Source organism: Panicum virgatum, chromosome 6K, assembly GCF_016808335.1.
Source record: "Panicum virgatum strain AP13 chromosome 6K, P.virgatum_v5, whole genome shotgun sequence".
Taxonomy (NCBI): domain Eukaryota; kingdom Viridiplantae; phylum Streptophyta; class Magnoliopsida; order Poales; family Poaceae; genus Panicum; species Panicum virgatum.
The window spans coordinates 19,781,802-19,853,523 of NC_053141.1; the positions used below are offsets into that span (position 1 = coordinate 19,781,802).

At 49.4% G+C, this 71,722-nt stretch overlaps 2 protein-coding genes, 1 long non-coding RNA gene and 1 pseudogene across 3 annotated transcripts; 2 read left to right on the forward strand and 2 right to left on the reverse strand.

The window, feature by feature from the left end:
• Positions 1-26,134: 26,134 nt before the first annotated feature.
• On the reverse strand, positions 26,135-27,952 carry LOC120712011. Its single transcript, XR_005690586.1, has 3 exons — positions 26,868-27,952; positions 26,553-26,599; positions 26,135-26,463 (listed from the first exon to the last, which is right to left on the reverse strand). It is a non-coding gene; the product is annotated as an uncharacterized LOC120712011 (long non-coding RNA).
• A 2,172-nt stretch (positions 27,953-30,124) lies between these two features.
• Positions 30,125-30,642, forward strand: LOC120712012 (40S ribosomal protein S28). The gene has a single exon (XM_039997693.1). The coding sequence runs from the start codon at positions 30,126-30,128 to the stop codon at positions 30,321-30,323; it is 198 nt and encodes a 65-aa protein (XP_039853627.1). The 5' UTR covers position 30,125; the 3' UTR covers positions 30,324-30,642.
• A 1,627-nt stretch (positions 30,643-32,269) lies between these two features.
• LOC120639129 lies at positions 32,270-33,712 on the reverse strand (annotated as a pseudogene).
• An 11,806-nt stretch (positions 33,713-45,518) lies between these two features.
• Positions 45,519-49,115, forward strand: LOC120712014 (protein PLASTID TRANSCRIPTIONALLY ACTIVE 16, chloroplastic-like). The gene is made up of 4 exons (XM_039997694.1): positions 45,519-46,520; positions 46,625-46,693; positions 47,499-47,557; positions 48,476-49,115. The coding sequence occupies exons 1-4, from the start codon at positions 45,633-45,635 to the stop codon at positions 48,963-48,965; spliced, it is 1,506 nt and encodes a 501-aa protein (XP_039853628.1). The 5' UTR covers positions 45,519-45,632; the 3' UTR covers positions 48,966-49,115.
• The last annotated feature ends 22,607 nt before the right edge of the window (positions 49,116-71,722 follow it).

A 71,722-nucleotide genomic window follows, 5' to 3' on the forward strand; every position in this document is an offset into this window, starting at 1 on the left:
AAAGATACGAGTGTGTAACTTGAATAGATCTAATAGGCTTTTGTGTAGATTTTGATGATATCACAAGATTCAGCAGCCGAATGAACGTGTTCCAAGATGGATATAGATATGATAAAAGCTAAAACAATAGGAAAAACCTATAAATCTGGCAAATATCGATAAATTGTGAATCAATCTAGATGAGACAACAGTGATGCGCCAGAAATCAAAACCTAGATAAGATTTTATAACTATTCAATAAATCTAAATGAAGTAACACTGATGTGCCAGTAAACTAAAGGTTAGACCTACTCGGTAAATGAAAACTCACCAGCAAATCAAGTTGCTCGAAAGTGAAGCTTCTTTGACCGGCTCGAAAGAACTCGCAGAGAAGAAAATAGCGAAGTCGCCGACGAGAAAGTAAATTGCAAGGAAGTTGGAAAGGGTTTGTTTGAATTGATGTGTATCAACCTCTCTCAGGTCCCATACAACTACTATTTATACTCTAAACTAAACAACTCCTAGCCGATTATGGCTAATACATATCATAACATAAAAGAAGAAAATTCCTCAATTAAAACAAACCGAATCAAAACGGGACTCCACTAGAATCTTGAATAAATTCAGATACTCCTTCGGCTAAAAGAATCCTCATCGGCAACTGCATTATCGGCCGATCTCTGTGTCGCACATGCTGGCACCTTCCAAATCAGCATCCTTTCCCCATTCCAAGTCTATCTTGACACGTGTCAAAAAAACGACGTCAACAAATGCCCTCCAGTTTTGGAGTAATATATCTTTTTTCTCCAAAACTTACTCCAGTTATGATTGCCTTTCTGAACCAATGCCTCAAACAGTGTTCAAATCATTCCTCGTACCTCATGCAGGCGGCGCATCAAATTTCCATTATACCCCTCAAGGCAAACACTATAAATATCCCATTCCACTATTCCATCTTCTCCACCGCACCCCTTCTTGAGCACCTCCTCCTTTCTCTTTCCTCAAGAACGAATCTGTTCCGTTGCTTCCAAAATCCCGTGCAGACTGCTTCTCTTGGCGTTAAAGATTCATCACCTTCTCCGGCAATGGCTTCCCTCTCCGAAATCCCCCGAGTACGATACTCTCTTTCTCCTGCTATCATTCGCCATTTCTGCTCTCATACTTATCACACCACTGTATAATCATTCCGATAGCAGAGCAACCTAGCATGATCTGCCTAGACCCTATGGGTGATCCAGATCCAACCGATCTGATAAACTTGGAAACCAATAGGATCCCATTCAAGACCGCCAACATGAATTTAGATTGGTCTCAGACCTTCAGATCTTCGCCGAGCCCCACCCCAGGATGGAGGAACTGGTTCCGCCGTATGGCATCTCTGCATCAGACTCAATGGCATGCTTACTACATAGGGCAATGCATAACCCTATCCTTATCAGAGATGATCAGGAATGAGCCGATGCTCGTATCGGCTTCATATTTTTTTGTCAGATGCGCTGAATGCCTTCTTATTTGGCCACGGGCCAATGACACCAACTCTGCTAGACATTTTGATGCTAAGGGCAGTCCCAACCCAGACTCTACCATGGAGTCTAAGTATATTTATAGTCCTCTATTTATAGCTTTTTTGCTGATGTGGCACCCTAATTATTGAAGAGAGAAGGAAAAAAAACAAGACTTGGTTTCTAGATAAGACCTCAAGTCTACGCGCCCTTCAATGCCCAAGAAGCCAGGGAGACTCCCATTGTGGAGGGGGCGTGGAGTCCATGGATCTTGTGATGAAAGAAAAACAATAAATGATTTTATGTATAGAAACTACTATTACACACTTTGCATTGGGAAGTATAGTTTCTTGTGATGGAGTCTTTGATGCTTAAGACTCTACGAGTGAAATCTGCATTGGGACTGCCCTAACTGGCTCAACATTATTGCTCTCAACTGATCCTATGACCTCCTATCCAAGACCAACTCCAGACTTGAGACCAGAAATATTGGAGGTTGGAAAGGCTATATAGATAAATATTCCAAGTCTAGAGCTGTGGACCATAGGGAACATGTTGCCTTCCAACACCTTAAAAATGGCATAAACACTAGCAAACGGCAATCAAATCCTACTTGGGAAAAACCTCCTTGGATCAGTGTACCTGTCGTGGTGTGGCAAACCACAGCTGGGTGGTGGAAGGCACCCGCCTAAGCCCAGAGGCTGAGTACTCGGGGGTTAGCTAGTGACTAGTTTAATCTCGCTCAAGAACACGATGAACACAGCAGGATTTAGAGTGGTTCGGGCCGCCAGAGCGTAATACCCTACGTCCACTGTGTGTTGTATTGCCTTGCCTTGAGAGAGTCCGCGAGAGCTTGTGTCGTGTGTTCTCGTGTGTCTCCCTTTTATATCTCAAGGGGACGCGTACATGGCCGTTGGGTCCCCGACAGGTGGGCCCAACGATGTAGTACAAGATAACGCACTGTTCATAATTAAGGCGTCACAGGCGAAGGAGATCTCTCTCCTGGATCTCATTATCTGCTCCTGGAGTTCCCCGTTCAGCGTGTCTAGGCGCTGTCTTGTCGGAACGGCGCCAGGCATAGCTAGCGGCGTTGCCTGCCATGTAGCTGAACGGGCCGCATAGCTCGCGGCGTAGGCGGCATGATGGAAAAGTGTCGTGCCGTCGTATCCAATTAATGCGGCAGACGGGCTCTGCGCGGGTACGGCACAGGCGGCTGCACTGTGTACCTTGGTAATACGCGGTGCACAGTGAGGCCTGACAAAGGCTGTCCCACGTGCCGCGGCGACAGAGCACGCCTCAACCATCCGCATTAAATGCGGTGGGTGGACGAGTCTTCCAGCAAAAGACTCGCGCACGAGCCCGCGCCCGTGCCTCCGAGACACGTGGCGGCTCCGGACCCCCACGCGGTAAGGGAGGTCCGGATGGACGCAGGAGGTCCCGGACCCCTATGGGGGGTCCGTGGCCTCGGCTGTCAGCTCAGAGCTTCCCTTCCTTAGGGACACGTGGCGTCTCTGGACCCATCCCCAGGCGGGGAACGGGTCCGGTGCCGTTGGCCTGGTGAGGAAAGAGCCTGACCCGTGGGGCCTGGCTACTCCGTCCTTTGCGCGCTGTTACGGATAACTACGCGGGTCCTGCCATGCCGCAGTAAGAGTGGGTATCCCTGCTACAGGGTTCCGACAGTGGCCCCCGGGCCCACCTTGGGGGAGGTACAAACCCGCAGGTGGGGCCACTACTGCAATTTGGCTCTGCATAGCTTGAAGCTTCTTACTGCAGGGGTCTTGACCAGCTTTGACCACCCATCGGGTTGTTTGCTGCCTCATCACATCGCAACGGCTTACTGACTCATGGCCCCCACGCACAGTGGTTCACCTAGTCACGCGCGTGACGCTCGGCATCGTTGCGGCCGGAGTAAACGGAACATTTACCACCGGCGCAGTTCCCGAAAAGCTCGGCCACGCCAGCGCTTAATACGCGCACGTCAGCTCAGCATCCGCCTCGCTTCGCGCGTGGGCGACGGTTTAGATCCTGCCTTTTCACACCTTTGTTGGTTACCCGCTCTCCCTGACAGATGGGCCTGGGCCCCCTTGTCATGGACTGGCGGTTAACACCAAGTGCGGGCGTCGCTTGGGTTCCAGCGACGGTTCTGGGGCGCGCCGGTTGAGTCAGGCTTTATAATGGGGCGAACCGCATACTGCGGTTACTTTCCCGCATTCGCCTTCTTCCTTCCAACCTTTGCGCCCCTTTGCCTTCGAGCTTTCGTTGCCCCTTGCTCCCCCACGCAGATTGTTCTTCACCTCCACAGAGAGATGGCATCCCTTGTTCATCCCCGCCGGTTCCAGACCGAGGAAGAGTTGAACACGGTGCGCCGCCTGCTTGGGTGGAGTGCACAGAAGACCGGCTGGGGGGTCCGAGCAGGCTCGGTTCCCCTCGGCAACCTCCGCGACGGGGAATTTGTGCTATTCACCTCGCACATTTCCACCGGCGTGGGGCTGCCGATCTCTTCGTTCCTGCTGTTGCTGCTGGAAGACTTCGGCCTCCAGCTTCAGCACCTCACGCCCCACTCCCTTCTCCTGGCGTCCATCTTCGTCCATTTGTGCGAGATGTTCGTGGGAGTGCGGCCCTGCATCATCCTCTTCCGCTACTTCTTCATACTGGTGAAGTCCAGGAGGGCGAAGGATGAGGTGGGGGCGTATTACTTCCAGACAAGGAGTGACCTGCCGACGCCTTACATTCCCGGCCTCACTGGCGGGAGGTGGGAGGAATGGCGCAGGGATTGGGTGATCGCCACCACCGAAGCTAACGAGCGCCTCGCCCTGCCGACCGAGGGACCCGCTACCGACCGTGCATCCTGGAGGGCCAAGCTGATCCTGCAGCCGGATTTCAACTCCATGCTGGGCAAGATCAGGTCGCTTGCGGAGAGCGGCCTCACCTCGCTGCACGTGCTCGGAGATTTCTTGAAGCGCCAGATCGCCCCCCTGAAGCAGAGGCCGCGCCCTGCTTGGAACTTCACCGGGCTCAACGACTGCAGCAGGACCCACCGCGGAGAGGGGAGCGATCTAACCCAGGAAGCCTTTTGAGGTCCTGGTGTGGGCGGTGGCGGGGGATGCCTTCATCCCGGAGAACCTGATCCTCCCCTATTGTGCTGTCCCCCTCTGCGAGGACTTGCACCTGAGGACCGCGGTGCTGGCCACCCTGCCGACTCTCGACGATGGTGGGCTGGCCGCACGCCAGACCGGAGGCGACCCGAACCGTGGGATCCGGATCCCTAGTGCGCCCGGGAATCAAGACGTGCCGGATGTCGCAGGGTCCGGCCTTACCGCCAAGGGCAAGCAGGCCGTGGCTAGGAGCACCGCTACGAGCGGTCCCAGCCAGGCCCGGGGCAGCTCCGGCAGCGGGGCGACGCGACCTTAGTTTGGGAGCCCGCCGTGAAGCGCCAGATGTCCGCCGAGGACGCGGGCCAAGGCAGCTCCCGGGCCCCCAGCCAACGTGGGACCTCCGGGGTGGATGCACTGCCACCATCACCGCCGAGAGACACCTCCCTCCGGTAGCATCAGCAGCAGCGGCAGCCACGGGAGCATCAGCAGCAGCAGCAGGAGCAGCCACAGGTGCAGCAGCAGCAGAAGCAGTCGTCGGGCCTCCGCGGACGCTAGAGACCCACCGTCACAGGGTTAGTGCTACTCTGGCCACATCCCTTATTCTCGGTGCTCCGCTTTATGCTGAAAGCTCCTTCTCTTTGTTGCCAGGGCTCCTCGCCCAAGCATCTCTTCCACCATCGCCGACTCAACGGCTGGTGTCCAGGCGACCGTGAACTCGGCGGCGACAGCGGCTGCGACGGCGGGTGCGGGATCCTCGGGTGCAGCGACCTCTGCCAACACGGTGGTAACCGATGCGGTGGTGACGGGCGCGCCATCACCAGGCTCAGGAGTGCCCAACGCTGCAGCGGCGGATGCGCCTGTGGCGAGCGCGGCAGACGCAGCGGTGGCGGAGGTGTCGGTGCAGGGCGCTGCCGCGCCGGACACAGCGGCGGCGGTGGCGCCGGTGCTGGGCGCAGCCACACCCGACACAGCGGCGATGGAGGCGCCGGTGCTGGGCGCAGCCGCGGCGAGCACAACGGCTACTGATGCTCTGATGCCTGCACCGAAAGCTCCCACCTCCAGCTCTGGTCCTGTTGCAGAGGAGTTGGAGGTGGTCTTTGGCAGGCAGCTCCTGCAGCTCCAACCCCTGGAGGAGGAAGCGACTCCCCTTCCCCAGGTGCTGGTCCAGGTCCGGCGATCGATAGAGGAGGCAACCTCCTCCGTCGAGGCGGCCTTCCGGCGGGAGTGGGCTGCTCTGGGGAGCGAGCGCCAGCGCCTCTCCGACTAGCACACCCGCCTGGAGGCGCACACGAAAGCTGAAGCCTCCCATGCTGTGGAAGTCCGGTCCAAACTCAAGGCTGACCAAGAGGCCTACCGGGCCAACCTTCGAAAGGTGTTTGACCGGGAGTTCACAGTATCGAACCGGGAAAAAACCCGGGCGCAGCGGGAGGAGACTTTTGCCCTGGAGGTGGTCAGCTTTGCAGCTCAGCGGTCCGATCTCGAGACTCAGCTCGCTGCCCAGCAGTCCGAGCTTGAGACTCGCAACCAGGGTCTCGAGATCCGCAAACAGGAGCTGGACGAGCTCTCTGGGACCCTGGCTGGATGGCAGAAGCACCAGGAGGAGAGGGCCAGCAAGCTGGCTGTTGCCGAGGCGGAGCTGGAGGAGGACCGGAAGTCCCTCTATAAGCGGGAATCCCACGCCACCAGCATAGAGAAGCAGCTTGGGATACAGCGCGACTCCCTCAAAAAGCAGAAGGAGTCGGTGAAGAAGAAGAAGGCTGAGCTCGAGGAGAGGTCCCGCGAGATGGATGTAGCCAAGGCGGCTCTGGACACCCGGGTGCAGGAGGCGGTCCAGGAGGCGGTCCGGAAGCACCAGGAGGACAAGCGCATGGGGGCCTAGTGGATCGCTGACTGGGCGACCGAAGCGAGCCTAGCACTGGTGCCACTTGGAATGAGCCCAATCCAGGTGGCGGAGCCGCCAACTTCGATAGTTGACGCCCTCCCAGTGCTGAACTCCGCTTCGGATAGGCTCCGGCGTCTGGAGCCGGTCCTTGCTGGCCAGCTCGAAGCCGAGGGCTGCGAGCTGATCCGGATGGTGGCAGAGCACATCCTGACCTGCCTCCGGAGCCACGACCCGGCCACCTCGCTGACGCCCATGGTCGATGGCCCTGTAGCGGAGACGGAGGCCGCCGCTCGGGACAGCGTGCGGGAGGTCGTTGACTTCGTCGCCGCTTACTTCAAGCGGGAGCCTGCAGACCCTTGACCTGGGCATTGTATCTTTTTCCTTTTGCGTTATGTAACAAACATTGTACTAGTTGAAAACTTTGAAATAGAAGAAAACTTCAACTTAGCTGTTTGTCAATTGCTGGTTTGCGGTATGCAGCACCCCGGTGCTCTGGCCCCCTGGCGGATAGGTTTAGTTGTTTGGACCTGTCTGCCACCTGAGCCGTAGAAGATACTCCGGACCTCCTTGGGCATAGGTGCCGCATAGTTTGCAAGCCGAGCGAGCGTCTTATTCCCTTCCCTATGTAGCAGAAAGAAAAACAGAGAGAAGAATCAACTTGTTCGCATGGTAGTAATGATACTGCGACTTAGCTGTTTGATGCATGCAGGATCGACCGTTGGTGTCTGGCTCAAAGCAAACGCCCCAGCCCCCTGGGAGATAGACTCAGCTGTTTTGAGTCTGTCTACCATCAAGACTGGACCTCGATCTGCATGAAACCTTTAAAGCGGATGCTGGGACCCCCTGGTAGGTAGGCTCAATGGTTTGAGGCTGGCTACCACCAGTCAGGGCTTAACCTGTGTACCACTTCAAAGTTACAGCTTAGTAGCAGGCCCGCGGGACTTATCCTGGACCGGCCACAGGCTAGTACCAGGTCCGGGGCTGTAGATGCACAGGTCCAGGTAGCTCAGTGCTTGTTACAGAGTGGTGGAGTGTGTAGGCTTAGGGTGCGGAACCAGGCTAAGGCGCTACACAGGGCTCCGGACCACTCCAGGAAACAACACAATCTTTCCGGACCTGGCTTCGACGCCCCAGACCCTTCCCAGCAGCGGGTGAGGTCATTTTGTCGTACTCGATCCTTTGAGATATGGAGCTGGATATGCCGTGTAGGACTTAGAAAGCCAACTCTTGGGCTAGAACGAGGTCCAGGCCCCTAATTACCCAGCTCCGGGTACTAGGGCACTCGTTACAGGGTGATGGAGTGTGTAGGCTTTGGGTGTGGAACCGGCTAAGCGGCTACACAGGACTCCGGACCACCCCAGGAAACAAGCACCCCCTCTCCAGAGCAGGTCCTTAGGAGTCCGGACCCTTCTCCAGTAGCAAGAGGGTCCGGATCTGGACGGCAGTCCAGCAACTCAATACAGACCTTAGATGTAGCGACAAGAGTGGAAGTCCGCGCGGAGGTTAGAAAAGTAAAATCTTCGAGAATTGAAATGCGAAATTAAATTTTGACACAAAGACAGAACTGGGGTAAATTTTTCCTTTGCAACTTGACATACATGGCTTGCGCGATGGATGCCAGAGGCCGGGTTTACGAGGGCGGACCTCTACCGCTCTGGGCCACGCGTTAATGCTAGCCGATGGTGCGATGGTTGCCAGAGGTCGGGTTTACGGGGGCAAACCCCCAACCGCTCTGGGCCGCACGTTGATTCTATCTTATTACAAAGGAAAAGTTCATTTCCCTGCCCTGCCTAAGTGTAAAACTTACGCAGATGCTCTATATTCCATGGGTTGGGCAACGGCACTCCATCTTCTGTGGCAAGGCGAACGCACCCGGGCCAGCACACCTCTGTCACCTTGAAGGGCCCCTCCCAGCTGGGGGAGAGTTTGTGGAGCCCTGCTTGGTTCAGGATCCGTCTGAGGATGAGGTCGCCAGCCCGGAGCTCCCTACTGTGCACGAACCGTTGATGATAGCGCCTGAGCGCCTGGTTGTAGCGTGCATTTCGGATTGCTGCTTGCCACCTACACTCGTCGATGAAGTCGACATCATCACGCCGCTGCTGCTCCTGCATGGATTCGTCAAAAGCCTGGACCCGTGGTGAGCCCATGTGAATTTCTGTGGGAAGGCATGCTTCAGCCCCGTAGACCGGGAAGAATGGAGTCTCCCTGGTGGCTCGGCTAGGTGTGGTCCGGTTGCCCCATAGCACGCACGGAAGCTCGTCAACCCATTTGGCACCATGCTTTTTCAAGCAGTTGTAGGTGCGGGTCTTGAGTCCCCTGAGGATCTCTGCATTCGCTCTCTCAACCTGTCCATTGTTGCGGGGGTGTGCCACGGACGCAAAGCATAGCTGGATGCCGATGTCCTTGCAGTACTCTTGAAAGAGTCTGCTTTTGAATTGGGTCCCGTTGTCCGCGATGATGCGGTTTGGGACGCCAAATCTGCACACAATGGACTTGAGGAATGCGACTGCTGACTTTTTTGGTGATGTTCACCGCAGGGGTAACCTCCGGCCACTTTGTGAACTTGTCAATGGCGACGTAGAGGAACCGGTACCCGCCGACGGCCCGGGGGAATGGCCCCAGGATATCCACGCCCCACACGGCGAATGGCCATGAGGGCGGAATCATCTGCAGAGCTTGAGCCGATGTGTGTATTTGCTTTGCATGGAACTGGCATGCTTTGCAGGACTTTACCAGCTCAGCCGCATCCTGGAGTGCTGTTGGCCAGTAGAAGCCATGCCGGAAGGCTTTGCCAACAAGCGTGCGAGATGAGGAATGATTTCCACACTCACCTCCATGGATCTCCGCGAGCAACTCGCGGCCCTCTCCCTGGGAAATGCACCGCATGAGGACCCCATTGGCGCCACGGCGGTAGAGATCCCCTTCTACCACCGCATAGCATTTAGCCAATCGTACTATGCGCTCAGCGGACACATCATCATCAGGGAGGATATTATCTTTCGAGTAGTCCCGGATCTCGGAGATCCATGCATCGGGAGCTTCCTGAGCAGGTGGGAGTGGCTCTATGAGGTCTCCAGGATCCTCAACAGAGCTCACAGCCCAGGGCGGGCACCACACGTGGAATGCCGCCGGGACAGCTAGCTTCGAGGTGCTAGCATGATCCCCTTCACCCAGTTCGGCAGGCTGGGCGGTAGGTCTCAGCAACCGTCTTTCGAAGATGCCCTCGGGCACGGATGCCTAGGTAGATGCTCTCGCGGAGAGATCATCCGCTGTTGAGTTGAGTTCGCGGGGAACGTGTTGCAGTTCCAAGGCGTCAAAGTCCTTCTCGAGCTTCCTCACGTGGATGAGGTATGCCGCGAGCTGGGGATTATTGTAGCTGCAATCCCCTCGGACCTGCTTGATGATTAGCTGTGAGTCCCCCTTCACCAGAAGCTGTCGGACCCCCAGAGACAGGGTTTGCGTCAGGCCAAAGATCAGAGCTTCATACTCCGCCATGTTGTTGGTGGCCTTGAACTCAAGGTGCACCATGTACTTCAGCTGATCTCCATTTGGGTCGATGAGGACCACACCAGCTCCGGCCCACTTCTTGCGGGCGGACCCGTCGAAGAAGAGTGTCCAGTGGGGCTCGGTGAAGACTGATGTCCTGATTTCCGGCTCTGAGGGTCCGGTGTTGAGGTCCGGACCCCCAGAATTACTTGGGGAAGGAGTCCATTCCGCTATGAAGTCAGCCAGGATCTGGCTCTTGACTGCGTGGCGAGGTTGGAACTCCAGTTGGAACTCAGCCAACTCTGTTGCCTACTTGGCGATATTGCCCTTGGCGTTTGAGTTGTGCAGGATCGCTCTTAGCGGATAAGAGGTCACTACAACAACTCGGTGTGCCTGAAAGTAGTGGCGCAACTTCCTGGATGCAATAAGTATGGCATAAATAAGCTTATGCATCTCAAGATACCTGGCCTTCGCCTCGTGGAGGACTTCGCTGACGTAGTAAACTGGCTTTTGGACGGTCCGGACCCTGGTTACCGGGTCTGGCTCGCCCTTATCCACCACATCAGGTCCTTGGGCCCCCAGCGGCTCTGGGTTACCACTGGAACGAGGCTCCTCCGGACCCCCTTGTGCGGGGTCTGGACCTTCAGGCAGAGGTGAGGCTGACGGGCCCCCGTGTCCGGGGTCCGGCTCACCATCCTTGGCCGGGGAGACCCTGGTGCCCCCCCGGCAAGCCTGCTCCGTCCTTTCGGCGACCAGCACCATGCTGACCGCCTCTGCAGATGCAGCAAGATACAGAAACAACGGTTCACTGGGCTCTGGAGCCACCTATACTGGCAGTGAGATGAGGTGCTGCTTCAGTTCTTGGAAGGCTTGCTCAGCCTCTTCGGTCCAAGAGAATGGACCGGACCTCCTCAATAGTTTGAAGAAGGGGAGGGCCCTCTCAGCCAGCCTCGATATGAAGCGGCTAAGAGCGGCGAGAGATCCAGTAAGCTTCTGGACGTCCTTGATGCGGCCGGGAGGCCTCATCGCTTCGATCGCCTTGATCTTGGCTGGGTTTGCCTCGATGCCTCGATGCGAGACCAGAAACCTAGTAGCTTCCCTGCTGAGACGCCGAAGATGCACTTCTCGGGGTTCAGCTTCATGCGCGTGGCGCGGAGCCGGTCGAAGACGAGGGACAGGTCCTCCACTAGTGTTGACCCTACCTTGGTCTTGACCACAATGTCATCAACATACACCTCAACAACATCTCTAATTAGATTACAGAAGGTTTTGTTCATAGCTCGTACAAACGTGGGCAAGGCTTTTCTTAGACCATACGGCATGACAATGTAGCAATAAAGCCCATCTACTGTTACAAAAGCAGTATCCTTCCTATCCTCTCTAGACATCTGAATCTGGTGGAAACCAGAGTATGCATCTAGAAAAGACAAAAGGTCACACCGGGAGGTGGAGTCCATGATCTGATCGATACGTGGAAGAGGATAGGGGTCTCTAGGGCATGCCTTGTTGAGGCTGGTGTAGTCAATGCACATCCGAAGCTTCCCGTTGGCCTTTGGGACGACGACCGGATTGGCCAACCACTCGGGGTGGTGGACCTCCTCGATGAAGCCAGCGTGCAGCAGCTTATACACTTCTTCGCGGATGAAGTTCTGCCACTCCACGGACTGCTTTCGAGGCTTCTGGCGCACCGGCGTGGCGTCGGGGTAGATCCTCAGATTGTGCTCGATCACTTCCCTGGGGATCCCGGGCATCTGTGACGTTTCCCAGGCGAACACGTCCACATTTGCCCGGAGGAAAGTGATGAGCGCGTCTTCCTATTTCTCCTCCAGGTTCCCCGCGATGCGGGTGGTCCTGGAGGAGTCCGCCCCGATCTGCATCGTCTTCACGGGAACATCGTCCGGAGCAGATGGCTGAACCCTGGGAGCCTTTGCAGGCGCCCTGGGTTGCAAGGTGGATGGATCCTCCTCGGTCCAGGCAGCCTCTGCCGCCAGAACATGCAGTCTCTCAACTACAGCGACGGCAGCGGTGCGGTCACCCCGCACGGTGAGGACACGGCAGGGGAAGGCATCTTCAAGACCAAATACCCGTAATGAGCAATGGCCATGAAGTGATAAAGTGCCGGCCGGCCAATGATGGTGTTGAACGGGAGGTTCACCTCCACAACATCGAACAGAACGCTCTCTGTGCGGAAGTTCTCCTCGGTTCCGAATGTGACCGGCAGTGTGATGCTCCCTAGAGGGAACACCGGATGTGGGCCCACTCCGGAGAATGGGCGAGAGGGAGTCAACTTGGACTCCGGAATCTGCGGCTGCTTGAACGCTGCATAGCTGATGACGTTGAGGCCAGCCCCACCGTCGATCAGCACGTGATAGAGCCTCACGTTGGATATGATAGGAGTGGTGACTAGAGGTAGTACACCAGCCCCTGCCATATTCCCCGGGCAGTCGGATGGCCCGAAGGAAATGGTGGTGTTCATCCACCTTTGGTGCGGCGCCGCCTTCGGGACCCCCGGCTTCACCGAAAGGACCTCTCGGTGAAGGGTCTTCACGTCCCGCCGGGAGACGAGCTCCTAGCTTCCGCCGTACATTACGTACAGCTTCTTGCGGCGGTCGCCGTTGTCGGAATCAGAGTCGTCGTCGTGGTAGACGCCCTTCAGCTCCCAAGCGGGGGACTGGTACCCCAGCTCCTTCTCCCCAGTAGCGGCTCCGTTGTTGGAGGCTTTCTCCTTGCCAGGCCACAGGCGAGGAGGGGTTGAACCGTCCTTGGAGGACTGCTCACGCCGCCCACTGACCCCCTTCGCGAGCTTCTGGATCTCGCAGCAGTCAGCGGCGCTGTGGCGAGCGGTGGGATGCACTGGGCATGAACCTCCGCTTCCACCTTGCGGGTGAGGGCGTTTGCCATGTGCATTCTGGCCCCCAACCGTTGCTGCAGCAGCCGGCCAGAATGTGGCTCTCCGCGACTCCGGTTCTTGTTCTTCTTCTTCTTGCCACCGCCCTGAGCGGTAGCACCGGAGCCACCAGCTTTGGTGTCTCCGTCTTGGGTGGCTGAGTACCATGCATGGCCCTCAGCGGCCCTGGCACACTTGTCCGCCAGGGAGAAAAGCATGGTGACGTTTTCCACCTCGTGCGTCGCCAGCTTCTCGAGCATCTTCTCGTCACGTACCCCCTGGCGGAAAGCAGTGATAATAGATGCATCGGAGATATAAGGAATGGTGCCCCGTACCTTGGTGAAGCGCAAGATGAAGGCCCGGAGCGTCTCTCCAGGTTTTTGTCTCACGGCGTGGAGGTGTGCCTCCACACCATGCTGCTGGTATGCGCTGGCGAAGTTCGCTGTGAACCTCGCACAGAGCTCCTCCCAGGACTGAATCGTCCCATGTGTGAGGTTCATGAGCCAAGTCCGGGCAGGCCCAGACAAGGCTACATGAAAGTAGCTCGCCATGACGGCGTCGTTACCACCAGCTGCTGTAATGGCGGTAACGTACACCTGCAGGAATTCCGACAGGTTAGTGGTACCGTCGTACTTCTCCGGCAGGTGCGGGCAGAACTTGGACGGCCATGCCACCGCGCGGACGTGCTCCGCCAGCGCAGCCCACCCCAGCCACCGGGGCGCACGCCTGTATCCGGGCGTTCACCGGAGGCTTGGGTGCTGCCACGTCCAAGTCGGCGTTGAGGTTGCGACCCTCAATGTTGAGACGGCGCTCTCGCGCCCTCTCGACGGAGATGCGGGCATCCTCTCCCGCACGCCGGCGGTTGAGCTCTGCCCGCAGGTCTTCTGTTCGTGCACCCCTCACGGTAGGGGAGCGCACTTGCTCCATCAGGTGTCAGTCAAACTCAGAGCCGATCAGCTGACCGGCAACCTTAGAGGGCCTTGGTGGTTTATTCATTTGCGGCTGAACACATAGATGCATAGGACCATAGGCATAAACTTGAGACAGATGTCCTTCCAGTCAGAAAATTTTGCGAAAGGAGAACGAAGCACTCCATATCCGCCGATGCACTTCCTTCGGTGAAGCGGCATCAATGATAGCCAATGAAACTTTTGGTGTGATTGATTTCTTCAGGTGCTTCTATAATGGCTTTTTCTAAAGAATCCATTGTCTGGTTCGCCTATTATGATGACAATCACAACTCTGAAAATCCAGTAAAGTTTTAGCTTGATAACTGGAGAGATGACGAGTACGCAATCAACAGCTTGACAGAAGCCCTCGCCCCAAGAATCCTGCCTGCTAACTTCGCATTGGGGCGAGGCCAGCACTGCTTTGAATTCTATTATCCATCGGCAGCAGCACGGCAACTGGGATTTGGCCAAGTGCCAATCCATCTTTTCTTTGCCAATAAGGTCCAAGCAAGAGATGTTAAGAGTGTTCTAGACTACAACTGCCTGAAGAACTTGGAGCCTGACGCAAGAACCATCAACCTGGGCAATTGGCAAATTGCCCCTTTAACATCAATCCCCTTCAAGCACTGGTGATCAGAATGCACCTGTTCTGCATATCGGCAAGTAGTTACTGCAAGAATTTTGATGCCGATGATCAAGAACCCGAAAACGAGGTACATATTTCTTCAACTCTTCGACAGTTAATCTCTCACTTTTCCTTTGATCAACTTCAAAAATTATTTACAGGCTCCCAGCGCAAGCCCTCCAACAACCAGCAAGAGCAACCGATTAATTGCATATGCTCCTTCATCAGAGACTCCCCTCATCGGTCATGGTGCTCCAACCTTGGAGGACATCTTGGCCGGGAAGAAACGCAAACCCTCCAGTACCAAAGCAACAACTCGCATGGTACCTATGCAAGGTTCTTCGAGTCAACAGGTTCATCCATCGGTAGCACCATCATCGGCACAGGTTACCGATCTGCCGATTGTAGACATTTCTGATTCTTCACCCATAGGTAATCAACTAGCTCTCAACTCTTATGCCGGAATAATTTAAAATCTCCATTCCTGATCTCAAATGCATCATCAGCTGGAGAGCCTGCCGAGGACACGCATGATACTACTGGTGACCGGGCCATTGCAATGGGAGCAAAAGAAACTCCAAACAAATCACCACTGTCTTCTCCTTCAGCTTAGGTAACTTTATTCCAGCAACGCCTCCCTCTTTTTCAGGTTATTTTAAGATTACTAAAATTTGTCAACCATTTTCAGATCAAGATACTGTCCCCAGCACTTAAAAGAGCAAGAATGACTGATTCGACTTCTCAGGTAAAATCCCGACCTCTCATCTTGCGAGTCATTTTTTGATTCTAACAATTATTTTCAGGATATTGTCCTCAAGCAAACACTGGTTGGAGCCTTCAATCAGTCAATTACTTCAGTCCCTGATGTTTCTAATGTCGGAACCACCACTCTTTTGCCGATGACTACGCTGCTCCCTCCTCCTGGCTCAAATTTCGATGAAATAAACTTAAAGCAGGTAAGAATTTCATTTTAGCCGATTTCATGGTATCTTGAAATTTCCTTCAGCTAATCTTACTCTCTCTCCTTAGGCACAAGACTCCCTAGATAATAGTATGTTTTCCTTCTAAATTGGAGTCGCCTCTCAAGAAGGAGAACCATCATCGGCTGAATCGGCTGCAATATCAGAAAACGTTAGGATCAAACTTCAAGAAATTCTCTCCTTTTTGAATCAAGACATCGGCCAATTGGTTCAGGATGCTGAGCCGATTCATGCCATTCTAAAAACTTTGGAAGGCTAGTTCCCAGAACTGATCGAGGAAGCATTAACCCATGCAGCCTTCATCGAGAGCCGTCGAGTACAAGTCCTCAAGGCCCAGAAGCGTCTTGCTGATCGCTTTCAGCAAGAGCAGATTATCGAGCAAAAAGATGATCTCAAAAGCCTTGTAGACTCAATTCGCAGTGAGATTGATTCACTAAACCAGTCTCAAGCTGGTCTGAAGAAAACCAAAGACAGGCTGGAAGCCAAGCGCGACTTCCTCCTCCAAGAGCTCGACTGAGTCAACTAAGAGATTGCCAGCATAGACAATGATTTCTTATTGCTCTAACGTCGATGCATATCGCATCGGCCATGTACTGACCGATATGCTTGAGTTATAATCAGTCTTTCAATCTGTTTTTGCATATTATTTTTTTGCACTAAAGGCGATACTTCTCGTATCGGCTATAGCTCATAACCCAACCAATGCAATCATCCATCGTCTATGCGTCTACCCATATACTAGGGTAGTATTTCTTCAAATATTTCCCGTTAAGGGCTCTAAAAAATTCTTCTCCCTCGAGTGTTTCCAAAATATAAGCATTACCAGGAACACATCGATTTATCTTGTACGACCCCTCCCAAGTTGGTGACCATTTGTCGAACTTCGAATCTTTAGACCCTATCGTCTAGATCAATTTACACACCAAGTCTCCTTGGGAAAAACTCTTAACCTTCACATTTTTATCATACCATCTGGACACTCTAGCTTTATTTGCTTCAACATTTATAAGAACATTTAACCGATGACTAGTTACATCTTCTAAACCATCTTTCATCAAGGCTGAGTACTCATTGGTTGTTAGTTGATCTTGGAATGTCACACACCTAGAGCCCACTTTCAATTCCCAAGGAAGAACAGCCTCATGCCCATACACCAATTGATACGGACACACCTTGGTAGCACCATGACAAGCCATCCGATATGCCCACAGAAACTCGTTAAGTGTAGTATGCCATCGCCTTGGTTGCTCATCAATCTTCCTTTTGATCAACTTGATAATCTCTTTGTTAGATGCCTTTGCTTGACCACTAGCTTGAGCGTAATATGGAGAAGAATTTAATAATTTAATTTCCCATACTAGCAGCAAATTCCTCAAATTCACAAGTAAAGATAGTTCCCTGATCAGTTGTGATAGTTTGAGGAATACCAAATCGATAGAAAATATGTTCTTTGACAAATTCTACCATAACTTTGGATGTTACATTCTTAAGAGGAATTGCTTCAACCCACTTTGTAAAATAATCTGTTGCCACTAATATGAACTTATGGTTTTTACTAGATGGTGGATATATCTGGTGGATCAAGTCAATTTCCTATCCTCTGAATGGCCATGGTTTGATTATAGGATTCATAGACGACGCTGAAGCCCTTTGCACATTACCAAACTTCTGACACTCCTAACAACTTCTATAATATGCAAAGCAATCTTCTAAAAATACCCATTCCTCCTAATTACCCATTTTATTTTGAAAGCTGACGGATGAGATCCGCAAACACCTTCATGTATTTCATCCATCAAAACTTTGGAGTCTTCTTTACTAAGGCACTTTAGTAGTATTCATCAATCGTCCGATAGTATAATTCCCTTTCAAGCAACACATATTTAGTTGCTTGGAATCTAATTTTCCAATCCACGTTCTTGCTTGCATCACCTCGCCGAAGGACCCACCTCACCGGTAGAACAGAGATCCGACGCTGCAAGTATCGCTAGGAACCCCATCACACCAAGTAAAGGCACTCCCAAGAGGGAAAGCAAACTACCAAGAAAGGTGGGATTGAAAAACCAAACCGAAATGAGCTGGTAGACGAGCCGCCGGAGATGTCAAAGGAGAACACACCCTATCCACCCTCCTGACATCGATGGCACCGCCCACCGGAGCCGCTGCAATATTACACTCTTATGTTCTGCAGCTTTATTGAAGAAGATGCTGCTACAGAGGTAGACTCTCCTCACCATACGTCGGAGATCCGACGCCAGCAAGGAACAAAAGTCCTCAGAAGAACACATCGTCGTGGGGAACCAACCAAGCTACAAACTACAGCTCTAGGTAGTAGATATGGACAACCGACCACAATTCCTTACCAATTCCACTCCCTCCGATGCCTATGAGGGCACCAGAGGGAAGGAATTGGCAGGATCGAACCGGGATCGAGAACTTTTGTTGGCTTCGAACTATTGTAGCGAGAGGAAGAACGCTCGAGAAGGAAGACATCCCCACAAGGGTATGCATTATTTATTGAGAGTAAGAATCATTTCGATGTGGGCAGAAAAATCATTTGCCCACAGAGAGTAAATCATTTCGCCAAAAAATCATAGAATATCCCCCTTTTCTTATGCATTATTTATTGAGACTAGCAGTGCTCACATGTTTTAAAATTAAGAGATTTCTAGCATAGGTCCACATGCGGCATGTACATATTTTAAAAAATTCAAAAAATAAGACCTTATATTTAAAACAGTGATTGATATGTGACAATTATATAAACAACCTAGGAAATAAGATTTTTAGATTAATTAACCAACAATTTAGCTTAAATCATTATCCATACCATAACTATTTTCATCCACACATTATATTATATGTATCTTTAATAAGGTTGTGTGTTGTGTCCATCCAACAAATCATACAGCACAAAATTGAAAGAAAGTCAAAACAAGAATCACACAATATTGTAATGTTAGGCTGAGTGGATGCTAGTTGATCTCACGTGCGAGGCAAAATGATGCGGTGATAAACTTGAGAGGTGACAACTTAACCTGCAAAAATGTCATTCTATCCATACATGATTCCATAAGCCTAACAGAACTCTCATTACCTTTTGCCCTTGGCTCTTCCTGCCATCTAAAAGAAGTATGTCAAATTCTTGATCTTGTAATTACAGATACATATAGAATTTAAAAATCGTAGACTGCAGATCTTGCTCACTTTAGAAAAGATAAATAATATTTGTTACATGGTATATTTAAAATGGCATTCCTTTGTAGCCTGTACATCCTTGCCAAAACCTCAAAAAATATTGCATGATCATTATAAGCCTTAAACAGGCAAATGTTTGGTAAACATGCATCCCTCTTATATCTAATACAGGCTTATTTTAGCACACCTAGCCTTTTTTTTATTTGAATTGCTTGCTACAGCAATTGTGGTCTGTAACTGTCTAAAATTTATGAAAGAAGACATGTCAATCCAATTAAAAAAGGCAAAAAAAATTCAGCAACACACATATACAACGTTGGAGGCAGCTTAAAGTATGTAATTTTGGTTTAGGCAAAGAATCCATGATTGCTCTGAATATCCACTGCAAAATCTACTTCATATGGCAAGAAAGTATTAACTAATTTGACATACCAACATTTTAGTGTTTGATTTAACTCAAGCCTGGATCTATTTTAGAAAGCATTGCATATCTGTTTTAGAAAGCCTGGATCCATAACTCTTTGATACAATATTATAAAGAAACATAAATCATACAGCAGTTGAGATTAGATTGAAAATCAAATCCTGGCATTGTGCCATAATAATGTTATTAAATAAACTTGTACTTCAGGTCTTGGATATATTAAGAAAAACTCTGTGATGCTATCAGTTTCAGACACATGCAGTGATGTTATCAGTTTCAAACAAAAATGCAAGCATTATTATCGCCTAGCAGATAATTCACATTGTTTACCATTGCCACACCCAACTTGACACAACCATCATTTGGATACGCCAGAATCTTTGAATGGAATATGTATGAGGCTACGAGCAACTTTAAATGGATCAGTCATAAAACATATGAAGGTGAAGGATGGTCGCCAGCCTTCTATGCAGCAGGAGCAGCTTCTCCAAGGATGGTGACACCAATCAAGATGGGGATGACAAACACCATTAGTTGAAAAGCTACAAGAATATATTCAGAAGGCTGCAACCTTTTAATTGCACAAACAAAGCAGGGGGCAATTCGTTTGTACCTTGAGAAGGGCGGCATCAGGGACTAACAGGTTCTGCTGAGGATGGAGGATGCTGCGGCCACTGGGGTAATGGTGATTACCACATCTCTTCCCTAATATGCATTACAATATTTAGCCCGCACAAAACTTCATCCTCCGTATTTGCTTGCTGAAAAAAGACCATGGTCAACAACAGATTCATACTGCCGAAAAAATTGTTGGCACTCCCTCACACACACAACACCCTCTTGCTTGCAGGTGAAAGAAGAAGATGAGAGAAAGAAGAATGACTCAGGAAGAGCACACGAAGTGGAGCTGCTTAATTCTCCCGAGCTGCAGCTGCTCTCCATTTATAGCCAAAGCTAGTCAAGGTAAGTTAATTTACAAGGCATGGCTCTATAGTGCCCAGCCACCTCTAGCCACTACTTGCTACTGCTACCTTGCTGCTACTTGCAGCTACTACTATACATAATAGTCACTTGCCGCCCAAAATTCAAGTGGCAGCCATGACCAGGGGGACAGGAGCAAGAGCTCCCATCAGCTATGAAAGGTACAAGCTAGAGCATGGTGATTATCTAACAATTCTTCCCCTAATCGCATTACTCTTGCTTGATCTCCTCAACCACAATCTTGGTCCACAACTCTGTGAGTCGAATGCGCCCAAGTGGCTTGGTGAGGATGTCCCCGAGCTGTCGAGCAGTCTCGACATGCTCGAGCTTGATCTGTCCACCATCGACGCAGTCACGGATGAAGTGATACTTGGTGTCGATGTGCTTGCTCCGGTCGTGGTGGACGGAGTTCTTTGCTAAGGCAATGGCGGACTGATTGTCCACCATCAGGACGGGTGCCCGAGCTTCTTCTCCGGTGAGCTCAGCCAGCAGCCGCCCCAGCCAAACTCCCTGGCAACATGCCGTCGCCGCCGCAATGTACTTTGCCTCACAAGTGCTCAGCGCGACGACCTTCTGTTTCATCGATTGCCAGGAGATCGGGCACGCTCCAAGCAAGAAAAGCACGCCAGTCGTGCTCCTTCGTCCATCAACGTCGCCCGCCATGTCGCTGTCGCTGAACCCGATCAGCTACAGCTTTCCTCTGCTCCTCCTTGGGTAGACGAGCCCGTAGTCGCTCGTCCCTGCCACATAGCGGAGCAGATGTTTGACTGCGGCGAGGTGATCCTCCCGCGGCTCCGCCACGAACCGGCTCACGTACCCCACGGCGAACCCAATGTCCGGCCGCGTGTGCGTGAGGTAGCGCAGCGCGCCAACGATGCTCCGGTAGCTCGTGGCGTCCACCAAGGGGGCAGTGCTGTCCTTTGACAGCTTGATCTTCTCCATGGGCGTTTGACATGCCCTGTACTCGCCCATCCCGCTCCGCTCCAGTAGCTTCCCAGCGTAGGAGCTCTGGCGGAGCGTGATGGTGTCCCTCCCCTGCTCCACCTCAATGCCGAGGTAGTAGGTGAGCAGGCCAAGGTCTGACATGCGGAACATCGACTTCATCTTCTCCTTGAACGCGTTGATGTCCCGCTGCTCTGCGCCGGTGACGATGAGATCGTCGACGTACACGCCGACGATCACCAATCCTCCCTTCGACCGGCGCGTGTAGAGGGCGTGCTCGGTGGCGCACTTAGTGTAGCCGAGCAACGCGAGGCTGGCGTCGAGCTTGATGTTCCACGCGCGCGGCGCCTGACGCAGCCCGTACAAAGCCTTGCGCAGGCAGAGCACCCTGTGCTCCTCGCCGGCGATGACGAATCCCGGCGGCTGCTGCACGTACACCTCGTCGAGCTTCCCGTTGAGGAACGCCGACTTCACGTCCAAATGATGGACTTTCCAGCTCCTCGACGCCGCCAGCGCCAACAGCAGGCGCACAGACTCCATGCGCGCCACCGGCGCAAAGACTTCCTCGAAGTCGATGCCCTCGCGCTGCACGAATCCCTTAGCGACAAGCTGTGCCTTGTGCCGCACCACCTCGCCGCGCTCGTTCCGCTTCACCTTGAACACCCACTTGAGCCCGATTGGCCGGCAACCGGCCGGCGGATCCACCAGCTCCCATGTGTGGTTCTCCTCCACCGCCGCCATCTCTTCCAGCATCGCCGCCAGCACTCCTCCTGCTCTGCTGCGGCTTAGCTTGGCGGCTCCTCTGCGCTGCCCAGATGCAGCTCGAGGTCGTCCAACACCCGGGCCGCCTGCCCTGGCGGACTGGAATCGCCAACGAGGTCGTCCACCGCGCGGAACCGAAGTGGCTCGCCGGAGTACTCGGCGTCGGCGTTCGTGGAGGCGCTCGGAGGAGGCGTGACGAAGCGGATCGGCGTCGCAGAGCCCGGTGTCGGTGCCGGAGGTGGGGCCGGCGTTGCGTGCCCCGTAGGCGAATGCGGAGCCGGCTCAACTTCCCCTGTTTCCGAAACAGGGAAGGCTGGAGCAGGGGAGCCGCCGCCTGGGCTTGCCGCCGCCGCACCTGGAACAGGGGAGCCGCCACCTGGGCTCACCGCTGCATCCCCGTCGGCGTCCACCGCGTCCAGGACCTCCATGTGCTCGATGACGAAGTCCCTCCAGGCTCCGCGCACTGCTTCTCCCTCGCCGGACTCCTCCCAGCTCCAGCTCGCCACCTCGTCGAAGATGACATCGCGGGACACCACCACGCGCCGCCCTTGCGGATCGTAGAGCCGGTAAGCCTTGCTTCCGCGCTCGTATCCCAGGAACACCATGGGTGTGCTCCTGTCCTCCAGCTTGGAGAGGTTGGGCTTCGTCTTCTTCACGTGCCTGATGCAGCCGAACGTCCTGAGGACTGGAATCGCCAACGAGGTCGTCCACCGCGCGGAACCGAAGTGGCTCGTCGGAGTACTCGGCGTCGGCGTTCGTGGAGGCGCTCGGAGGAGGCGTGACGAAGCGGATCGGCGTCGCAGAGCCCGGTGTCGGTGCCGGAGGTGGGGCCGGCGTTGCGTGCCCCGTAGGCGAATGCGGAGCCGGCTCAACTTCCCCTGTTTCCGAAACAGGGAAGGCTGGAGCAGGGGAGCCGCCGCCTGGGCTTGCCGCCGCCGCACCTGGAACAGGGGAGCCGCCACCTGGGCTCACCGCTGCATCCCCGTCGGCGTCCACCGCGTCCAGGACCTCCATGTGCTCGATGACGAAGTCCCTCCAGGCTCCGCGCACTGCTTCTCCCTCGCCGGACTCCTCCCAGCTCCAGCTCGCCACCTCGTCGAAGATGACATCGCGGGACACCACCACGCGCCGCCCTTGCGGATCGTAGAGCCGGTAAGCCTTGCTTCCGCGCTCGTATCCCAGGAACACCATGGGTGTGCTCCTGTCCTCCAGCTTGGAGAGGTTGGGCTTCGTCTTCTTCACGTGCCTGATGCAGCCGAACGTCCTGAGGAAGGACACGTCCGGCTTCCTCCCGTGCCACGCCTCGAACGGCGTCGTGCCGTCCAGGCTCTTGGTGGGCGCGCGGTTCAGGATGAACACCGCCGTGCTCACCGCCTCGCCCCAGAACGCCGCCGGCATCTTCTTGGCCTTCAACATGCTCCTGGCCATGCCGACCACTGTCTGGTTCCTCCTCTCGACGACGCCGTTCTGCTGCGGCGAGTATGGCGCCATGAGGTGGCGTTCCACACCATGTCTGGCGCAGTAGAGGCCGAACTCGACCGATGTGAACTCGCCGCCGCGATCCGTCCGCCGCACGCGCAGCTTCTTCCCCGTCTCTGTCTCCACCTGCGCCTGGAACACCTTGATGACCGTCGGCGCCTCATCCTTGCTCGACAGGAGGTGCAGCCACATGAAGCGGCTGCAATCATCCACCAGGAGCAGGATGTAGCGCCGCCCGCCGTGCGTTGCCGGCGTGATTGGCCCGTAGAGGTCGCCATGGACGAGCTCGAGGACGTCCCCGGCACGGTAGCTCGCCTTCTTGGGGAACGGCAGCCTCCTCTGCTTCCCGGCAAGGCAGCTGTCGCAGAGCTCGCCGGCGTGCTCGATCAGCGGCAGCCCGCGCACCATGCCTTGCCGCGCCATCCGCGCCAGAGCATCGAAGCTCAGATGGCCGAAGCGCGCTTGCCAGCACCACGCCGCGTCATCGCACCGTGCCGCCAGGCACACCGGGCGCGCAATGCGCAGCGCCAGGGTGTAGAGCCGGTTCCTGCTCCGCTCCACCTTAGCAAGCAGCTTCCGCTCTCGGTCCCTGATCCGGAGCACGCCGCCGTCGATCAGCACCTGGCAGCCTCGCTCGTCGAGCTGGCCAATGCTGACGATGTTGCTCCGGAGCTTGGGGATGTAGTACACATCCGTCAGCGCCTTGTGCTCGCCGGCCTTACACTGGAACACGACCGTGCCGCGCCCCCGGATGTCGACGCCGGAGTTGTCCCCGAACTTTACGGTGCCGACGACTCCGGTGTCGAACTCGGAGAAGGCCGCGCGGTTCCCGGTCATGTGGTTGCTCGCGCCGGTGTCGAGGTACCACATCTCCTCTGCCTCCTCTGCTCGCCCGAGGTTGACTCGCGCGCGCGGCTCGTCGAGCTCGACGTGCCCGCCGCGGTCCTCTGCCTCGGTGTTGATGGCGCAGACCTGCGCCATGAGCAGCGCAGGCTCTTCCTCGTCATCCTGGGTGAGATGCGCCCGCTCCTGGCGTCGCGGCTCCAAGCAGTCGCGGGCCCAGTGCCCGATCTTGCCGCAATTGCGGCAATGATCCTTGTCGGCGACGTGGTCGCCGCCTTCCTTGTCGCCGCCATCCACCTTCCATCGCGGCTTGCCGCGCGCGCCGCCTCCGCGCGAAACAGAGGAGCCTTCCCCCTGCTTCCTCTCGCGCAGGCGCACCGCCCACTGCTCCTCCGTGAGTAGCAGCCGGCCGCCGGCGGTCGTGCGGGCGGGGGCCTCCGCGCGATCCTCGACCGCCTTGAGCCGCCGATTACGTCCTCGATCGAGAGCGTGCTCATGTCGAGCAGCGTCTCGATCGAGAGCGCGATCTTCGCGAACCAGGGCGGCACGACCCGCAGGTACTTGGCCACCGCCGCCTCCTCGCCGATGTCGACGCCGACCTGCGCTAGCTGGCTCACCAGAGAAGTGAGCCGCAGCGCAAAGTCCTCGATGGCTTCGCCATCGCAGAACGCGATAGCCTCGTACTCCCGCCTGAGCTGCTGCGCCTTCACCTTGCGCACGCGGTCGCCGCCCAGCCGCATCGTCTCCAAGCTCTCCCAGGCCTCCTTGGCGGAGTCCTTGGCGCCGAGCGGGACGACGTACTCTGCCGGCACGGACTTGAGGATGGCCTCCATGGCCGACTGATCGTCTTCTTCGTCGGCGGTGCCCACGGTCACCGCCGCCCACAGGCGCCTCGCCTTGAGCATCACCTTCATCAGCACCACCCACTCAACGTAGTTCGTGCGAGTGAGCATGGGGTACTGCGCGCCGCCGACGTCCCGCACCGTCTTCTTCACGACATACGTCGTCTGGCACCCACGACCACGCTCCTGAGAACGCCCGCGCCCATGCTCACGATCCAGGGAAGCCATGGCCACCAGGCTCTCAACTCAAGCTCTGAATACCACTTGTTGGCACTCCCTCACACACACAACACCCTCTTGCTTGCAGGTGGAAGAAGAAGATGAGAGGAAGGACTCAGGAAGAGCACACGGAATGGAGCTGCTTAATTCTCCCGAGCTGCAGCTACTCTCCATTTATAGCCAAAGCTAGTCAAGGTAAGTTAATTTACAAGCATGGCTCTATAGTGCCCAGCCACCTCTAGCCACTACTTGCTACTGCTACCTTGCTGCTACCATAGTCACATAGTTCCCGGGTCGACCGGGTCGTGGATCGGGGTCGAGGATCGAGAGTCGAATGTGTATAAAAATGCGGGTCGAAGGGAGTAGTTTGGAACGAATGAACCCGATTAATCCGGGTCGACCCTCTGGGTCGATGACACAAGTCACGTAGATCTCATATGTCCTACAATTAGAGATGTGTGGTCTGACAAAGATATAAAAGCAAAAAAGGAGAGAAAAGAAACTTGGGCTGCCCATGTTGGCCCAAATAGCCCATTACTCATCTAACGTAACCCTATCTTTGAGTCGCTGGCTGCTACACGTCGCATGCTGCAGCCGCCGTCGCCATCTCTTTCCTCCCCGTTATGCCTCTGCTCTGCACCGCTTTCACCAATATGGTAGCTGACTGCAGCATCTGGCACCATCCGAGAACAAAATTGGTAGTCCATGGCTCTCTCATGCCTCCGCAGTCCGCACTCCACCAGCGAGACCCGCCGGCATGGTTCGTCATCTGCGCTCTACTAGGAGGCCGGCCGTGTGCGCTCCGGTGGTGAATCGGGACGTGAACCAGCTAGAATTGGGTCGACGACCCTGGTCGTCCCCGACCCTCGATTTGGGACGACGTTCCCGGGTCGAGGAACGTGAGGTCGACCCCGAATCTGGTGACTATGGCTGCTACTTGCAGCTACTACTATACATAATAGTCACTTGCCGCCCAAAATTCAAGTGGCAGCCATGACCAGGGGGACAGGAGCAAGAGCTCCCATCAGCTATGAAAGGTACAAGCTAGAGCATGGTGATTATCTAACAAAAATTACCTCTTACCATTGAACACAGACCAATGTTGAAACTGAATGGTTGCTGCCTAGGGTCCTTGGTGCTGGAAGAAACAAAACCTAACAGAGTGATTTCCCATATTGATAAGAAAAGAAAGTACTAATTATTCCATAATGCTTCCAAATTTTAATCCACGAGCTCTATCCTTTCTGCCACCAACGCACCTCCAACAATAACAACTTGCTAGTAGGAGTGAGAAGAATCCATCATTACATACTGAAAATATATAGAGATCATATTAAATAGAAGAAGCAAGCTTTTACCCATCCATTTGTTTTCAGAACCATAACATCTACATCAGACCATTTGGAATCATCAGTCACTAATTAAAAAGATTTTGGAGCAATCATGTCAGATAATAAAGCCACGTGAATTGCTCACCTTTGATGGTTGACCTGGGGTTAACGAAAGAAGCTGACACATCCTAGCTGCAAATCAAGATCAACATTTTCAAATCTGGGTTTAATGGTTGACACTTTCGATGTACGTGAACAATATATCCCTCTCTCTCAAACCATTAACAAACTGCATTAAATTTCAAAGCTGACAAAAAATATACCTTTTTATTAATCCACCACAGATCCATTTTGTTAAGAAACTCAAATTGTCATTATATATTCCATATTTCTAATCAAATATATCTCTTATCTAAATGGCAAATAAACTATGATTACTGCAAGTTATTTAGTTTCTAACCTCGCTGGAATTCCACCGTCATTGGAGAGTGGAGACCACTTGGAGCGGCCATGAATTGCATAAAGCGCCTGTTGAAAGATCAATATCAAAAGATATGTAAATCTCTCCGCTGGTCAGTTTGTATGCATATGCAGTATCATCTCATCTCTACAGCCTTCATCTCATCTGATGTCTAATGTCACACTATTTGAACAAGTGAACATGTTACTCCATAAGAAACATTTTGACGCAACCATTTTATATCAAAAATAAAACATCAAAACATTTTGACTTGCACGCAAGAAAATGCTAGCAAATGCCGGAGTGGGAGGCGGCCGTGTTGCAGGGGTGGCGCCCGCGGCTTGCCGGGAAGGGCGCCGGCGGCCGCGTCCTCGCTGGACTGTGGCCCCACGCGACGCCGACGAGGAGGCGCGACCGTGCGAACAGGCGGAGGCGGCACCCATAGCATGCCGGGGAGGCCGGAGGCAGCCGCTTGTTGTACGAGCGGCGGACCATGGCCCGCCCAACACCGGCGAGGAGGCGAGGGCAGCGCGCCCGCAGCCCACGCGATGGGCTTCGTGGTCCGGTGCGGCGGCGTGGTCGCGGGCCGCGACGGGCGGTCCCGCAGAAATGGATGGATGCGACGCCGTCCCGCAGATGGATGGGCTCGACGGCGGTCCGTCCCGCAGATGGATGCGACGCCGCGGCAGAGGGAGGATCGGAGCGGATCGTCCACGCCTCGCCGAGCGCCGCCGCCACAGATCCGCGCCGCCGTCGTAGATCCAAGCCGAGCGCCGCAGGGGGAAGGGAGAGGTGCGGCCGGCCCAAGCTGCTCCTCTTCCCGCTACCGCCATGGACGCGGCGGCCTCCTCCGGCCGTCGTCGCTGCCACGCGCCGGCCCGCCCGCGTGCGCGCCCGCCGAGGCAGGGACGGGCGCCCGCCCGCGCGCACGGAGCTCCGCCGCTGGGGGGCAGGGGCGGGCGCAGCGAGCTCCACGGGGAGGCAACCTACCGGGGAGGAGGGGCGCTCGACCGTGGCCGTGGGGTGGGGGAGGCGGGCGGCGGGCGGCGCGCAGGGCCAGGCGCCTAGGCGCAGGAGGCCGCGGTGATTGGCAATTGACGCTGGCGCCTGGCCCGGTTTCTCGCAGCGCAACTAGCGTAAATTTTATTTGCAAATCTCTTTACGGATGAATATAATTTTTCGCGACGAATCTAATGACGATAATTAATTGATGGTTAGCTACAGTAATACTACAGTAACCAACCTCTAATTATGTAGTTAAAGACCTCATTAAATTCATCTCGCGAAATAGCGCAAAGCTGTGGAGTTAATTTTATAAACTAACTTTATTTAGCATATTTAATTATTGATCAAACTTTGTGCTCCTTGTGCTAAACAACCAAACAGGGCCAGGGTAAGGGTAGCGTGGGGTAAGGAGACGACGCGCGGAAATTTCGGGTGGATACAAGTGAACCAATCACCAAAATTACAGCGTGGGTATAGGCGGGTGGATAGAAGTGGGTGTGGTGAAAAAAAAAAAACAGGCTAAAGTGCGGGAAACATTTTAGAAACTACAGCTTTTTTCTCACCATCCAGATTTTCATGTCCACTTTGCTTACAGGTGGGAACAGCAAGTGAGAATGTAAGAGATAGGTAATTTTTTAGTGGAAGGTGACTTTAAAAATCATGGATCCTTATAATAGATAAATAGATATAGATAGATAGAAATGCAAAAAAAAGTGAGAAATTCACAAAATCCAACAGACCCATGTCTTCGTGTGGGCCGACAAAGCCCGGCCCAATTCGCTACTACTCCAACCTCTATATTACCTCCCGACGAGCCTAGGGTTTTGCTTGTCTCCTCTCTCCACACGACTTGCTCGGGCCGCCGCCGCCGACGTCGTCGCAGCAGTCACCGTGACCTGCAACCAGAGAAAGGTTCGTGCCCTCTGATCAATCTCGTTCAACTGGTCTTTTCGTATCCCGGTGCTGGCCGTAGTTGGTTTGTTCATTTGTGGCGGATCCAGAATTTGGGAGTGGGGTATTCCCAAGCCAAAATTTTATGGGTCCCAAATTTTATCCAAGGCAATGAAGAGGAGTAGGTGATTCTCTCACCTCGCTCCTGGCTACGGTTTTGGGATGAAAAAGGAAGGTGATCGAGAAGTGATTGAGAGAGGGGCGACGCTGGCGGGGAGGTTGCGAGTTCGGGGATCGATCGTCGTCCTCTTACGTCGGTCAAGGCGGGAACTCGGGAGTTCAGCGTAATGGCCTGGCCGGGGCTTGCTTGCTTGGGAGTTTTGGGCTGCAAGAACTACATTTGTTCCCGCTAGAATATACATTCGGATGTACCTGTTGCATACTCTTTGCCCAAAAAAGTTGGGTATTCCTGTGAGTTATCCAGGCATCTATACTCGATCCACTAGCGGGTGTCTGCTAGAGTGAGGTAGCTTAAGTGCTTAACTCGATGTAAGATTGGACTTCTTTCTGAAAACCTTTTGTCATTAAGGCCTGATAACCCCAGCTGAACTTTCATGCATTCTAATAAAGCAGGGCCATGTTTTCTGGTCTAAAAAATCTATACTTGAGGTTGTGGCCGAGGGAGTTTATCGGGCGGATGGGGAGATCTGCCCAAGTTTGTGGCCGCGGGAGTTTGTCGGGCGGATGGGGAGATCTGCTCGCTTTCTCATGGTAGTAGTGATGTGCTAGAGAGATGGTATTACTTTATTGCTTGAGGTTGTGCTGTTTCACGTTGATCTGTGGTATAGCCACCCCCAAATTATTTATAAGGTGGTCTGATTAAATCTTCTCTACATAGTCAGCTATTTCGAGCTGTGAATTTGTGGTATCGTTTGCTGTGTGTCTGCAATCAGTTCAGTCCCTGTTATTGTCATTGATAGAGAGATGCTTATATGATTTTGTAAATTTATGTTTGAAGAAACTAAAGTTACACATTTTAAACATATATTTACATCTTGCTGTGTGTCTGCAGTCTTGTAGTTTGATTTACCCTCATATCTAGTATTTGATTTTACCAAACAAAGTGTGCGGAGGATCTAGCTAGGCTGTACACATGAAAGTTTGACACATTACACTCTTATGCAAGTGAAATTTTATTACAGTTGATTCATGGACTTATAAAGTTGTGACTTTGTGTAATTAATTTGAACTAGTTGTTATCATGAGCTTTGTTCCTGACCAAGTGAAAAATCAAATGCTACAAAATAAATATTTCTTATCATGTTTCCCATTGCTAATTCAAATCATTTCTGTTGGTGCAGCATGGATACTCAGGTTAAGCTTGCCGTCGTGGTCAAGGTGATGGGCCGCACCGGTTCCAGGGGTCAGGTGACCCAGGTCAGAGTGAAGTTCCTGGACGACCAGAACCGTCTCATCATGAGGAACGTCAAGGGCCCTGTCCGTGAGGGTGACATCCTCACCTTGCTCGAGTCTGAGAGGGAGGCCAGGAGGCTGCGCTGAAGCAGCTGGTTGTTGTGTCAGTTGTTCGCTGTTCTTGTCTTAAACAAGTTAATGATGGATTGATTTCCCCTTGCCTAGTGTACTGCTTTCGCATCAAGTTCTTGAAGAATGCTACTTTGTCTTTTGCATAGGCTATGGAGAATGAGTTAAGAGCAATGGAAATGTAATTTGTGCACATGTCCTGTTGCAAGTTTTGGTCTGTTACCCTGAATGAAATTAAGTGCACTTATGTTGTGTTACATGGTTGTGTTGCAATCTTGGGTAACATTATAATGAATGGCCTGTATGAGTTCTGTATAATTTGAATTTATTGGGTGAATGCTAGACTGTCCACTGCACATCGAAATTGTTTGTTTGGACGTCCTGGAACAGTCTGATGTGCACGATTGTTCATTTTAGTCACTCAGATGTGCAGTCACAGGAGGTTGTGTCATTGTTCTTGGGTTTACCGAATCAAGTAATTTAGTCACAGGAAGTTATCACTTTTGCCTTCCTGTACGGGATCATCTGCTTATTCTGTGAAGTTGTTATTCACTTTTGATGTGGGTATGCAATTTTTAGCATTCTAGATGGTTTCAATGGAGCTCTTGCTTTCCAAGACAATTGTTTTTAAATTAACCTATGTTATTAACAAGTGACATGACACCACCTCTGTTTCATGGTAGCTTCTGTTTAGTTTTTCAACAGGTAAATGGTGACATCTGCTGAGTTGTTAAATTTGTGCACCAGTGTGACACCCCATGACGATCGCACTGCCGCGGTTCCATCATAGGGAGGCTACAATAGTATTCCAAGAAAATTTATCCGGTTCAAGTGTTAAATATGACACCTTTGAATACTCCTAGGTAAAAAAACTACAATAGTATTCCGTGTGCCTGCATATTTGTCTATGATGTAAGAAATACCAGCACCAATAAAGTAAACCATGAAAAAGCCGTTCAAGTAAAGATAAAGAAAATAATCACACTTTCACTTCGCTTATAGAACCAACTTCTCCTAATTGGGCAAGATCTTTCCTAATATTTTCAAAAGTATTTTTATTATCTTTCCATTGGTCTTAATAAAATTAGGCAACCTAAAACCAGCTGGATAAGGAACAAAATCCAAGTAAACAAGATACAATTTTGGTAAGTATGAGATTTACCTCGAACATCTACTACAAGATTTTCCTTAAGCATATTAGCCAAATCATTCTTATACTCAAGAAGCACTTCCTCAAATTTATTTGAAAATTTTAGTTGTGTGGATGTAGATGCATTATGCTGACTTGGAGCCATATAGTTGGGAGAACTGCTCGGACTGATTGGGCTACACCAGTCTGGCTGGATTCATGAATTAGTCCAACCGGTCTTTGCTTGTTGTGCCACCGTTGCAAATATCACCAGTAGTCTCGTCTGAGATAGGACCGGTGGGTGCTACGATACCTAAAGAGGTATAGGTGGTGTGCTATATGCAAAAGTACAATACAGAAGGCACTAAATTGATAAGTTTATTTATTCGGTGAATGTTGGCCGAACTAGGGATGCTTGTAATATGTTGGTACGAAGGCTGATCCTTATGACGTGTCTGCTCGCAAGGCCTTACACATATACCCCTATGTCCGTAAAGTATTTTTCGCTGAACTCTTGAGGTAAACTCCGATAGACTCCACAATAAATTCTGCTAAATCTACTCCAAAGGATATGCGGAGCGCCACATATATCCATAATCTAGGCAGGTTTTCAATCATAAATTAATCAAAAACAAATACTAACGAGATATAATTATTATGATGTACATAATCTAACTGGGTTGCCCAGAGCCGCCCAGTCGTCCATCTCAAATGAATTTGCCATAGCAAGTTATTTCTCGAGAAAACAAACCCAAGGGGATTCAGAATCAGACTCAGACACCACTTCCACATCGATCTGTCACCGATTACTCTCGTCGTCATCTGCAGGTGCAGTTCACGAGATGACAGTAGGATCCGCTGCAGCGGTTGTGCGACGTGGCAGCAGGCCCTTGACCTGGAGGCTGTTCACCGTATCGTACAGGCAGAGACTCGCCGGCGTGACCCCGACGCCGAGCTCGGCCAGCCGCCGGCTGCTGAACCGGCACCCTTTCTTCGTCTCCCCCGCCCCGCCCTTGCACTCGGTAGGAACCGGGTACTCCGGGAACATCTTGGCGAGGATGCGGCACACCTCGCCGCGGTGCAGCACGCGCCCCGCGCAGAGGTACCGGCCGCAAGCACTGGGCTCCTCGTACACTCGCGCGTGCGCGTCGGCGACGTCGCGGACGTGGACGTACGCCTGCACCGCGTCCGCGTACGTCTTCACGGAGCCGTTGAGGTACTTGAGGATGTGCCAGGTGCTGGCGTAGGAGTTCACCGACGGCTGCAGCAGCGGGCCGAGCACTAGCGACGGGTTCACCACGACGAGGTCCAGCTGCCGCTGCTCGGCGAGCTCCCAGGCCGCCTGCTCCTCCACCGTCTTCGCGTAGCAGTACCAGTTCTGCCAAGCATGCGAACATGCATGTTAGCAAGCTTCGACATGAGGTTGACAATTTAACATGACAAAATAAGTGGCGTCAGCTGATGTGTTAACCTTGGTGTTCTTGCAGTAATCGAGGTCGCTCCAGCATGATCGACGATCGACGACGTGAACACTACACGGCGGACGCTGCCGACATCGGCAGCGGCAGTGATCACATTCTTTGTCCCTTCCACCGCCGGCTCGATCATTTTCTCCTTCATTTCAGTCACCCGTCACTTAAATAAGAACACAATATTGATCTAGTAGATTGTTCAACTAAACATAGGACAATTCAAAAGAGCACAGCAGAGCAGGAAGGGATTAGTGAATTACGGGGTCGTCAGTGACAGGGGAGGCGGCGTGGAAGACGCCTTGGCAGCCTCTGAACGCGGCGGCGAGGCTCTCCATGCCCAGGAGATCCGCGCACATCAGCGTCAGCCGCTCTGCTGCTCCTTCCAGCGCTCTGAGATGTGCGTTTTTCGAGTCATCGTCTGGAACATAAGAAAAATTGACATCAGATCACGGGCCTAGAAGGCCAGAACCATGCATGCATATGCCATTCAAATCATCATATGGGTAGACGACAAATCATTAGTAAGATCAACCATGGCGGCTTTGCCTTTGGTTGTTTTGTTCATCGTGACAGGGCCACCAAATTAGGAAGGAAAAAAAAAGCAGCAACGCAATGGCACAACATAGATTGCTCTATTGATTCGATGAGCGGAGACCTGGGTTCCGGACCGTGCCGCGCACAGTGTAGCCTTTTTCAAGGAGGAGCTTCACAAGCCACGACGCGATGAACCCACCGGCGCCGGTGACGCAGACGGTATGGCTGTGGCCGGAGGCGGCGGCGCAGTTGCCTGCGTTCTCAGCACTCATGTTTGCACGTTTTTGCGCAAGAAACTACTGGTCTTCGGGTGATTAGTCGCTAATTTGCGATGGGTATGGAAATGTTTTCTGGTACCTGTTGGTACTGATTGAGTGACGGAGTTAATCCCGTTGTTGGGGATGCTAGATATAGGGCAGGGACGACATGCGGTCTTAACATGCAAGTAGATGGCTCTTCATCAGTTGTGGTTTCCTCTTGACACTAATTCCAACTTGAAACAGAAATGACTCTGCACAATGCTTTCCATCTGGAATCTTTTGTGTGTGTGCGCGCTTGTGTGGATACAACACTCCAGCCCTCGTACGTCCAACAATAAAAAAATGGAAAAGGCATGTAGTTGGGCAGGTGGTAGCATATATGGTGTGGTAGTTGAGTTCCTTTTATTCGAAAGTCATTATATACTAGTAAAGTATACGTGCGACACGCACGTAATTTTAAAATCTTATTAAAAATTAACATTTCAAAAATCTGTTAAACATACCTAAATCTAAAGAGCAAGCTAGCAACATATGAGACTTTAAATGTTGTCTGCCCACCATGTACGCAAAACATCTCTTGGCATCACTAACATATATCCTTTTCTGAAATCTTATGTAGCATATTTGTTGACATATTGCGGTATTAAACTGAAATATCATTATCTCAAGCAACACATTTTAACTTAAAACTGCAAGTATGTCTGCAGAGTGAGCTCAGACTCAAGTAACTGAGTAAACTAAACCAGCAAGACAAGCAACTACAGAATCAGTAGCCAATAATTTATGTAAAATAATTGTGGAACAAAAATAATATGTTTGGAATAAAAAGCATTATCTTGAAATAAGTATGGATGAGCACTGCATCTATAAACAATTAGTAAGACTCACCTTCTTCGGTGGCTACATCACGTCATCAAGATCAGTGTCTTGAGAAAGATCATGACTTTTTCCTTCCTAAATATGTCAGCATATCTAGCAATTATGTAAGAAAATAGCTAACACCCCGTTTGGATGTAGACATTCAAACTTAGAAATTGATATTTTTGAACGTAAACTTAGAAATTAGTATTGATATTGAATGTGTCTAATATTTGTTGTTTGGTTGGTTAGGGAATTGATATTGGAAACTCAGTCCAACACCAAGCAGTTCGAGGTACCATCGACCATCCTCTAGCTATTCCAAGTTATCTTGCTCTGTATTGAGTTGTGTTGTCGCCCCCTCAGTCTCTGGTATATTTAATTTTAGAATAACAACTATATTTTTACCACCGGAGAGAGGATTTATTTTTCTCATTTTCACTGACATGGCAAGACACGGAGGATTGCCAGCGTGGAGGCATGATGCGATTATGACCCAGCCTTCTCCTATCTCTTTTCTCGGTGTTGTTCTTCTCACCCAAAGCACACATGGCAAAAAGAAAATTTCCTCACGGCTCCGCGGGTGTGGCCAGTTTGCACAACACCCTCCCTGAGCGCACGAGATGTTTGCACCCTGGTTAACTTCTTCCTCCGACGGCCGACCAATCACAGCAGCAGCAAGCTTCTGAGCTTCTCCCGTTAGGCGTGCTGCTGTCACAAGGCCTTGCGCCATCGTCTATGCCCCCGCCGTGTCTTGCTGTTAGACGAGGCCAAATCAATGCAATTCGCGTGATTCTATATGGGTAAATCAAGTGATTCGTATTGGATCCACTCTCTCTCTCACTTAAAAAGAAGAGAAATAAAATTAAATACAACTGCACGGATTGGACTGCAATTGCATGAGGCCGCTGCATTGTAGGCCTAGGTGAGGTCGCCAACGAGACGAGCTGCTCACCGGCCGCAGATCTGAGTCAGCGGGGCGCTGCTTGGACTTGGACTTGCAATGCGCCCCTTCCCTCGTGCGTGTGCGGAGCTCACGGCGGCCGTCGCCGTCTCGCCCTCGCAGTGCAACGCCTCCTCCCCTGAACTCGAGCGCGGCGTCCCATCTCCCGGCGAAGCCCCTCCTCCCCCTCAGACGAGCGCGCGGAGTTTGCGGTCGCCTCCTGTGTCTTGTCCCCGGGGTGCCGCACCCCTTCCCCTCAACGCACGCGAGGAGTCCGCGGGCGTCTAGCAAAAAAAAACAGAGTTGGATACCGTGGGTACAACCGGCGGGTATGTTCGGACGGGGTGAGAAAAAAATAACCTTTTTTTGGCAGAAATGCTTTCTAACATGCTGTTTTTATGGGTCTCTACCCCCTCCCACCTCCCTCAAGTCCGACTGGTGGGTCCAGCGTGAGAGGTACGGCGGACCCAATTTGGTTGAGAAAGATTTTCAATTATTTTCGATCTTTATAGTATAGATAGATTGAGCTAGTAGAATGTATATGTGTGGGAGTGGACAGCTATATATATACACACACGGAAAATATATATACCCATGTGTTGTTGTGGATAAAGTTGCGCTACTATAAAAATATTTTTTGAAGGCAGGTAAAAACGTAATTTTATAGGTGAGTGTGGTACCCGCCCTTATTTCTCGACCTCTAAAATCCATTTGTAGGATGGGTCATGGGCTCATCACCAACCTCTAATTGATTTGCAGGGCTGGGTGAGGGATTCAGCTATCCTTAAAAATCAATATGTAGGGATAGGTCATGAAAAATGAAATTTTTTTGAAAAAACTCGAAAACAGGAAAATAAAACGATAAAAAAATATTCTAGCCAACCGACCACCACCACGTGTCCCTCTACTACCAAGTTACAGTTTTTTTGACGAAATGGTAGAAAAAGTACCCGGTGGTCATTAAGCAATGTCCTATGGGAGTACAATAGTTAAAGGTGCGCAGCCCCTTAAATTTGGCGAATGCTCCATGATGTATGATGGAACAAAAATATTAACCTTTGGTGCTACTTGTAGCCGTACTAGACACTGGAAGATACCTGCTGGCCGGCCGGTGCATCATTGAAGATCACGATTGGCTCTGCACACCTTGATAATGTTGGCATGGTCCCAAGCTTGCTGTTGTAGGAAAATTAACAATAGGAATGAAAATATATAAAAACAGGCTGCTACGAGATTTGTTAGAATTATATATCAAATACATCTAAAAGTTCTAAATAAATCTGAAAGGCTCATACATATATGACAAGAGCGTGAACGGTAGCAGTGGAACCTTTAGTCTGCTTGCTTTATTGTAGGTGGAGTATGACCCGCTTAAATAGAAATAATGTACCCTTCATACACAAGTCGTGTGTTGGAGAGAAGAATATGATACAATGTCGCCCACAGTGAACCCAGGTGAGGCACGAGTGCGCAATACTTGTGTGAATAGTTCTGCTGTCGCAAAATCGGTGCAATGAATGTTGTGGAGCACTACTGTTGGCATTGATCTTTAGCCTAAACGAATTATTCCGCAAGCGCACAGAAATCGATTGTAGCTTTCACCAGGAAGCATATCTGAGATATCGAATCCGAGGAACGGTAAGCTTCAACTAGGCCTAGAACTACTCAACCGGACCCACCATGAAAGAAGAGATAAGAGGAAAGAGGGTCTAACTCCACATAGCTTACTAATTTACCTAAATAACTTGCTACTTACTAACCCGATCTGCTTCGGCGGCTTCAGAGAAGGACTTAGACTGGGGTGAGAAGAGAGTCCGACGTCAGTCAACTACTACTGCTATGAAAATACCCTAACATGGTGTAACATCATGAAAATCCACCAAAATAAATCACGCGCTAAAAATATATTTTTAAAAAATTTTGTCATCGTTGAGCTCAAAATCCTCCTAAAACCCTAAACCCTAATTCCCGGAACCTTTTTCTTTGTCCCGAACACCTGATTTCCAACACCCGATTCCATTCGTCGATTCCATCTTTTCTTTTTCCGCTGACCGTACTTCTCTCTTTTTCCTCGCCGCTGTCCCATCCAGCGCCGCCCGAACGCCGGTCGGCCACGTGCGACCGATCGCCGCGGTCGGCGCCGACGCGTCTCCCCCTTTTCTCTTTTCCCTCTCCCTTTTTTTTATTTCTCTTTCTCCCTTTTTCCCATTTTCTTTTCTTTTCTCCATTCTTCTTTTTCTTTTCTTTTTCCCTTCCTCCCTTCCCTCTCTCTGCCCCGAGCACGGCTCGGCTCGGCCTGCTCGGCCCCTTCCTCCCCTGTCGTGCACGCCCGGCCGTGCCGCCCCTCCTCCTCTCCCGTGCCGCCTGCCCCGAGCGCCGCTCAGCCGCGCCCTGCCGCTTCCCCGCGCACGCGCCTCCCCTCCCGGCCGCGTGCACCCACACTGCCCGGCCCGCGCACGCCACCGCCGCCGCCCGCGCCGCGCGCACCGACGCGGCACACGCGCACGCTGCTCACGCCGCGGTGCCCGCGCCCACGCCGCTGCTCCCTGGCCCACTGCGTGCCCGCGAACGCGCGCCTCACCGTGCCCACGTGCGCGCCGCGCGCCGCTCGTCGCTGCCGCTCTGCTCGCCAGCCCCACGCACGCGCACGACCCGCCGTGCCGGTCCACGCGCACGCAAAGCGCGTGCCCGGAACGCCGTCGCGCCGCCCGTCGCTACACGACGCCAGCCCCGCCGCGCCGCCCGCCGAGTGAGCTGTGCGCCGTCGCCTGTGCCGCCTCGACGCGGGGGCGTGAGACGAGGCCGACGTCGGCCACAGCAGCACCCAAGTGCCCGGAGCGCTGCACGCCGCTCCGCGACAACTTGACACGGCCGCCCGCCATTACTCCCGCCCGCATCACTCGCCGGCCGACCTCCCCGACCTATAGCGCCTATAAAGAGGCACCCGGCGTAGCTCGCCATCCCCACAACCCTGCCCCCAGCCATAGCTTCTCCTCCCTAGCGCCAGCGCCGCCGCCACGCACCACCAGAGCCGTCGCCGCCCGCTCCCGTCACCCCGCCTCTGTGCGCCGCCCCAGCCCAAGGTGAGGCCGGGAATCACACCCGTGCACCTCCCTGCCCCTTTCCCCCTCGCTCCCGGCCGCCGCTGTGGCCCAGAACGGCCGAATCGGCCGCTGCCGACGCCTCCGGCCGCCTCCCCTGTTCTGGTCGCGAGGAGGGGGAAGAATAAGGGCAAATATGCCCAGAACCCCCTCCCCTCTCTCCTAATTAATTAAGAGCCCTTCCACCCTTGGTTTTCTTTCAAATAAAACCCTGTCCTTTATGGTAATTACAAACAAAAATTCCACTACATAAACTTAATTATAAATAGGACCCTACTCTTTTCCCGAATGACCCAAACCTTTCCAGAAATTACAAACAGACCCCTGCGTTCTCGAGAATGATTACAACTAGGTCCCTGATTCCTGATCTAGCCCCTGAACCCTTATAAAATCTATTATTTCATGCACCAAACGAACTCTGATCGGCCCGAAACTTTACCACGCCTTTCTTAACCTAGTTTCGGCCTTGCTATTAGGAAACCACATGAAAACATTACTCCGAACTCCGTATCTTAATCATTCCCGATTCGAGCTCAACGATAAAACTTTTATTTCTTTTTCTTGATTGTGTGTTTGTTTGTACGTGTCGTAGACCACGGTGTGAACGAAGGAGATCCCGTTAACGAGCAGTACTGCGAGCCCGTGAACGAGGACCAGCTTCGCGACCCCGAGCCCGAAGGACAGTGCTTCGACCAGGATCTCCCTGAAGGCTTCGAAGACGGCAAGTTCAATCCCGCCCTTTGATGCATGTTGTTGTCCTAGTTTTTATAACCACAACCCATTGGCCTATTTTACAAAATTGTATATATTTTGCCTGCATAAAAACACGGTTGGATAGCCACCCCTTGATTTGTGATAACCATTCCTTGACCACCTAGATTAATGTCTGATTTTGCTTGGACGTTAATCGATACTAGAACGCTTAGGACCTGCTACTTTATACAACTTGTTTTATAAAGAAAAGGTGTGTGTGTGGGAAGGGATAAAAGTGGATTTTCAAAAGATGAGTCTAGACGGGATGGATGGCATTTCAGTGTGATTTGCCGTTTGGTGTGCTCGTGCCGGTGTGGCAGGGCAAGGAAGGGAGATATCCATCTTGTCACCCCTAAGGACCGAGTTGGTGTTACATCTCACCTAACTCCACTATCGTGCAAACCACTCGACCGTTGTATGGGCAACGGCTTAGCATAAATCCCACTAGTTAGTCTGATAGCCATCAGGAGAGCTGAGAGCAACGGGTGACTAAGGAAAAGGGATAAGCCCCGAGTGTCTTATGCCCGGTTAAACCTAGGTGAAAGGTCGATGACCCTTTGGTGCATCCCATGATGGCTAGTCAGGTCTAGCTAAGGTGGGTAATGGCTTTGTTGGGATCTGCACCGACAATAAGGTGATCGAGTTGCGGCACCCCGCTTGTGGGTAAAGTTGCACACCTCTGCAGAGTTGAAACCTATTCGAATAGTCCGTGCCCACGGTACTGGGCGAGTTACGGTGTGGTCTCACAACTAGTGTTTACTTTGGGATGGGTTGGCGTGAGTTGTTTTGGAAATGTGTCCGGCAGTTGTGCCGTGTGCTACAGCAGATGAGGAGTCCGGTAGCAGTCTTAAAATTTGGATCATGTGAGGATCAACCTTTGGTGTTACTCGGTGAAAGAAAACTGGTTTTGGAAAATGCTTCCTTTCAATTGAACCCTGCATTAAAATATTGCTTTCCGCAAATCAAACCCTGGCCTTATCCTTGATTTACCATATGCATGATATTCTGTTTAAACCCCCTCCGTGGGTGTGGTTGGACTTACTGAGTACGCTTGTACTCACCCCATTCTTTATTTCTACAGAAGAAGATCCCGACTTTGTACCCGACGACGTTGAGTAGGGGTACCGTCCTGTACCCAGCCTTGCCTGTGGATTAGGGTCACCCGCAGGAGGTACCGCATGGCGCAAGACTCTGATGATTTTCTCTTTGTTTTTAATATCGTTGTGTGTGTGTGGATTGTAATCCTCGTGATAGTGGCATTCCTCTGCTCACTACCGCGTAGAGTTGTACGGTAATGAACCATCTGATGTAATAAATGTGTCATCAGCCTCCTGGGACTGATGTTTGTAACACATTTAAGTCTTCTCTTATGAGGGGACGCTTCACATGGTGGACTACAAAGGACGGAAAGAGTTGTCACCATTTGCCACCTACCACAGTGGTATCATGGGTTGGAACACAACCTGGGATAGCTAACCAAGTCTAGGCACCACGCCTATAGCAATCGAGCTACTAACTCCTACCATGTACTTAGGCAGAAAGCAACATCAAATAAGTAAAATTTGCTATTTACGCAGACTCAGGATTCTGCAGATCAAAGAAATTAACTAAATAAATAATTAAAGTAAAAGGTACAAGTAGTGAGAAACTAAAGTTGAGACAAGGAACTTACTCGATTAAAAGATATATTCCTCCAAGGTGGGTACAAAATATAGAGTAAGTCCGAGAAACTTAGATCCGCTCCTTTAGCTTGGTTTTCACCAAAGCTCTCATATCACAATCTTCCTATTCTACAATAAGAAAGTGTATGGAAACTCCAACGGAGGCCACATGATCCTCGTCTGAAGGCTAGGAGAAGAGGTGGGAAAATTTTGCATTTTGACGCCCACCTCTCCCCCACAGTTGTCTGGCACTCTTGCACATCGCCCCTGCCTCCATTCCGTCTGCCCGTCTCCCGTCTGGTACCGATTCAACGCTCCGTCCCCCATGCGAGTGCCTGCCCTAGCGCCGCCGGCCTCGTACGAGCTCCTCCAGCGCAGCCGCCCTCCGCCGCCCACGAGTCACCTTCGTACGAGCCCACCCATCGTAGCGCTCGCGGATCTCCCGCAGCTCGAGCTCGCGGCTGTAGGAGCCCGGCCGGAGGGGCTCCTCAGAGTCTGCCATGGAGTCAGGCCGAGGTGCGCCGCCCGTCCGCGATTCACCACCACCCAGCCTCACCACCCTCATCCCGGTGAGATATGTTTATCCGTGCTTCAATTTCGCGTCTCAAGCTATTTGTTCAATTCCGCATCTTCTGTTTATCCGTGCTTCAGTTCATCTCTGGAACTACCTAGCTACGTAGAATCCTATCTCCAAATTGCCTGCTTGCATTTGAGAAAAATATGACGACCATCTCCATGATGTCTGAAGCATTCCATTCAGTACAAGAGCAATCGAGCTATACTACCCCTGTATATGATGTGAAATATTGCATCTTCACTCTATTTCATGTTTCTACTCCAGTTGGAGAGATCAATGGCTATTTTCGGTAAAGCATGTTGTAACGAATCACTTTCATGAAACTACTGTTGCATGCCTAGTATTTTCTAAATTGTTTTGCATCTTTCTTCAAGTAAAAAAAATCAGCTTAGCATTGTTGTGTAATATTTGGACTATAAATGTATCTATTTGCCAAGCTATCACATTAAATTGGGCATTGTTGGATCGATCTTCGCCCACCTGTCAAGTTATTGCACCATTTTACAAGCTGTTGGACTAATTTACATCCATCTGCCAAGTTATTGTATGGTAGGTGCAATTTACTCAAAATATAATGGAAGGTAAGGGTGGACATAATTAACCGATGTTCAAGAATCGAACCGAAATACCTGAAACCAAAAAATTCAGTCACTAATTCGGTCTCAGCTTGTTACTAATTAAAATAACTTTGGTTAATTCGATTTTCGACCTTGTGTAATCAAAATACCTAAACTAACCGAAATATACCAAGAAGCCCAGTTACTCTTTCAGCCCAGAAGTCCAACATCAATATATCCCTCAAACACTATGACCTGTTTGGTTTATGAGGCTTTTGCATAAGTCTGTGGGACTTTAGAGGCTAAAGAACCAAACATGAGAGATTTTTTGGAGCTAAAAGGAGGTTAGAGGCTAAAGAATGAGCAGTCCCTCTTGAGAAGTTTTTTTTGGACTTTTAGCCTACATCTCCCTAGGATCCCACCCTACCCATGCACTAATTATTGTGCATGCATGTAGAACAAGGGTGGTAGGGTACTTTGTGCACTTCATTTAATGACCTTAAGTCCCTCTAGTCTATCGAACTAAACAGATCGACTAAAAGTTTTAGTCCAGGGACTAAAAATAGCTCAAAGACTTTGTTTAACCAAACAGGCTCTATATTCACTTTCGACCAACTTTCACCCGAGCGCCCATCCCTCCTTTCCCATCCACTACGCCGCCTCCGCCTGCCAGCCCCAGTTGCAGCGGTGGCGCCATGGGGCATATGACATGGCATACCCATGATTTGAGACTAAACATTAATAAGTATACACATTATCATATCATGCACATTCAGCATTCAGCGGAACAAAGCCTACTAGCTCAACAAGGAGAAAACAACACTTTCAACCCCTACACCACTCAACACCCCTATCCATTCAGCCGATACAAAAGCACATTAATAAGGGGCACAAAAATCATTAGCTACTAAAGAGGTTTACTACAAGGCACCGTATTATATGGAAACCAAGCCTCATGTGAAAATTTTAGAAACTCTAATTAAGATCACAGGATTCTCATTCAAGGACTAAAAGTAAAGGTGCATTATTTTAGCACTTAAATCCCCCACTCATCCCATCCTAATTAATATTTTCGGAAATAACCCTCGCCCCCAACACACCCAGCCACCGCGAGGACGTTTCGTTCGCCGCCTGTGTCGCCGTCGATTCGCTTGCCCGCCCCCCTCGTCGATTGCCGCGGGCTGGGCGGAGGGGCACGCGCCGCCGGCCTCCAAGGGCTCGGCGCCCTCCAACGCAAGGACCCTCTTCGCGCGGCTGATTCTCTTCGCCGGAGTCTGCTGCAGGAGTACTGGCCCTCGCCCTCGCCGCAGTCAGACGCCGCCGCCCGGCCGCCTCGTACTGGCCCTCCAACGGCCCCCGCCGCAGCCTCGCTTCGTCTGCTGCCTGCCTCGTCGCTACGTAGATTGCCTGGTAACTCAAGCATAGATTCACCATTCCTGCACTCGGAGCTAGCTTGTCATCGAGAACATCAGCAAGCGTTGCTGGACATGCTTGACAAACCCAGTACTGCTGCAGCAGACTCCGGCGACGAGAATCGGCCGCGCGAAGAGGGTCCTTGGCGGCCAGCGGCGCGTGCCCCTCCGCCCAGCACGCGGCAGTCGACGAGGGGGGCGGAGGAGCGAATCGGCGGCGACACAGGCGACGAGCGAATCGGCAGCGTGGTGCCTGGGTGTGTTGGGGGTGAGGGGTTATTAGCATGGTTGGAAATAGCCCGCTATAGCCTCGCTATAGCCTGCTAATAGCTTTTTAAGAAATCTACCGCTACGCTATACAATATTTGTCCGCTATATCCGCAAAAGGAGGTTTTATGAGATTTAGATATGCTAAATGTCCGCTAAATAGGTTTTTGTGAGACTTAGCAGCGCTAAATGTCAATTGGGTACTGTTGGGTAGTTAAGAGGCGTGTTAGACTTAAATTTTAGGTGTTAGACCAACGACACTTATAATTTGTATGAGATTATTTATTATTTTATCATTCAGCTAAATGATTTAGTTTTCGCTATAGTCTGCTATAGCTTCGCTATAGCTATTCTATAGCTTTTAGAGAAGGTTACTGCTAAACTTCATAGCCCGCTATTTCCAACCTTGGTTATTAGTGTTGGGGGTGAGGGGTTGTTTTCGAAAATAGTAATTAGAACGGGATGAGTGGAGGTTTAAGTGCTAAAGTAACGCATTTCTACCCCTAGCCCTTGGATGAGAATCCTATGATCTTTATTAGAGTTTTCAAAATTTTCACAGAAGACCGAACACATCTGTTCAGTTCCTCGGTCTTTTAAAAAAATTTAGTTACCTAGAAATGAGAACCGATCAGTTACTTAAATTTATAAAGACTGAGAATTTTGGTTTTGGTTTATTCAATTCAGGTATCGGTCATGACCGAATTAACCGATTGGAACTATCACTTGTTTACAAAGGCAGTGAACGGCAGTAAAATTTGGGCAACAATTAAGTGGTAGCTCACACCCTTCTCTAGTGTATACTGAATCGATCCCCAATATTAATAAACAAACCATCGCAACCAAAAGCGACAGACACAAGAATCAGCCCTTGCGGCTATCAGCAAACGGCAACAGGGCAGCACGGACTCAGATGAAGTGCCTTTTGCTCTTGATCCACACGGATCCAGGAGCCGCCGTCGAGCGTAGAGCACCACCAGTTGCAGACCGCGAGCGTAACAATTTTTTCCCTTCATCTTTTATACTCTATAACAGTTGTCCAATCTTATGCCTAATCTTTTAGAGTACATTTTTTTTTACTTTTTTCTTCCAAAACAAGTTACAAGGAGAGTCTATTAGGCACTATTGGAGATTTTCTTAGCTGTTGCCACAGCTGTAACAGGAAAATTGAAGATAAATTTTATTAAGACAGAGTGGTCCAAAAACAAGAGAAATGTGGAACATATTCTTTTAGCGTGCTCTGGTGGTCTAGCATAACCCGATTAGAAGCCAGTCATAACTCGTCAAAGGGATATATACAATATTCAATGTACGGAGTAGTTCATTATAAATTTTAATCATTAGCTTGGTCCTTGACAATAACGACTTTTCTTTTGAATGGGTATCTGCCCCATTTTCACTGTGGAAGAACGTAAGATATAGATGAAGTTCGAGACCGGACTAACAAGTTTTTGAAAGATTTTAGAAGTTAAGTTCCAGACACCTGCATCAGACAGCTCCACCTATGTGGAGTTGGAGGGAAAACGGGAACGGAGAGGAAAACGGGACGAAATCGTAGCTGTTTTTGTTTCAGCCCAACGTTCTCCACCTACGTGGTAGTGTGGGCCCGGAAGTTGACGCGGCGCGAGCCCGCGGCCCTGGATTGTTCACGAGGAGATAAACGGCGATCGACCTGGCCTCTCCCGATAGGCTCCCCGGCCACTTCCCCAAATCCAAACATGCGATCCAATCCACCCATCTCCACCACTTCCTCATCCCACGGCTTCCATGCCCACCACCTGTTCGACCGCCTGACGCCGCGCCCCCATGGCTCCCGCGCTCACCTCGAGCCCGCCCTCCTTCCGCCCACTCTCCTCCCCGCTCCGCCGCCGTGCCGCCACCGTCCTGTGCCGCGCCTCCAAGCCCGGCGCGGATGACGACGCCCCCAAGAAGAGGCCCAACCTCTTCGCGGACCTCGGCAAGCTCGCGGACGCCACCTCGTTGATACCGGCGCTCCCGACGCCCGCAGCGGGGTCGCTGTTCGCGGGCGGCGGCGGAGGGAGGGGACGGAAGGACCCGCAGACGGTCTTCGTCGCGGGCGCCACGGGGCAGGCCGGGGTCCGCGTCGCGCAGACGTTGCTGCGCCAGGGCTTCGCCGTGCGCGCCGGCGTCCCGGACCTCGAGTCCGCGCAGGAGCTCGCGCGCCTCGCCGCGGCGTACCGGCTCATATCCCCCGCCGAGGCGCGCCGGCTCAACGCGGTCGAGTCGGACTTCGTCGACCCCGAGGCGATCGCCAAGGCCATCGGCCCCGCTGCCAAGGTCGTGGTCACCGTCGGCCCGGGCGAGAAGGGTCCCGAAGCCGGGGGCGTCACCACCGACGACGCGCTCCGGGTGGTGCAGGCCGCGGACCTCGCCAGCGCCGCGCACGTCGTCGTCGTGTATGACGAGGGGGCCAGCGGCGGCCTTGGGGGCGGTGGATCCACCTACAATGTGCTCGACGGCTTCACGTCCTTCTTCTCCAACCTCTTCGCCCGCGTGCAGACGCTGACGCTCAGCCAATTCCTGGCCAAGGTGGTGGAGACCGATGTCAGTTATACACTAGTCAAGGCTTCACTCACCGATGACTACAGCCCTGAGAGCTCCTACCCCCTGGTCCTCTCCAAGGAGGGAGCATCGAGATCGCCCAGCACAACTTCCAGCACCGACACCGGAAAGGTATATATCTCTCTTAGCATTGACATTATTCATTCCAATGCTCACTATTTAAGAGTCAATTTTGTTGCTTATATGCATAGCTATGTGCCTTTATGCTCTGGTAGGTGTCAAAGTCACAGATAGCAGCCCTTGTGGCTGATATCTTCTCCAATGTGGCAGTCGCCGAGAACAAGGTACGGAAACTATATCGGTATGTACCTGTATGTGGTATTGCCTTGCATCTCCTCACTATAGATAGAATTAATGCACACAGCCCTAAGGACATCTATAGCACTCGTACATCTAAACTCAGGGCATGCATATATGCATATTTGATGTTTTAAAAGTAGTTCTTATTCATCAGCTCCAGCTATATTGATGATAGTCGGCAATGCTTCATGCTTCTGGCAACCCTGTTGTGCAGAACTAGGAAGTTTCAAATGTCGTTGACAACTGAGAAGCAATCAAATTAAGGCGTGCAACAGATAAAGAATATATATGTATTGCTAGTCTTGCTAGTCAAGGTTTGAAAAGATTATGAACTCCCGTTTTGGTAGAAGCAATCAGTAGCATTGTCATGCTCTAAATTGCAAAACCATATGATAAGTATTCTGAATGCACTTTGAGTAGAGCATATGAAAAGGAACATAAATTTTGTTTTATAGCTGATTAGCCTACATCACTAGAATTCAACAGAAAGAGAAGCTTATGCTCTGTTCTTGTATAATGGTGCTCAATTAAGTCGCTGGCTTGCCATTTCAGGAAAAAGTTTCAAATTCGCAGTCCCAAATCATTATAACTTCTCTTATTTACGATCCCAAATATGTTTCTCTTTCATCACTGGATGTGTTTTGTTTTCCTCCTTTATAGTTTTATACCCATTTATGCAGTTGTAGCGACAAAGAGAAATTGAGTGCCCTCATTGGTTTTGGTTTTTTAATCCGTGGTGCTTGCTGCTCAATTTTCACTTAAATTGACAATTGGCTTCTTACTTTTTAGGTTGTTGAAGTTTCAACAAACTCATCAGCAGTATCAAAGCCCATAGCAGAGGCTTTCGTGTGAGTAACTAAGACCATTTTTAGTTCACTGATATGTTGCTTGATGCCTTTGTTATGGATGGAATGCTGTTTGTGTCTTGAATTCTCTATCATCCTTACCACTGAAATGATGAAAAGAAAATGTTGCTGAAACAGCTTGATGTGTAGTGGAAAAAAGATCCAAGCATTTTAAACTGTTCTGAACCTAAATAAGCAAAAGATAATTTGCATGCAGACGAAAAGACTAGGGTGTTTGAAGCAGAATAACGACATAAGTTTTATTGAGAAAATGTTAGAGACAGAATAGTTTAATTCTTTTTTATTGGTTTCATAATGGATATAAGGTTATGCTTTGTATGAGAATGTGTTGCGAACAGGTGCCTAGTCAGATTGGTTAGGTGGCCTCAGTAGCACTCAAGTCCTTGGTTCGACTCCGGCGGGAGCGAAACAGGTCTCGGCTCACTCTCACACGAGTTACGGTATGGTTACAGCACCCCTGTAAGGGTGGGTAGAGGTTCGGGGGTTTTCTCAGCTTGCGTGAGAGGTCTTCTTTTTACATTAATGTTCGGGGGGGGGGGGGGGGCGGCTTGCCCCTCACAGGTCGAATTTTTGTATGAGAATGAGAATGTGTTGAGTGATGAGCAATCTCTAAACATACAAAGAATCCTTCCTTCACGTTATAACTCGTTTTGCAGATGTATGATTTACTCTTAGTGCTGTATTCTTTTGTATTTCCCTGTTATTCTGACATGATTTTTTTAAACAATTCTGTTGTAGTTGTTTTTGTATTAGCTTTTCACTTTCATAATGTTATTTCTGTACTCATGAAGTGTCAATCTAACTGAACACTCTACAAATTATCCCCTAATGTGTTTGAAATTCGTAAAACTCTAAAACGTCAAGATTATCTTACGATTCATTACTTATTCATTTCTTCAGAGCTATTCCTGAAGATAGTAGAAGAAAGGAGTACCAAGAAGCTGCTGCAAAGGCGCAGGCAGAAGAGGTGGCCCTGGCCTCACAGCGAGCTAGTGAAGCTGAAGCAGCTGCCAGTGATCTCGAAGCTAAGGGGAAGGAGTCGCCCTCAGAGGAGGCAGCTGCTAGCCCGGTGAATGGGGCCCAAGCCTCTTTGGAAAACCTCCTGAGCAGAGCCAAAGGGGTCAGCAAGGACTTCTCCTGGGAGAAGTTCAGCACGCAGCTTGCGGAAGCGACGACTCCTCGAACCTCCACGGAGAAGGGACCGAAGGCACAGATCGCCACTGTGCGAGGCCAGGCGAAGGCAAAGAAGCTTGCACCACAGAGGGCCGTCGTCAAGCCAGCTGCGCAGAAGGTGAAGCCACAACTGAAGCAGCCGGACACCAAGCCTGAAGTAAGGCCAGTGTTCGGCGGCCTCTTCAAGCAAGAAACGGTGTATGTGGACGACGATTGAGCTAAGGAGAGCAAACTTTATCCTCTACGTGATTTTGTCCAAGCTTTTGTATGCTCTTGGAATGTGAATTAGTAAATCCGTGTAAATTTGGCTGTAACGAAACATTGCTCAGTCGATGAATGACCATACCCCCATTTTTTCATTGCAGAACTTGTTCACTGGCCACATGGGTCTAGGGAAAAGTCGGATATGTCATTTTTATTCTTATAAGAAGGAAAAAGTCTGTTTTTATCATCCAACTATTGTCCGAGTTTGATTTTGGCCATGCAACCCCAAAACCGGGTATCCTTAACCATCGAACTATCAAAACCGTTCACATTTGGTCATTCAGTGGTTTTGCTGGGTGATTTTGGTGGTGTGGCTGACACATGGTGGTGCGGCCGACATGTCAGCTTAATTTTTTTATCTCTCTCCTATTTCTCTCTTTCTTCCCCTCTCTCCTCTCCCGGCCGTCGCAGCACCGCGCCACCATCGTTGGCCCCGCCATCGGAGCACCATGCTGGCTACTCGCCATCGGCCGCTCCAGCGATCCTCACCCACAACGAGCGCGACCTTATCCTCTCCCCAACGCCCCATTCCAATCCCAAACCCCCTCTCTTCTTCGTCCTCTAGCTCGGGTGGAGCAGAGCAATCTGCCGGCGACGTGCCGGCCATCCACGCCGCTCCCGCTTGGATTCCGCCTCCCAAGAACCACCCCACCTCGTCTTCCAACTCTGCCAAGCATCTAGGGGCCCGACCGACCTCTTCCTCAGCCGGAATCAGCTCCCCCACTGCCGTCCACCATTGTTAGCCGCTCGAAGCTCCACCCCGCACATCGACCTCCATCTTTCGGCCTTCCTCCGCACCAACTGAGCACGCAGTGAGCTTCGCCGCATCCTCCTCGATCTCCCCAACCTCTTTCCCCGCCCCTCCCCACGCTGCCGCAGCCGGAACATGGCACCGACCGGCCACCGCCCCTGCCGCACCGTCGTAGACCATCCCTGCAAGGACTGCGCCATGCCGCCGCGCGCGCCAACCCCGCCAGGATGACTTGGCTGCGGGCCAGCCTCGCCTCCCCACCACCCCTCCTGCCCCAGCCGTCGACGGGGTCCTCCGTCCGCCGCGCCACCAGGAGTCTGCACGCTGGGAGCCGCGGCCGAGGTACACTGGGGAGGGCGCGGGAACCGCCCGCTCGCCACACTGCCGTGAGAGATAGGAGGAGGAGAGTGGGCCTCCGCCGGGGAGGAGCCGGGCTCCGCCTGCCACACCGCGTCGCCGGGAGCCGGCGAGCAAGGGTCTCGAAGAGAGAAGAAATAGAGAGATGAGAGAGAAGAGAGGAAAATGGGCTGACATGTGGGCCCCACTGACGCGAGTCAGCCACATCACCAAAACCACCAGCAAAACCACCGGATGGCTAAATGTGAACGTTTTGATAGTTCGATGGTTAAGGATACTCGGTTTCGGAGTTGCAAGATAAACAAATTCGGGCAATAGTTGGATGGACAAAAATGGACTTTATCGTAACAAGAAAGGGACGTTCAATCTTATAATGCTTCTCGTAACGCCATCCTATTAGTTTCGCCATTGCTTTAGAATGATAGTTTCCATTCGTGTCGCATGTTAGAACTTTAAATAAATGTTTTAATAAGAGTGGTGTCTGCTTAGTCCGCTTAAAGGTAAGATGACAGTTTTGCAAATGGCAAAATAGCCATTTTAGTCCTTCAACTTTTATCAGGGGGTCAAATTCATCCTCAACTTTCAAATCGGCCAATATTGATTAATAATAACAAAGCGTACTATACGTTTTCATAGACTATGCGTAATGACTTGCCAAATTGTATGATCCATGTAGGCGCCGATGCCGGCCCCCTAACCCCACAGAGGAAGACAATGAAAGCTCGAGTCCCGATCCTGCAAGTACAACTTCTGACACCCAAAGCAAAGGAAACGGATTAGCGAGGAAGAAACCAATACCCCCAAATGGGCAATGGACTATCAATGCAATTAGCGCGACAGGAGAACCCATAGATCCTCAGTAGATTGTAGTAAAGTTTCGGAATGTTATCAGTGCTATAATCAGAACAAAGATGGTTTTGGACCTAACGATCCCCAATTGGCCCCTGGTTCCTGAGTGGAGGAAAGAAGCGATGTGGCAACTTTTGAGTAGAACTTTGATTATGCCCAAAGGAACTAGAGAACAAGTAAAGTATTATGCTCTAAAGATGCTAGTGAATCATTCCTCCAGTGGAAGAGCAAACTGAATACCCAATATGTCCAGAAGGGTCGAACGCCATTTGCAGATTACGGGGACATCACACCAGCACAATGGGAAGAGATTGTTTGACAGAAGACCACCGAAGAAGCTCTAGCCCTAAGCCAAGAGTATTGAGAACTAGCACAGAGTAACATACATAAAGTCCACCTTGGGCCAGGTGGGGACCAAAGGAAGGTCGACCAGTGGCGGCATGAAAGAGATGCAGCAAAAGCTGCACGACAGCCCGACCCATATGAAAGCTCGGACGAATGTGGATGGCAGTGGCTTCAAGCAAGGAAGCCAAAGATAGTTGAAGGCAAACCAAAATTTGATCGACCTAAGACCGAAGTGATGGCAGAAAAAAATGTTACAACTTGCCGAGCTTCGGAAAAAAGGTCAGTTCAAACTCCAAAGGAAGAAGGATGTGCTCAGTACAACCATTGGGTCCAAAGAGCATGGAGGCCGTGCCAGAGGCCTGTCCTTTAAGTATGGGTTCGAGAAGGACCGGTCTAGGTACAGGAGCCATGACCGCAATAAAGAAGAAATCGTGGTAGCAGCAGAGAATGCAATGCAAGCAAAGTTCAAGGATTTGTTGAGGACAACACTTGCGGAGCAGCAGCAGTCGGGGCTACCTATGTTCAACCCATCGCAAGAGGTGGGGTAGCAACAAATGGTGGTCATGTCCCCTCCGTTACTTGGCCAAGTGAGTCCGGCATGTGCACAGAGCAGTACCGTCTCTACCACAGCTCATCCATACCCGGTGGATACCATAACAACTATTACTCCCTTCTTGTTGCTCTATTCGGTCGGCACAGAGCAGTACCGTCTCTACCACAGCTCATCCATACCCGGTGGATACCATAACAAGTATTACTCCCTTCTTGTTGCTCTATTTGGTCGGTAGAGCTGGAAAGGCAAAGAAAGTTGCCAAGGCCCAGGTGCATCCAGCTAGGGGTTCATTTGAGGGAAAACTGATCCTGGCCCTATATGCATGCATACAAGTGGAGCAACTCTTGAAATCAAACTATGAGGATAACGAGATAGATATCCCCACTGCAGATGGAAAGAGTTTCCTTGGATAATGTGTCGGCAACACCATTCTATGGCATAAATGAGATATCTTACTGGTTGGTCAGGTACCTATAGCTGCTCCATACCATATCTCGCCAGCACCACAACAACAAGAGCAGGGGGCAGCACCAGAGCATTCACTACTGGCCCTGCCGTCACCACAACCACGAAATGCATCACTAGTGGCTCCAGTATCACGAGAGCCATCACCTCAGGCTCCGCCATCGCCAGCGGCTCCAATATCACAAGAGCCATCACCAAGGGCCTCACGATCGCCGCCAGTTCAAACATCACCACCACCATGAGTCATCCCCACGGGCCCAGGTATCACCACCACCACGAGAGCCATCCCCACAGGCCCCACTATCAGCACTGGCTCCTCCACCGGCTCGATTACTATTGCCTCGAGTGTTGCGGTCTTACTAAAATGACAAGGGTCAAAAATTATGAATAGATGGCATGCTGCAAATAAGAAGTCTGATGAAAAGGCTAAGAAGGCTAAGTCAAAGGATAAGCCAGAAGATTCTAATGCCTGCAGACGGTCGGGCTTTTGTACACCCCACACTGACATGGAGCACAAAAAGGATACTGAGGTTGATGACCTTCCGGATTTAGATTATGCTCCTTTAAATTTTCAGTACGGAAAATACTTGCTACTAGACTGGGCACTAAGGGATTGTCCTAGTTTTATGCGGAGGTTCCATAATTGGTACAAGAGGGCGTGTATACTTGGGCTCAAAACTATATATGCTCTGCACCATCCGGATGGATTCGGACTTAAGGGGCAACAAATCTTTGATATCACGTTCGATTTTGAAGACATCCAACACATGTTCCACCTCCAAGAACTTGGTATTGAAATGGTTCAACTCTGGTGCATGTAAGTGCCTCATCAATAGTAATTTGATTTATATTACGGCCTACCGTATATGCGTAAATATTTAATTGTTATACATTATATAATACAAGATCCAAACAACGGATGCAATTATTTTAAATAAAAAGGTTCGGTACCTTGACCCCGTTAAGGATGGATCCGGATGTCTGAACATCCGAATTATCCGTATTCGTATCCGCTTAAAACGTAAATATGGATATCCGTATCCGTATTCGAATTTAATATGGATGTCATATGGATGCATCCGAATTCGATTTTAAGAACTTTTCTCTATCCGATTCCATATTCGTATTCGAAGAATATCCGATCACATCCGTATCCGTCCGTATCCGCAAAGAAAAAGTGACTAGTGAGACAATCTTAAACTTATCTTTATACCAATTACTTAATGATGTACACTATTTAAATTATTTAGAAAGCTAGATAACTAATAATATATTTATTAAAATTAGTAATGATATAAAAATTAACTTTAACTATTTAATATATTTATTTCATGATTAAAATTATATAATACGAGTCAAATTAATTATTTATTTAATGATAAAATCTTTTTTATATATCTTAATTATTAAGTATTTAAATATTTATTTATTTTACATTTATAATTAGTATTATATAATTAATATAAAAGCTATGCATAGATAATTATATTCTTTTTTTATTAGCTATCTCCTAATCCTTTACTCCCTACTTGTATAATGATTTTGATCTACTATAAAATTGTTGACAAAATAAACTGATACTCATGATAGCTCTATGTTTCAAATCGAGAAGGTATCCGGATTCGTATCCGGATTCGAACTATCCGTTTTGTATTCGTATCCGATGAGATTCGCATTCGTATTCGTATCCGAATTAAAATATGGTAAAAGGTGACATCCGGATCCGATTTCATCCGTATCCGATCCGAATCCATCCTTAGACCCCGTAGAGATTTGCGAGGCCAGACACGTCAGGCCAAAATGGATGAAGGACGACGATGACTACTTAAAGCATTTGCAACAAAGAAGGACAAACAAAAGTAACGACATAAATTTCACCAAGAGCCTTTGAAGAGGGTTACGGCCTACACATCGCATATGATGACACGATGAGAAGACATGGATGTCATATTTGCATTATACCACATCCAGTAAGTCTAATATCAACCAGTTGATATAATAAACCATTGCTCCGATCCATGCCTACAAATCGTACAGAATATTTTTTTTGCATAAATCACTGGGTTGCTTTCCATCTACAGCCAAAACTTGGAAGATTCCTCATATTGGATCCTTGGATTGGTGGACCCAGAGATACCAAGAATTCATAGAAATTCTACAAGTGTGAGTGAATTTCTTATCTTTCCTATGCACATCATGCTTATTTCTCTACAGAATTATACATATATAAATTAATTTTTCATTTCTTTCATTTTCAAATAGGGCTTACCATTTCTACGCTCATAAAGGACCAGCACATCCCGCTGACAAACCAGAAAAAATGACTATACACACAAGGTTCCCGTGCCACAAGCAACCCGCGAGTTGCGTGTACTGCGGGTATTGCATGTGTGAGCATCTAAGGATGCAAGGAAGATATACTACTGATGCCGGACATGAAAGGCTCTACTCTTTATTTGGGAAAGATGCATGTGTACATTATTTTTTTTACTATAACTAGTGTTGACGCAAAAAATCAATGCACTGAAATCTGAAGGCACCGTTCGCCAAGTTTTAGAAAGGAGACCAAGCGTGTCAGTTTGACCATTCAACTGACAAGGTCAAAGGGGATCGGCCTATCAGGCCGATTTGATTTTGGTACCAGCAGCGATAACAGTATAGCTCTAAAGCTATCAGCTAGAAAGCCGATAGGAAACAGGGCGCCGTTAACCTCTTGATACACTATGAATAAAACCATAAGCCAATGAAGCTTCAACTAACGTTACCACTAGTATTTCTAGATGAAACGACAGCGATGCGCCTGAAAGTTACAATCTAGAAATACTATTAGCGAGAGGTTAATCTAGACTCCGCCAGACAATAGATTTATCCACAGTAAAACTTGATCCCAATGGCACATGACAGATAACCATGAATAAGATGCAACAGGCCATTAATTAATCTATCATGTATTTTCAATAAGATAAAAGCTAATCAAGGCAGATGATAGCAAGACTATGGATTACAGAAATATTAGCCGATGCAAACTTAATCAAGGCAAGATAAATGTGATTCTACCACATCTAGCAAGAGATAATGCTCGCAAGATAGGGCAAAATCGATAACTGGTGAATACCGTAGATCCAGACAGAAGCGAATGTGCCGTTGGCCTAAGATCCAAGGTACTCGATAACTGGTGGATAAGAATCAGATTCAACGACAGCGATGCGCCCGAAAGTTGAGATATGGGATACCCGATAACTTGTAGGCGAATCTAGACGAAACCACAGCGATGCGCCCGGTGGTTAAAGCCTAGAACTCCAGGTAGACGAAGACTGCGGCGAACTGGAGATCGAGGCGATGCAGCCCAGCTTGCTGAAGAACTCATCGAAATCTACATTACTCCTATTTCTAGAGCAGAAAGGTAAAGGTACTTGAGAAAGTAAAGATGTTTGTTTGATCGTGTGATAGGTTTACAATCTGTCGTGCACCCAGTATTTATACATGGGCATACCACGGTCTCTGGCGGCGGACGGAGAGTCCAGGTACAGATCTAACAATATATTCTAATCCCTAATTAGCTTGGCCACACGTAGATCCATCGTTAGTCCCAACTCCATCACGCCTCCTTTTCTTGCTCATCCGGGGCTGTACCGTCTCCTGACATGCAAATATCTTCCTTTTCCAATCGACGACGGCCCAAATAATCATGTGCATCAAAGCCAACCAATATCCCCGTGTACACAGGCCTGAAGAACGCGTCTGGAGTCATGTACGTAAGCATGACCTCATCTTGCACTCTCACCACGTAAGCAGCCAGGACTTAATGAATTTGTCTTTCCTTCATGCATGGACAATACGTAGCTAGCTTTCTCCGATATCTGCCTTGCCCAATAAAAAGTGCTCGTGTCCAATATAATCTATTGACAATAGAATTACCAAATTCTGGTGTCAACAACTAGCACTTGATTAATTAATTTTACCATGGATTCAATAACGGTAGATTCACCCGGAGAAACACGGTGGCCGGCTCCATGAGAACAACTTCTAGATGTACTCGATGATTTGTGCCGTTTAATTTTGCATGAAGTGGTCAATGTGAGGGGCAATTTTTTTCATGAAGCAAAAGATTTAGCAACAGAAAATAAATACATTGGACTTCGTGAGTGGCACAATCAACACGGCACCGTGCCGCCTCTAGTAGCATTCCTAAGGAGGAATAGGGGAAAAATGTATTCAATGTGCACTTTAAGGATGTACTCTAATGGTGGTTGATTTCCATATAATTTGCATAAGTATTTTTAGTTACTAAACATATTCGATCACGAACTAGATTGATAGATTAAAATTGGTAGAAATGCAAATCACAAAAAAGCGGAAAACATAATCAAAACTTTCAAATTCGAATTGGTGAATTTTTTGACGGGCGGGAACCCATTTCCAAGAGCGGGTCACCCCGGCCCCCTCGTCCGCATTTCCAGGGGCGGGTGAGGGGTGGTCCGCCCCTCACCCACCCCTGGAAATGGGTTTTCAGGGGCGGTTACGTTACCCGCCTCTGAAAAAATAAGAGCATTGTTAGCTGCGAGAACTGGCAACGGGTGCGCTACCCGCTCCTAAAAATGCGTTTTTACCTACTCCTAAAAATAATTTTTGTAGTAGTGGAGAGAAGATAAGTTTTATCTACTTGAAATCCGTGCTCACCGTCTCCTATGCGTTGGAATCCGAGTGAAACTCTACGCAGGGCATTTCTTTTCATTCGCAACGTTGGAAAACCGAATAAAACTGCACTAAGAATGTTTTGTTTCAAAACGTCATGAAATACTTAAATGCAATGGTAACCTCGAAACGAAACTAAGTACAAGGGGAAAACGGCACTAAAGCAGATGTGAGGTAAGAAATTGCTTGCACCACCGTGCAGCTCAAGTTCTATTTACATATCTCTCTATGATTTCCCTATTTCGTTCCATATTCTACATGGTAATTTGTACCTGAGCTAATGCTAGATTGCTTTTTTTTTTCTTTAAGAATGCAAAGCAACAACGATAATTACTCATGATTACTTTTTATTTGATATGTACTTTGGTTTTTCTGATTTTTCTTCTCAACCTGGTTTCAACGTAATAATAGGCAGTGATTGATGATAAAGAAAATATGTTCCCATTCACTCTGAATTAGAATTTGAGTCTGACCTATGATGCTTTTGGTTTGGATCTGATCAAACCATGTTATGTTTCTTTTTCACCACAGGGTTTCAGCAAATTAACTGGTATGCTACTTTGCTTGCTCATAGGGGGTTATTGTAGGATTGATGAGTATAGTTCTACATAGAAATAGAATGTGTTGATCATCGGTAGGACAGAAGTAATTAGTCGCCATTATATGATTTTTGGACAAAAGCGGCTTTGTTTTGTTAGGGAGCATAATTTGACATAAAATGAAATTCATTGTTGGTATGTCGCAGCGGTTACAATTTGTTGGGGGATCCCGTTACAACAATTATATCCTGTGAGCTTTAGGTTCGATGATCCTTTTCCTAAAAAAAAAAAGGTTCAATGACCCTTTTCCTCACAAAAAAAAGTTCAATGATCTTTTTTGTTGCAGAACCGTCTAAATTAATTCGGGTCAAGTGCGACGACCAATGCCACAAAGACAATCGGGTCTGCCTCGCACTTCAAACGGAGTAATATGATAGTCCGGTCGGATAAGATCCCGATGAAACCATCCGAGCTTCGATCGAACCCAAAACTTACATACAGTTCACATGAAAGTGAGTCAAGAGAGTACAACATTTCGTCATTTATTAAATTACATAGTTCAACATAACTTTATTACAAACCAATTCGAAACAGTACTTTTGAAGTTCAACACGAAGGAAGTTCATCAAAAATTTTTATTGCAGCAGAAATAAAACACAATAGCTAACGACATATGGATGTCACGATGAAGCCTATACATGAAATCACTTGGCAGAGTCTTTGTTGTCCTGGGACGTATCCCATTTCACGGACCAACTCGGAGGCAGAGCACAAGGCCAAGTCTGACCAACAATCATGTCTTCAAATTAAAAGACTAACCTGAAAATAGAGCCACAAGCAAGGCTGAGTATAATAATACTCTGCAAGACTTACCCGACTATGACTATACTTAGCCCACTTATCTAGACATACAAGGCTTTTTGGCTTGAGGGATTTGTTTTGCCAAAAGCAATAAAGAGTAGGTCTTTAATTTTAGATTTTAGCTTTCAGTATTTTAGTTTAATTAACCATTCTACATGAGCACCTATCTCCAACCAATCATGGTGGAAACAATTAATCATTCATCCATATTCATCATCATCATGGTTCCTCTTGTTACTCTATGTGGTAAAAGGGTTAAGCAGTCTCAATGACCGTGAGAAGCGGACAATTCAAATCGAGTTTGTTAACCTTGCAAGAAAGACCAAATACACACGCATGGGGAATGAAGTCACCCATGTAGTTGTCGGTGTTTAACTACCAAGCTCTTCAAGGTATACTCCAAGGAGATTGATTGTAGGCAGGGACTCACTAAGATCAGAAAGCAATGGTGCAACGAACACAAAGATTTAGACAGGTTCAGACCGCCAGAGCGTAATACCTTACGTTCTGTGTGGTTGTTTGTATTGCCTTAGGTGTTGTTTCTCTTTTTGGAGGGGTCCCTGCCCGCCTTTATATAGTCCGGGGGGACATGGTTACATGAAAAGTCCTAGCCGAGTACTACTAGAGTCCTACTCCAACGAGGTCAGGTAGTTTCCTTGTACATCAACTAGTCCTACTGTTGTATGATTAGTTACATTAGAGGTAAGGTACATCTATGTGCTATCCCTTACTCTAGAATATTCCACGCTTGTGAGTAGTCCTGCTGCCCCGGTCTGACAAGCCCCCGAGCTCTTTGTAGTCGAGTCTTGCAGGAGTCGAGTACTTCTGAAGGCGTCTTCGAGCGCTTCGACTGCTTCTAGAGATCCTCAAGTTCTTCAAGTACTCTTCCAAGTTTTAAGTACTTCTTTGGCTGTATCGACGCTATGAGGTGCTCAAGCCCCGAATCTTCTTTCATATATGGTGCGCGATGTACTCGCGCTCCATATGGAGTAGCCCCCGAGCCTTAGGTTGAATCGCAGAATCAGGCTGAGGGTCAAAAAAATCTTCCAAATCTTCATTTGAAATTCAAACTACCTTTAAAAATATGCCATTTATGATACGTATCTGGTAGCCCCCGAGCCTTGAATCTAAATCCCGTGATTTGGAATTAAGGATCTAAAAGTCATGGCATACCTTTTTAATCCTTTCACCATAAATACCAGAGGTGATCTTTCGAATAAAGTCGCTTTTCGGATAAAGTGAGTCAGGGTCTGAAGGGTCACATGGCGCGTACTGTAGGTGGAATCTAATCTATTCCACCCGTGAACCTCTTGTCCTATAGTGTCACGGGTTGAACTTCAATTGCACTGCTTTCTTTATAAATGAACGGGTGAGGCTGCTTCCAGAGTCAATCTACCGTAGCGACCATGGCTCTTAGTTGGAGTTCCTCTCTGGAAAGCTCTCGACCTCCTGATAGAAGTAGTTCTTGCTTAGAATCTGATACTAGAAGAGTATGTCCTTCTTGCTTGAAAAATCACTTCTTCCTGTTCGGTTTAAGTTTATTCCCTCTTGGGAATAACAAGATTTGAAACTTTGTAACAACCCATGGCTGATGTATCCCTTGTAGTCTAACTCGAGAAGGATCGAGTAGTTTTTAGTACTGTAGATCTGTGTATTTCACTATTTCTAGAATGTAATCCCAGAAAGAGTGTAAATGCCAAAGAGAAACCTGATTATTCGGGATGATTGTTTTTGTTTATGGAATCCCGGAGTTTATCTTCTGAAATAACTCTTTAACTGGTGCGCGGTTCTTTGGTTTCCAGGTATTCACGAAATTGCCCTTGTCTAGGTTATTTAACCGCTCAGTTAAACCTTGGTTAAGCATGCTCCCGAGCTCTGCTAGTCCATTCCGCCGCCGCCTTTTCCTCTCGCGCTTGCTTCCATTTTCCACGAGAAACTAGCCACCGCTAGCCCCCGAGCATGAAGCGAGAGGATTTGCTTTCCTCGTCTAGATGGCTCCCAAGAGGGTCCAGGGGAAGGGAAAAGGGGGCGGCGCTGCTGACCAAGTGGAGACCCAAGGGTGGAGAACGAGTGAGTGCTCTGACTTCCATCTCTTGGGTCTTGTAGAGGAGGATCTTCTCCAGCCGCGAGAAGTAGTTAACTGGCGGAAATCTTTAGGAGAATCAGTTCCCCGTGAGGGACTGAATGAAACTGTTATCTTCCATTATCATGTTCTGCACGGCCTCGGAATCCCCACCTCCAATTCTTTCGAGGTCTTTTGCACCATTGGGGCATTCAAGCGCATCACTTGACCCCTAATTCCATCCTTCACATTTCTATCTTTGTCCATCTCTGTGAAGCTTTCCTAGGATCGAACCCCATTTTGATCTTTTCCAATATCACTTTCACTTGAAGCCTCAACTCAGCGAATCTGAAATAGATGTAGTTGAGGGTGCGGGTTTACAATTGCGTCAGGGTGTAGGCCCGAAGTATATTCCTTACAAGATGACTGATAAGGTTATTGATTGGAAGGACCTTTGGTTTTATGTTGAGAACCTGGTGCCTTCCTTGTTGCCTAGATCCAGTGGTCCTCTCGTAAAAAGGGCTACTTGGAATTCTAGGGGAGGGAATCTAGATCAGGTTAACTTTCTCCTTGGAGAGATAGGTCTATTGAAGAGGGAAAATAGGATTAGCGGAGCTTCGGTGGTGGCGGATTGGTCACTTCGAAGGATTCATCCACTTCAGTTCACTGGTGAAAAGGATCCCACTCGCTATACTAGATTCAAGATTTCCCATGCTGATCTGAAGTGTCAAGTGGATAGACTGCTAAAGGGTGTTACCGGAGAAACTAGGATGAAAGGAACGTTCAAGGCTGACAGGCATCCTCGAGAGGTACTTTTCGAGTAGTTGACATGTAGTAAATATCAAGTACTTAAATGCATGGTATCCGTGTTGATCTGGAACTTTTCATGCAGATTGATCCCGAAAAATATCAAAGTAGGCCTCCGCTTCCAGAAGTTGTGCCTGGCACACAATATGACTCAAGTGTGCATCTGATTACTTTGTCTTTTCAAGTCCAACTCCTGGGTCTGGATCTGTTCGATGTCTTGTTGATGCATTTACATGTCCTCCTGGTTGTTGTGGTAATGATGGAAGCCGTACAGTGTCCGTCCACCATGACGGGGCAGGCGATGAGCCTCAGGTTGAGTCGCCAGTCACGCAAAAGTGGAAAGCTCCGACAACTGGTGGCGATGGAGATGACAAGTAAGTATCTATTCCGACTTCAAGTATTAGAGAGCATGCTTTGATATCTGATCAATTGTGCTTGTTAGGCCCCGCTCTCCGTCGGAAAAGCGGACACATAGCTCGGCTGCAAGTCCATCCATGTCTACCCAGTCAGGGCCTGATAATAGTGCCTTGGCAAGTTCTGGGCAGACCTCCAAGGGGCCAGGCTCATTATGATCTATCGTGGTCTCAAAACTTGTGAAGCAGAAGAAGTTATCAATCAAGAGGTCTAGCCAGTAAGTATGTCTTGACTTGCACTTTCTATCTTGGAATTGTTGTAATTCTTGAGTATCTTCTTTGGACAGTAAACCGTTGGACTTCGGGGTTGGAGATATGGATCATGATCCAATCTTCAAACAAGTTGACAATTCTTCAATTGTGCTGCCCGATCCTCAGACTACTGAGAACCAACCGAATCCAGCAGTCGAGGATGCAGCTCCGGACAAGCCGGAAGGTGCGCCTTCGGGGGTGCAGAAGGAACACAAAGGAGCAGACTTCATTTGCTACTGATGGTAAGAGCATGTCACCATGATCTTGGATTGAACTTGAATTGAATCAGCATCTTTGAAATCCTGTCTGCTTGTAGATGTGCAGTCGGTGGATCTGCAGAAAACCACCCGACCAGACTATGCAGGAGAAGCTGCAAAAAGAAACAAAGGAGTCGACAGAAAGGGTAGATTTCTTTTTGAATTGATTGTAAGTACTAGATATTCGAATACTTAGCTTTTGTCAGGCGACTAGTACCATAACTTGTGCTTTCTGTTGCAGGAACTGGCCAAACAAGCTGCAGCTCAAGCTCAAAAACTTCAACAAGTTGAATAGGGTCTGCGGCTTTCTGTGGATCAGGAACGTCAGATCCAAGAGGTCGCAGATCTTCGAGAAGCTTTTGAGAAGCTGAAGGCCGAGCACAAAAAACAAGTCGATCCTCTACAGGCTAGAGTGGATGCTCTGGGGAAGGATAAGAGTGTCCTCGAGGAGGGGAGTTCAAAATTGCAGGAGAAGAACATGAATTTAATGAAAGAAAGGAGAGGTAACTCCCTTGCATTCTCCTTTTTCTCTTGGCAATGAGCAAATCAATCTTCTCCTTTCGTTTGTCATGCTCGTACTTATATTTGTCTCATATTCACAAAGAACTCAAAAAATTGTTAGTAACAAAAGAGGAACTAGTGACTGATTTGACGAATATTATGTACCGTCACACAGATGCCGTGGAGAAGCTGGCCAAGATCCAAGTTGACTCAGACAAGCAACTTGTCGAGAGTATGCAACAAATCAAGGATTTTGCGGCTGGTCGGGACTCGAAGGCTCAAGAACTAGTCGACTTGAAGGCAGTAGCTCAGGCAGTTGTCGAGATGGTTGAAGAAAGTGAAGCAGGCGACAAGATTCTGGTGGCACGTCTTCGTGAAGCTCCCAAGAAGATTATCAGCTTCCTATCTTATACCTCATGGCAGTACTTGGCTCATGCCTTACGTTTCGTTAAATCGTTCTGGCCTACGGCAAACCTGGCACTTATTGGTGATGGGTTAGCTGAGGGATGTTCAGATGAGAAATTCACTGAATATGTCAAGGAAGTAAAACCCATCACTGATAATATTATCGGTGGTTTAGAGTAGCCTTCAGTTGGAGAGGCATGAACATTGACTTGTAATATTCTTTTGTTTTGGTGAACATGTTTGTCCTGCATGAAATCTGGAAGATTTGGGAAGAAACATGTTATGTATAATGTAAATATTTTCTCGACTTATCTGTGCAATGTGTACTCTTGTGAAGAGAAATTGTGAGTAATCGAGTAGGTCATCTGGCTTGAGTTGATACCATTGTATGCTGACTCATGCCCTTCTTGGCTGATGTCGAGTACCGAAGTAGTCGAAAACATGTAAAGTTAGGATTGCCTGACCCGATTTCACTAAACCTCCAAAGGTCTTAGCGCTCTGTCATTGCAATCGAGTAGTAAAGGATTCCTACTTGATTTCACTAAACCCTTAAGGGTTTAGCGCTCCCGTTGTACAATCGAGTAGCATAAGATTGCCTACTTGATTTCACTAAACCCCTAAGGGTTTAGCGCTCCTGTAGTACAATCGAGTAGCATAAGATTGCCTACTTGATTTCACTAAACCCCTAAGGGTTTAGCGCTTCTTTAGTACAATCGAGTAGCATAAGATTGCCTACTTGATTTCACTAAACCCCTAAGGGTTTTAGTGCTCCTGTAGTCCAATCGAGTAGCATAAGATTGCCTACTTGATTTCACTAAACCCCTAAGGGTTTAGTGCTCCTATAGTGAAATCGAGTAGATGAGATTGCCTACTTGATTTCACTAAACCCCTTAGGGTTTAGCGCTCCTATAGTGCAATCGAGTAGATGAGATTGTCCACTTGATTTCACTAAACCCCTAAGGATTTAGCACTCCTGTAGTGCAATCGAGTAGATGAGATTGCCTACTTGATTTTACTAAACCCCTAAGGGTTTAGTGCTCCTGTAGTGCAATTGAGTATCGCGAAGACGGTCCTCTTTCTTGCTACCTCCACTATTTTGAGCATAAATCATTGGAATAATTTCTCATAATTCTGACAATAGTTCGGGGGTTGAACCTAACTCGGGTTAACCCATCCTAGTCTTTCCTTTGGAGAGACCGGGGGTTGACCCTGAGTTGGTTTGACCCAACTGACTACTGCTTAAAGACTTGAATAAAGTACTTGATCTCATATGAAGTAGATTCGATACATGCGTTTCATAACCCAACCAAACATTTTGGGGTAGTCAAATACGTTCATCGTATTTGATAACTAGGTTGTACTTTACTTGATACAGGTGTTTTCATAACCCAACCAAACATTTGGGGTAGTGAAAAATCAGCCCTTGTATATGGTAAAAAAAAACTACTAGTCATCGATAAAACTTAAGATAGCTTTGGAATATAGATTCCATCTTCACAGATTGATGCGGAGGTGCTCCTAGGGCTTTGCGCAGATTGATGCACTGAAAACTCGAGTGCTTCGCCTTGGGATGTAAAAAGCATTGTGCATCGAGTCTGCGGTGTATGGCATCATGCTTCAGTTGCTTTGACGTTGGAGGGAGTGTGGGACTGATGTGACGGCGTTTGTGCGAGTTGCACTCGCGGTTGCTAGGTAGTTGATAATTGGAGGTTGGACTGTATGCTTCTGCTTCTTCTCGTTCCTTCCTTCTGTTGATGATAATTGTACGGGCGTCACGCCCGATGTTGATGACATTGCGGAGATCACTGTTGGAGTAGTCGAAAGAGTCGTCGAGCTGTTGGCGACGCTCCATTGCAAGACGGCGCCTCATGCAGCGCTTTTGATTGCGGATCTGAATAGTCGCTATCTTCTATTCCACTACAAGTTAGTACGTAGCAGAATGATCTCAACGGACCAAGGAGTTCATTCTTGAAAAGCAAAGCAAACCAAACCAAAGCAAAGAAGAATGCAACTGAACCAAATACTAAGCTAAGCCATATCTCACTTACTAGTCAGCAAATACTATAGGGAAATACAGCTAGAATCAGTAGAATTGATAAATACTTCAATTCATTCTGCTAATTCTCCAGGTGCACGGTGACTGTGATACCTAGAGGCGGTGGAGGGATCTCATAGTTGACTGCAGGTGTCTCGTTGGCCTCTGCATCAGAGAGGAATTAGTCGTAGTCGCTGGAGTTGTAGTCGACAAGATCGACTCGTTCCATGGGATCGTCGTTGTGTTCCTGGATTCCAGAGATTATCGCCATGAAAATCTCACAATCTGAGAAGTGGGTCTTTTGTATGTTGTCTTCTTCATGCAGCGGTACACCCCATTGGAATGGTAGTTCCGCGTCTTCTGAGAGTTGGCGATCTTGTAGCTTGTTCTTTCTTTTTGAATTGCGGAGGGATCCTTTTAGAGGACCGCGGGTGGTGGATATCTGATCGAAGTCTGTCTTCTTCCTTGATCTGGATGCGGTTTCCTTGGTAATCCGATTCCTTTTAAGGGCTTCTTTCCTCGAGGTTTGAACTCCCTGACTCCACTCCGAATCGGGGTAGGAATCGGTGTTTGAACCTGTGCGGTTAGGAGCCGCACGGGGAGATAATCCGAGAATGTGGCAAAGATGGTCTTCATCATGTAGAAGGGTATCTGGGAGAGGTCATCCTTCTTCCGCTCGAATGGATATGTTATCCATAAAATCATTGTACTTTTTCAAATTTTTGAGTTCTTTTGGAGAGAACAATGGAGGCATGCGTTCATCTGACATGGGTGTTGGTGATGGTGGAAGCTGGTCGTTGGGCGAGGGTTGATGAATCACAATGCACCACTATCCCATGTAGTCTTTAATTGGAACAGAATCGTCTGGCAGATGTGTGCTCACCAGATATCTATCAAGTCGACTCGGCGATCTGGATTGAGACTTGTCCCAAAGCTGCTTAGCTTTTGAATGTCCCCATAGTTCTTTGAGTTTGTCAGGATTTGACAATACATTCATGAAGAGGTCTATGTCGTCTGACCACTCGGCGAGCTCATCTTCGGTGATTGGACCGCCAAGTTCATCAAGGTACTCGATGAATGTTTGATCTTCGTCCAACTCTATCAATCCTGACAAGATGTTGTCAGACCCGGGGCCACGGGACTGCTCACGGGCGTGGAATATTCTAGAGTAGGGAGTACTGCATGGGTACGCCCTACCTGTATTGTAACTACTTGTACAGCAATAGAACTAGCCTAAGTTCAAGAAAACTACCCGATCCACTCGGAGTAGGACTCTAAACGTACTCGGCTAGGACTTTCCATGTAACTCTGTTCCCCCAGCCTATATAAGGGCGAACAGGGACCCCTCCAAAAGATCGAACAAGATCTGAGGGAATACAAACCACCATACAGGACGTAGGGTATTACGCTCCGGCGGCCTGAACCTGTCTAAATCCTTGTGTTCCTTGCACCATCGCGTTCTGATCTCGGCGAGTTCCTACTCATAACCACTCTCCTCGAGATACCCCTCAGAGAACCCGACGGTAAAACACCGATAGCTGGCGCCCACCGTGGGGCTTCTCGCCAAAGATTAACAGAAGAATTCGATGGCATCCTTTGAATTCAGCTTCCCAGCGATCGACGCCGGAACCACCTTCGTGTTCGGCTCGTGGGTCTGCATCGCCAATGGATCAGGAGGTTTTTCGAGGCATCTGATCAACCCCGCGAGCACGGAGACACCCCGGCGAGAACAACTCGGTGAAATCACTTCCGCCGAAATCATTCTCCCCGGAATCGCTAAGGAAATCGAGAACTTGTCCTTATCGGACCCAACACCAACTCGCTTTCCCTTTGGACTAAAGAATTCAGCCACGTCGTACTCCGCACTCCTTCACCAAAGGGACCAGACTAGGACTCGGACTTCTCCCCTATTCGACTCCTACCCGGACTCAGACGACGATTTCAACATTGACTCGGATTTACTCGGCTGCCGGAACTTGACCATACTGGCCACACCGCAAAGCCGGGTTGTTTTCTGGAAGAATTCAGAACTTACCAGCACGCCTAATAACACACGGATTGTAGCCTGCCTACAGGATTTACCCTTCCAGTCTGGTAAACCTATTTCTCCAGTCAGAGGAGAAGAAGTTGGCGATACTGCTTTGGTCGATTAGAGCACAACTCATTCGACCCCAGATGGACAGATCTACGTCTCGCTTCATGGAGAAGGGAGTGCACTTGGTTCTCGGGCTAACCAGTATGCCAACGAAAACCTGGACCAAATATCAGATGATGAGCTATCAGTCAACGCAACGCAACCGCCGCTAGCAAGATAGAGAAAGCCGGCGACAATGCAACCGCCGCTGCGCTACTCGTAGAAAAAACGCGACTACTCGAGCTCAGGGCGCTCCAGCTCCACATGGACCGCGAAATCTGCAACAAAACCTAGATGAAGCAGCCGACAATGATTTCGACAGTCCCCTGATCAATCTGGCTGAAATAGCTACATTGATGCAAGCCTTGCCAGACACTCCTCAAATTCGTGAAATTCAGCACTTGACCAAAGATGCTTTGCGTCAGATTGGGAGACAGAACCCGGCTCCATCTGTTTCCCACAACAGCCGGACCCCTGCTAAACAGAAGGGCCATCAGGAAGCAAACCAAGGCAACCACCCGCGTGGCCAGTCCCGGCCTAGGTACCAGGATGAGAGCTGTCATGCTGGCCCTTCGAGAAGCCATGACAAATATCCTAATGACGCACGGGACATCATCAATGCCAGACGTTATGGATGACCTGCGGATGAAACTGATCGATTCCCAGCCTTCAGCCAGAACATAAATTATGCCGAATGCTCGACTGGTTTCAACCCAGTAAACATGCAAAATCTGAAGAAGTACGATGGCAAACAGGATCCCAGACAATGGCTAGGCTGGGAATTAGCAGGAGGCACAAACTCTACTAAAGTCATATATTTCCCTATGGCTCTGGAATCTGCCCCCTGACATGGCTCGAGAGCTTAAGACACGACTCGATCCACTCGTGGGAGGATTTGAAAAAGATCTTCATCGACAACTTTAAGGCTCAATTCATCGCCCAGCCACTCGCCATGACCTACGACTGTGCAAACAGGAGCGAGGTGAAGCCCTCAGATCATACATAAAGAGATTTTTCGATACCCGAGCCACCATCTCCAACATAGAAGACGACGATGTGATCGACTGCTTCCACAAAGGCCTCGCTGTGCAACAACTATACCGAGACTTCGGGAGAAACAGACCCCGCTCGGTCGTAGCACTACGGGACATGATGCTCGCATGGGCCGACCAAGAAGAATAAGAACACGACCGCTTCTGCCGCCACGAGGATAACAACCAGAAATGCAATGGGGACTCGCGACCAGATAAAGGCCAACGCAACTTTGACAAGAAACGAAAGCCTGAGGATATAGTGGCTACAATGGAACGGGGACAAAAAGGCAAGAAGGAAAACATGCAAGACGATTTCCAAAAGCTACTCGAAAGACCTTGCCCCCTACATCCTAAAGGAAATTACACGATCCTCGAGTGCATTAACCTTCGCAAGTCTCTCCAACAACGTCAATTGGAAGAAGACAAAAAGAAGAAAGATAAACAAGACGACAAAGATGGCGACAAAGACGGAACCATGGGATTCCAGCAACCTGCCAACAGGGTCAACATGATATATGGAGGAGATTCTTCTTTCAACAAGAGAAACTAGAAACTGGTCTGGCGTGAAATATGGAAGATGGAACCAGCCGTCCAAAAACCACTAAGGCACAGTGAAACACCCATAACCTTCTCAAGGGAAGATCAATGGACCAGCTTTTCAGAACCTAGAAAATTGCCACTCATCCTGGACCTAGTGGTAGCCGGCTCCATTCTCACTCGGGTACTAATCGACGGAGGCAGTGGCCTAAACCTCATCTTCATGAGCACAATCATCAAGATGGGACTCGATATATCCGACAAATTGAAACCAAGCAAAGCACCCTTCTACGGCATCGTCCCAGGGAACGCTTCTTTTTCAGTTGAAACCATGGTGCTCCCGGTCACCTTCGGCACACCTGATAACTACCGAACGTAACTCATCAAGTTCGAAGTAGCAGACTTTGAGTCTTCATATCATGCCATACTCGGACGGCCAGCCTTGGCCAAATTCATGGCAGTTCCCCACTACGTCTACCTTCTGCTGAAGATGCCAGAAAAAACAGGAGTCCTCACCTTCCGTGGAGATCTTCAGAGGTCCTTTGAATGAGAAAAGGAAGCCATAACCTATGCTTCTACCAATCGACTCCCAGATACCACAGGAGAAGTCCTAGCAAAAGCCCAGCAGTACTCGGCATCGGGATAAGAGATCCCTATAAAGAAGATAAACTGCTCTGCTCCAAAGCCACCCTACAACATTGGAGTCAAGGCAATTTAGCTACAAGAAGACGACCCGTCAAAGACATCCTTGATCAGAACAGGGCTTATTGACAAATAGGAAAGCGCGCTCGTCAACTTCCTTAGAGCCAACCGTGAAGTATTTGCATGGAAATCAGCTGATATGCCCAGTGTCCCAAAGGAGTTGATCGAGCACTCTCTGAATGTCAGCCCTACTGCCACTCCAAAAAAGCAGAGGTTACAAAGATTCTCGGTAGAGAAAAGAGAGGCCATCAAGAAAGAACGAGCCAAGCTACTCGCAGCTGGATTCATCAAAGAAGTTTACCACCCTGAGTGGCTAGCAAATCCAGTACTCATTCTCAAAAAGAACAACAACGAGTGGAGGATGTGCGTAGAATACACAGACCTCAACAAGCACTGCCCAAATGACCCCTTCGGACTCCCTCGCATTGACCAAGTCATCGACTCGACGGCCGGATGCGTATTACTATCCTTCCTGGACTGCTACTCAGGCTATCATCAAATAGACCTCAAGGAAGAGGACCAGATCAAAATGGTGTTCATCACTCCATTTGGTGCATATGCTTACAAGACCATGTCCTTTGGACTGAAGAACGCTGGAGCGACTTATCAGCGTGCCATACAGTTATGCTTCACCAACCAGCTCCATCGCAACGTGGAAGCCTACGTCGACCACGTGGTCGTAAAAACAAAGGAATCTGACTCCTTTATCGCCGACCTAGAAGAAACCTTCAACAGTTTGCGAAGCTTCAGGTGGAATTTGAACCCAACCAAATGTGTTTTCGGCGTACCGTCCGAAAAACTACTCGGCTTCATTGTCAGCCACAGAGGAATTGAAGCAAATCCAGAAAAGATCAACGCCATCATAAACATGGAAGCTCCAACCTCTGTCAAAGACATTCAGAAGCTCACAGGATGCATGGCTACCCTGAACAGATTTCTATCGAGACTCGGCGAAAGAGGACTCCTTTTCTTCAAACTGCTGAAGAAACAAGACAAATTCAAATGGTCCCAAGAAACAGCCGATGCTCTCGAAGACCTGAAAGAGCACCTCCAGTCACCTCCTATCCTAACGGCTCCAATGCCGGGAGAAGAGATGCTCCTTTACATCGCATCTACCACACACGTTGTCAGTACAACAATTGTAGTGGAACGAAAAGAAGGCCACGCCTACGGCATCCAAAGACTAGTTTACTTCATAAGTGAAGTACTTTCTGAATCAAAAGTGAGATACCCACTGATTCAAAAACTACTCTACGCAATACTGATCATGTCAAGGAAGCTGCGACATTACTTCGACGAGTACAAGATATCAATTGTCACGGATTTCTCACTGGGAGATATCTTACACAACCGAGACGCAACTGGTCGAATCTCAAAGTGGGCAGTCGAACTAGGGGCACTCGAGCTGAAATTCATGCCAAGAACAGCAATCAAGTCCCAGGCTCTAGTCGACTTCCTGGCTGAATGGAGAGAAAACCAAGTACCTACCCCACCATCCATATCAAATCATTGGACCATGTACTTCGACGGCTCAGTGAAATTGGGTGGAGGTGCAGGCGTACTTTTTATCTCTCCAAAAGGCGAGCAACTCAAATATGTTTTCCAAATTCTCTTCGAAGTATCCAACAACGAAGCAGAATACGAAGCCCCCTGCACGGCCTCCGACTGGCCATCTCACTTGGCATCAAGCGGCTACTCGTCTACGGAGACTCCCTCCTACCGTCCAACAAGTAAACAAGGAATGGGACATCAACAAAGAAACCATGGACGCTTATGTTGCAGAAATCAGGAAACTTGAAAACAAGTTTTCAGGACAGGAAATCCACCACATTGTCCGCGACAACAATGTGGCGGCAGATATCCTTTCAAAACTCGGCTCCGACTGAGCAGAAGTTCCTCCAGGAATTTTCGTCCATGAGCTTCATCACCCCTCAATCAATATCTCCACCCCAATGGAAGTCGACTCAGTTCCTCAAGAAACCAGTCGAGAGGTAATGATGATTAAAATCGATTGGCGCACTGCGTTTATCGACGACATCAAGGACAAAGTACTCCCACCGGGAATAAAAAAGGATGACGCAGAAGCAGTACGCACCATATGTCACAGCAAGAATTACGTCCTTATTGACAACAAACTCTACAAGCGAGGCGCAGGA

Bases quoted from the DNA above. Each gene is read 5' to 3' on its own strand.
- LOC120712014 (XM_039997694.1), top strand. From the start codon at position 45,633: ATGGCTCCCGCGCTCACCTCGAGCCCGCCCTCCTTCCGCCCACTCTCC. The intron at 46,521-46,624 runs GTATATATCTCT...ATGCTCTGGTAG, and splicing joins CCAGCACCGACACCGGAAAG to GTGTCAAAGTCACAGATAGC. The intron at 46,694-47,498 runs GTACGGAAACTA...CTTACTTTTTAG, and splicing joins TGGCAGTCGCCGAGAACAAG to GTTGTTGAAGTTTCAACAAA.
- LOC120712012 (XM_039997693.1), top strand. From the start codon at position 30,126: ATGGATACTCAGGTTAAGCTTGCCGTCGTGGTCAAGGTGATGGGCCGC.